This window comes from Oryzias latipes, chromosome 4 (assembly GCF_002234675.1).
Source record: "Oryzias latipes chromosome 4, ASM223467v1".
Taxonomy (NCBI): Eukaryota; Metazoa; Chordata; class Actinopteri; order Beloniformes; family Adrianichthyidae; genus Oryzias; species Oryzias latipes.
Genome location: NC_019862.2, coordinates 19,926,436 through 19,998,524, shown reverse-complemented (window position 1 = coordinate 19,998,524; position 72,089 = coordinate 19,926,436). Strand labels below are relative to the sequence as shown.

The 72,089-nt window shown below is 38.8% G+C and overlaps 1 protein-coding gene across 1 annotated transcript; it reads right to left on the bottom strand.

The window, feature by feature from the left end:
- Positions 1-43,390: 43,390 nt before the first annotated feature.
- LOC111947377 lies at positions 43,391-48,889 on the bottom strand. The gene is made up of 5 exons (XM_023954379.1): positions 48,135-48,889; positions 44,796-44,973; positions 44,558-44,705; positions 44,288-44,397; positions 43,391-43,969 (listed from the first exon to the last, which is right to left on the bottom strand). The coding sequence occupies exons 2-5, from the start codon at positions 44,952-44,954 to the stop codon at positions 43,682-43,684; spliced, it is 705 nt and encodes a 234-aa protein (XP_023810147.1). The 5' UTR covers positions 44,955-44,973; positions 48,135-48,889; the 3' UTR covers positions 43,391-43,681.
- Between the last annotated feature and the right edge of the window lie 23,200 nt (positions 48,890-72,089).

Here is a 72,089-nt window from a genome sequence, read left to right as displayed (position 1 = left end):
CGCCAAATTTCCAACTGTTGGCGAGCCTGGTCGGGCCATGTTTACAACACTTCTTGTGGATCCCCTTTTCCCCTAGGGGTCTTTCTCCTAGGCGGGGAGGGCTGGCCCCTGCCCTGTCCTCTCCTGGACCAGCCGTGGGCCAGGTGGGTGGCTGCCTGGAGCGCGGGGAGGGTCTCCCTTGGTGGTGGGGTGCTTGTCTGGGGCAGTGGGCATTTTTCTGGGGCGGGGCCCCGTGTTGGGCCCTCCCGGCACGGTGGGGGGCTGCTTTCCTGGTTGGGCTGGAGGTTGCACTCTCTGTCCCCCCATGCCTCCCTGCTCTCTGGCTTTGGGGGCCCCCGTGGAGGTCCAGCTAGCCCTGGCCTGGGTTGCGGATGTGATCACCCGGGTGGCGGTTGTTCTCTATCTGCTACCATGCGGGCTTGGGGAGTTCTAGCTGCCTCTGCTGATGTGGCAGGGGTCTTAGTGTGGGGATGACTGGTCACTCTCCCTCCTTATTTTTTCATTCCATCATCCATTTTAGAAGAACATAAGCACTCACTTGAGCACAGGTGTTAGCTCACCTTTGCACTAATATTTTGTGTGATTGAATGAAATATTTCACACTAGTTGGTTTGAATGCATAGGTATGAGCGGGTGAACAATATTTGCATTGTGTACATGTTAACATGTGAACATTTTTGGAGCCAACAGGTATGTTTATAATATTTGAGTGTGTGTGTGGACAGACCCCGCCCTTATATACTTGTATTACATCTGAACCTCACCGTAATAAGTATAACCATCCAGAAACTTGTTGCTTTATGCTGCTTCATGGTTTTACCCCCCTCCCCTCTCTCTAACATCCCTCTCTCTTCTTCCCTCATTTCTTTTTCCGTCTAACACAAAAGATTTTCAAATATCATTTAAAACTAATGACCAATAAAGTTTGGCCTTGATTACATAAGGGGTTTATTCAGACATACCTCTGGTTTGTCAGGAGATTCATAACCCCTGTTGTTCAAATAAAATATGTCCAACACAAGCAACAGTCCAGTGTCAATTTCATATACCACGTTCGCACCGGGTAAGTGAAGGATTCACCATTACAGTTCAAGCATTCAGCTTCTCAAACTCTACCGGTTGGACCTAAAGAACATCCTTTAATGCTACTTTCCATACTCCATGCTTTCTTGTCCTTTAAAAATAAAAGCATCAAATGGCTCTAACTGTTAAAAAATCCTGCTGCACCTGTGCTAAGATCACTGCCTTGCCTCCCCATCAGCTTCAGAATCAATTTAAAGTAGTTTTGATGGCTTTTAAATGTCTAAAGGGCATTGTACCCTCATACCTTTTCGACCTGCTGGTAAAATATGAACCCTTGCAGGGCCCCAAGATCCGCCACAACTGTTCCATTGACCTCTTAAGTGTAAATGCAAAAACCTAAGAAGAGGCATTTTCTCAGCAAGCTGCCCCCCCATGAACACTAGAGAACCTGAAATCTTTTTTAAAAAAGACCAAACTATTTAATATGGCTTATAATTGATAATAACTCTTCCTTACTGTTTAAAACTTGATTTATTTAAAAAATTTACTTATTTTTAGAGCACTTTTTTCTGTTGATCCTGACGGGCTGCTGACTTTGTCAATCAATCTCCTCCCTACCATGTCTGCTGTACAGAATGCTTTGAGTTTGCTACATTTCCATAAATCTGCAATCACAAGCAGATCTTTGTTTTCATTCTTTAATACTGGACTGATTTTTCCATGAAGTTTTGAATTAGGGGAATTTAAACAAGAGAGAAAGGTTTGATAATGCTCTGTCTGATAAAAGTGTAAAAATGTGTAGTGAGATGTTTTACAACATTTACATTTTAAAACACCTATACAGTGATCCCTTGCTATAACGCGGTTTACTTTTCACGGTTTCGCTACTTCACGGATTTGCATCGTGCATTGTGTTCTGCATTCTGATTGGCTAAAAAGTCAATCCACTTCTTCTCTATCTGTGCGTAAAAAATGTTGCAGTTTAATATGTCCACGTACGTAAAACAGCTTGCCAAATTTACATTACGTACGTGCAAATTCTCCTGCAATTTCGAGTTTCTCTAAAACCCATAGAAAAAAGATCGACAACAACTGCCAATCACTATGTTCTTCTCCTGAACAAACACAGCTGCGACGCGGGCTTCATGAGAAGAAAACACTGCAGAGCGGAGTCATGATGCAGCGGCTCAGTCTGAAGAGCAGTGAAATACACCTGAGTCACTATTTGTCCCACTGTACTTTGTATTTTTTTCATAATCAATTTAAATTTTCTCCCGTTTAATCCAATTATTCGGGTCGCGGTGGGCGGGGCTAATCTCTGCAATTTGAAGCCTTCTGTTCACATTGATGATTAAAATTATTTGACAGTACAGAAGTTATTTGTTGAAAAAAAAAAACGTTTCTAGTACATTAATTTGTGAAACAAATGCTTGAGCCTGTAAAATTGTTTGTTGTTTCTTTTCAATGTATAATAGAGTATTTAATTGTATAATAATTGTAAAAAAATTAAAAAATAAACGGGGGACCACTGTATTACCAAAGTAATTTTGTTTATACCATTTTATTACTGTTATTATTCAATGTATTCAATTTGTTTGTCCTATTTCTAGCTTTTATCACAGATTTACCAGATTTTATACTCTTGCTGCATTTATTTATTTATTTCCTGTTTAACACCAGTCTGCCTCCTCAGTGGGAGTCCTCTTTGTCAGAATCGATTGCTGCTCCAGCTGCTCTGGTGTTGGCAGGGGGTCTTGCTGGCCACCTTGCAGCAGTAATGCTGGGAGCTCCCCTGAGTTGCTTGAGCATCTGGAGCTGTGGCTGCCTCCAGGCGTAGAGGATTCAATGGGTAGTACTTCCTGTCCAATGCTATACTTTAAATTTAAGATGTAGGAAATGTGTAGGTCATGGTCTCTATTTCAACTTTCTAATACATAGAAATGTATCTTTCAGTATGTGTAAAAATTACCTAACACATTCAAATCCCACCCAAATCATTTTTTGATCTATTGTAAGAGCGTTCCCAGTGGTCTTTTAAGTAGTATGTTGTTTTTAGGCTAAATCAGAAAAACTGTGTCATTTTCTAGGACATAGTTACTGGTAAGCGGCAGTTGTTCATTGGGGTTGTGTGCCCGTCGATGCGCAAATTACCTCAGCTAATTTCCCATCAAGCCTTTGTTTACACACTGTCCCACTAGCTTACAGCCCCTCACAACCCAACCTAACATTGGAACCAAAATAGTGAGCAATATCGGAACTATCCAGCCGTGAACTGAGACGTACATAGATCTATTTGTCTGCCATTGAGCAGGGCGGGGATCTTGTGGCTTGCCGTTTCTTCTACGTTAGAAAAACAAACTTTTTCAGAAAACATTTTTTCGTCTGCTCCAGATTCTCGATTTGAACAAAGAAATACCCATAAATGCAGTTTTAATCTTAATTTTCTTAATGTCCTCCATCAAGAGAAACTGCTACAAAACATGTTAAAAACACCACCAACATAAAAAGTTTTAGAAAAAGTTGAGCAAAAAGTATGTAAAGCTACATTTCATATGATCATTTAATAATAATAATAATAGCCATGTTTTCAATGACAAACTTTGAAGTTACAAACAAATGTTCCTCGAGTTTGTTTCCTCTTCTTCAGAAAATGAAAGCTACTTAGTAAGAGTGCAGTGTGTTCTGTTTGCCATTGACTTTGTGAGGGTTAAGAACTGCCCAATAATTCACTTTTGCTTTTTCCTGCTCCTGCATAACAGGAACAATTAATCTTCACAGACCCACTCTGCTAATGTCTCTCTGGACAAATATTAAACACGAGTTATCCACTATTTTTCGAAGCCTCATTTTATTTTTCTTCCAGTGAGTGTCAAAAGGTCTAAGCAAAGTTAACAGAATAGTTTTTTCTGTTTGATTGGGTGTTTTTGAGTTCTTGGTGTATGTTCTAACCTCACAGTCAACTCAATTAAAAGTGGATGAAAGCCGGCATGTATCAATAAATATGCAACAATTTTAAACATAGATGACAACAGATTTGTGTCACTAAACAGTATTTTCTTTTAAAGTTAGGAAGTCATGCAAGGTGGGTGTTTTGAAATGACGGACAACAAAATGCAAATAAGAAGATTAGTCTGTGTTTATGGGTGGCATTTAATTTTAATTGCTTCATTATTTCTGGAAATTGCCTTTTTAAAAATCCTCTCATCTGCTACAGCTGAGCTTGGTTCTGTGCTACATGAGGTTTAAAAGTGTCCCTTTACGGAATCCCTGACTTGGCATGATGTGATCATCTTTCATGATGTAAACAGGAAACAAAAATGAATGCTCAAAAGAAGGGATTTAACGCCTTTTATTTAGTTTTTTTTTTTACATTTTGCATTTTCCAATTAGTGTAAAATTGTACTTATATTGTTTGGAGACATTTTATAACAATTACCAAAATATTAGTCAATCAAAACACAAAAAAAAAAAACAGTCTTTTTGGATTAAGGTTTTCTATTTAATTGAACTAGAATAAGGCCTCATAAAGCATTAAATTGTCTAAAATTCTGGTGAATAAGTCTTAACTTTTTTTTTTTCCCTGTTAACGTTTTGTGATCCCCTGTCACTAAAAAATAAAAACATTTTCAGGTTGCGTTGTGTCAAAGTCATGAACTGTTTGGAAATTTCCAAACAAAAATACACCGTAATCGCTAAATATTCAGAGCAACAATGAAATTATAGGATTTATAATATTTGAAGAGGACTACACTGGTTTATTGTTTGGTTGTGTTCTTACACTATTTAGTGTTTGCATATACTGGATGTTTGCTAAACTAGACTTTTTACTTAGGGTCTAAAGATTTCAAATGATCTCGAAATGTCTGAAAAGATTGCGCCGAGACATCATTAGCCAGAAATGGAAATGATACCTTTTATCAAAACTTTTTCATGTGAATAAACGGTTCACTGTGCAACATGACCCCTGTAGCTCCGCTCCTGTATACACACAGTGCATACATAAGCTCAACAAAGTCCTACAGAGACAGATCGTGACATAGATTTATAGATATTTTCAGACAAGAATATTTCTTTTTCTAAAGCTGGAATGGGGAGAGGCAGAGGCTTCAACTCTCAGGTTCCTCCTTGTGGAACAAATTGCCTCATTCACTGTGTGAGGCAAGATAATATATGTCTTTAAGATTAGACCAAAAACTTTCCTTTCTCATAAAATGTATAGTTTGGGTTTGCGTGGTTGAACCTGGGGCATGCCTCCACTTATGCTTTTTTATCCCTTACTTTTTGGTGTTACATGTTCAGCATTTTTGTTAATTTGCCTCATTTTTGTTCTGTTATTACTGCTAACCAAACTTTTTTTTAACCCTGTAACGCCAGAGCTTCAACGCCAGTGTTGACCTTCTTTTGACTAACATTATTTTTCAACCATTGACAGAGTTACCGTCATTCCAGCCGATTTTGAATCAGAGAAAAGCAGCCTTGTGCTGCTTTAAAGTAGTGAAGTGCTGATGCAATCGACGTACATTTTTCAATTTTGTTGTGGAGGAAACTGGCTTCAAACCGCTTTTCACCACAACAGATTCAGCTTATTCACGTTGATTTGGTAAACAGTCTAAGAGTTACATCATGTCAAAGAGCATGTGTTATTAAGGGGTTAAGGGATGTTTTTTCTATTTCTTTGTTTAGAAGACATTTTCCTTCAGAAATTACATCAATCCGTTGGTGTTTAGGTAAGTTATTATTTAAATACATTAAAGAAAATGTGGTCTTATATTACTTAGAGTGAAATACATTCTATCAGTTGTATTTAATTCAGCTTGAATTGATGTTTCGTGCTTTTGTGAAGCACCTTAAGACAACCTTAGATGTGAACTGGCACCTTCAAAATAAACTTAACAAAGAATAAACAAAACCAAACTTAGTTGATTTAGATTGATTTTACTAAAAAAAATAAAAAAAATTAAACTCTGACAGCAACATTTAACCATTTTTAGGGGATAATTATTTTTATGTAAGACCACAAATTGAAAACTAAATGTTATTACAAGTTGGTGTTTAAAATTATGCTCTTTTTCCTAACATTTGGCCTTCTGTGTGTTTCCAGAGCTCCCTTTGCCACTTTGTTGTTTGCAGCCTCCAAAATTAAAAACAGACTGCAAAAAAACAAAAAAAATACTACTCAAAAGACCACTACACTGACCATGTAGTGTACACACCAATTTCCATTGTTATTTATGGTGAAAAATGTCCAAATTGACACCAGTTTCAGTCAAAGGAACAAACAACCATTTCTTTTCAAGTTAAGTACACAGGGCAATGTAAGAAATATCACCTGAAAGACAATAAAGAAAATGCACACACTGCACATACTGTGGTTTTAGATGACTGTGTCAAACAACCCCCCTGGGATCATTCGCTGTCACCAGAAACAACAGAACTGTAGAACACTACTGTGAAACAAGCATGCGTTCCTCAGTCTGCAGCGGCGCCACTAGTGCCTATGAAATGTCAGCATGCCCTCAGAGTGACTAGTTTTCATCAGGATAAGGTTTGATCAAGAGATTAAGTGTCTGTTCTTATCAGCCATGACAGTTCTCGCTTGTTCCATCACACACAAAATGTAGGTGCACGCCGTGCTTCTTCTGTGCCATGAACAGAGGTGAGAATTTCAAGCAGGGCTTTACTGTATTCAGGACTGCGAGGAGAAATCCTCCGTGCAAAGCTGTTTTATCTGACAAGTGAGTGAGCATGTGCAAATTCTTCTGTTTATGTGTGTCCAACAATGATTCGTATTGGATGACGGTGCGGGGATAAGACCACAGAGGCAATGTGGTGGCACAACACATCTTTTGTCATTCTGCCCTTTGATCAGTCCATCTATCTATCTATGCATGCATCCATCACTAAGGCTGCACTACACAGTGTATCTCCCTGTCCTTCATTTATCGTCTGCAGCACCAAGTTCAGGCTCCTAGGGAGCTTATGTCTGCGTGTCAATCATTTTGCTGGTTTGATAGTTTTGATCCCCTTACAAGTGAGTGTTGGCATGATTGACACTCATCTGTAGCTGTGATCGTAGCACTGTGAGTAGGTGCTGTAGGGGGAGTCACTTACATTTTTAATACAGGAGCAAAGCTGTGCTGTCTGCCAGACTGACAAAGGTGCTGCAAGCTGCTAATGTCTTTTCTTCTGTAAATGAAAGCATTTCCTGGTCTCCAACCCCACACCCCCACTTTAGGAGTTGTTTTGCTGAGTCATAATGAAGAACCGACTTAAGAAGAGATCTCACTTCTAGAGGTCTAGAGATGGGGGGGGGAGCAGAGCATTTATTTTTATTTAACCAATTCTGATGTAATTGCCTTACTTTGTGCAGCCGGAATCATGTCATTTGTGTCCACTGCAATGTTTGAACCAAGGCCACTGAAGGCAATGAACAAGTGTGCCTCTTAAAGTTTCCGCTGAAAGACTTCTTTCTTCATTGCATCAGTGATGTGACTACCAAGCAAATCCAATCATTTTAGCAAACCTAAATTTTTACGCTTGTTGAAACAAAGTGGTTAAAGGTTTGGTTCCAATGAACAAAGAATCTAAATTACAAATGTTTGCTTGCTACTTTCTATCTTGACTTGTGAAAACAAAAGGCCATTTTAAGTCAATACGCCAATAGGAGAAACATTTGCTGTTCCCTCTAGCTCTTTACGACCTAGTTTTGAGTAAAAGAAAAACAGCATCACCACTGTCTAAAGGTAATACAGATTAGGACAATGAAAATGTCAAATTAAAAAACTTCATATATATATATATATATATATATATATATATATATATATATATATAGAGAGAGTGGGTGGTGGGCAAAATTGTTGGTACCCTCAGCTAAAGGAAGAAAGTCCACAATGCTCACTGAAATGACTTGAAACGTTCAAAGGTAACAATAAATTACAATTTATTAAAAATTAAATAATCAAAATTAGCCTTTACTTTTGAGTTGTTGATTAACAGAATTATTTAAAAAAAAAGTATCCGCCCATAGACTTCTACTGAGATACAAACAGCTATTAGTCATTCTATTTGTCAGAATAAACATTCTTGCTCCACCGTCTGTTTTTTTAATATTCTTGCTAATCACATTTTCTTTTCTTTAGTGCTGGGTGTTCATGTTAAATACTAGCCAAACAGACGCCTCCATCTAAGTATGTGGTCACACGTAGAAAGTTTGAAACAATTAATTGACAGATTTTGCAGAGACCGCTTTCTAGTACTATGGGTGTGGTCTTTCAACAGGCTTACTCCTGATTGGTGGTTGCCAGGGAAGCAATAACTCAGACCGAATCAGACCAATCACTGGTTACTGACGTCGTCTGGCTCCAACAATGCAACATCCGTATTACTAAAAAATGGCCACTGAAGTAACTTCATGTTGCTGGAGCCGGAAGTAAGCCATTTTCTATGATGGACATTATAATCACTCTGTAATGTTCATTTCATAAGTAATATTTTTTTAATCAAGCTTTCCAGCCACATTGAATTAAAAAAACTAGTTTTGAGTTGAATTAAAAAAAACAAAAACAATAGAGTCCACTGAGTGTAAGGGAAGTGGGAGTTCACTCCATAGCCTAGGTGCCACCGCTTTACAAGAAATGTCTTGAAACGGTTATGAAACATGTTGAGATCTCAGCCTTTGGGAAAAGATATAGGGCTGAAAGAGGTCTGAGATGTATGAAGGGGCTTGTCCATGCAGGGCTTTGAAGGCCAGGACTAGGATTTTTAAATGTTTTCTGGAAGTAACTGGGAGCCATTGAAGAGACTTAAAAATGGGAGTGATGTGTGTTCTTTGGTTTGTCCATGTCAAAAGTCTGGCAGCAGAGTTCTGGACCAGCTCCAGACGGTTCAGATCCTTATTGTTTAGACAAGTGAAAAAGCTTACAGAGTAGTCTAAATGTGAGGACACAGAGGCACGAAAAAGTCATAAAAATTCATGGTATCTTAGCATGAACTAGAGATGGATCATGGATTATGGTCCAGTTCTTTTATATAATCAATGGTCAAGATGAAATAGAGAGAAAAGTTCCTGCAAAATCAAAAGAAAGGCTTTGCGCCAATGATGATGATGATGCAAAATTGCAATGAAAAAGTACAGTATTACATAAAACTGTTGCTTAAGATTCAAATGTTGATATTCTATGAGAACTTCCTTCCAAAGGTCAACATTTAAAGAAATCTTTAGCTTCTGAGTACCCACTGTTCTGACATATGTCTCTTCTATGACAACGTTGCTTTCTATAACAAGGTTGCTTGGCTCCAAAATCGCACCTCTGAGTTTGTTTATTTATTTTTCTGCAGCCAAAGTTTAGCATGCACAACACAGAGCTGTCAGAGTGAACTTTTTTTGTTGCTCCCACGATAAACAACCTGTTTTCGTGCAGGAATTTTTCTACAGTCCATTTTGTTTTGTGCATAAACAAAGTTACAGTAAATTAAAATCTTTAAAGAAAAAATAGTTTCTAATCCCATTGCACCAATAAGGGTCAGCATTTTTGTGTATCTGTAGATATTATTGAAGCTGCAACCAACTTTGCTGAAAGAATGAGAAGGTCTGGGAAATAAAAAGCAGCAAATGTCAACTGTACTGCTAGACAGCCATAAAAAATAAAAATAAAAAATTGACAAGCTATTCATGCCATTTCATGTAGAAGTAAAGGGATAAGGAAGACATACAACACCAGGCTCTTGGTGGTTTTATTTAGGCAATATTTCTAATCTTTTTTTTCATAGGAAACTTTCACACATCTTCTCAGCACATCCGCAGAGTTGCTGCATGACGTCCACCTGAAAATCACCCTAATTTGTGCCATTAGGTGTTCTTTCCCACAGCATTCTGATGTCTCTTTGAATTCTTGACAATCTGAGGCACCTGCAGTGTCAGCGTGAGTCACTCCCGTCTTCCCAAGGTATGGAGGAAAAGTCTGGGCAAGAATTCTTCCAACACTTCTTAGACTGTATAAAAACTGGACTGCATGGGTCTGTGGAGAAAAATGAAACTCATAGAATGTAGAGGATGAAAGATGCTTTAAAAATGCAACAGTTCTGATTGAGAACACTTATGCTTCAATACGAGATTGTAAAAGTAATTCCCCATGAATAATAATAATAATAAAAATAAAAAAGTGGGATGTAGATAGACCGTGCAAGAGAGTGAAACAGTGCAGGAAGCTTACTGGCAGTGATAGTAGCACCAGATGGGAAAGGGAAGTGCTGCCCAGGAGAAGAGCCAGTAAGCACAGACAAGCAGTGCCAGCCCAACTGTGTCTAACAGGAGGTCCAGCTATTTAATCAAACCCAACAGTGAAACCACACCAGTGCCAGGTGCAATTTAAATCCTCATATAACCCAAACGCTAATTAGTTTTATATAGATTTCCCACCCTACCCTCTGTCAGGGATGTTAGGATAGCTGCTTCTGATTACAGTTTGTGTAATAAACTGAACTTTTACACACTGGGAGCCCTGGAAGAGGGTTGGGGTTTCAGACTTGTGGCAAGTGTTTATAAAAGGATTTTTAGGACACAACTGTATTTACCTTTAAGGAATTTGTTATATAAAATGTTGCATATCCTTAGCTACTACATCCTAATGGCCTGGTTTAAAGATCATGTCACTGATGTGAAGAAGCTGCCAGAATCTATGCAGGGTAAAATACTAAGAAACAGGACTATGGCAGAGGAATCCCTTTGATGAGGCTGATGAAATCATCCGGTGCTGCTAGGTGGGGGATAAGGAGACAATCAGACGGAGATGGAAGCATGTGGTTTGGGCAGGAGCTATCTGTAAAAAACATTGATTAAATTCAAAAGGTGAGAGAGTTTCATCAGCGTGATATGGCTCAGTGGGGGTGTCGGTGTAATGGTAGGGGCTGGGAGCCTCTCCTGTGGATAGTGGACACACTTTTTGTCAGCAAAGTCATCTTTTCTCTGCACAACATCTGCGCTGGTTTTGTACTGCACTGTAAGCAGGTCATTAATCTTAAGCAGGAGTGCTCCTTATCATGCTGAGTGACACACCCCCCCTCACACTGTGAATGAAGTGAAAGATAGATGTCGAGTTTTTTTTTCATAGTTTTTTTTTTAATCAGTTCCTCTCTGCTCGTCTTAGTCCAGCCTGTTTTCTGCTTCATGCTTTGATGAAGTCATTTGTTTTTGCTAATTTTTCTTCTTCTGTAAGCTCTCTACACAATGCACAAAAATACCTCCAGAAGCAGCTTCTTGACCCCTTTTTTTCAAAGAAAAGAAGCGGCGGTGTTGGATCGATGCACGGTGGTGCTGATGCTGTGGCATTTTCACAAGGAGATGGATGCTGAGAGGTCTATAAGGCAACATGGTGACATTTACATAAAGAAGAATGGATGCTGTTGGGCCAGAGGGAAAGAAAGGAGGTGGTAGAGAAGCAGCGGCATGGTGTTATCACCTCATCCACACTGATGCTCCTTGACAGTCATTTTGCCCCTCCTGCCGTGTAACAGAGACGGTACATGAAATATTTTTTGCACCATCTGCACTTCCAGCCAGCCCTAAAAGGAAGGTGCTGACATATGTTGATGTGCTGCAACCAACATTGCAGGGAGGTTAATGAATAGATTTAAATAAAGATTTTACATTTTCCAGTCAATTGGAGCAGCAACATGATTCAGACCCCCAGCCCCATGCCCGCCCGCCATCATGAGCACAGTGGGTGTTTATGGAAGAGGACAGGATGTGCAGAGGGATTGAGTGCTTTCTAACTTAAAGCCGAACCAGCCAATCTTGAAGTTATTCAATCAAAAAATGAGTACATTTCAATTCTACGAGACACATATTGAATTTGGGCCTGCATGTGCTTGCCTTAGAAAATTTTTCATAGTTCAGAAAATTACTACTAAAACCTGCTGTTATGTCAAAGCAACCCCATCAAGTAGCTGCTCTCAAATGGAAAAGTCGCCTTTTAATAAAAAACAAAAAAACTGGTAAATAAGGTTTTTAGTTTACAAATCAAAACTTCCCTTTCACAGGTAAATTACAATGACTGATAAAATTGCTTATTATGGTTAAAGACCCACAATGTTTTTGGTGTTCTTAACATGTACTAGTGCCATTTTTCTCATCATGGAGGAAATATAAGCACAAGATCAAGCTTAAAAAATGCCTTTCTGAGTAATTCTTTATTCAAATTGTTGTGACATGGAAGCTAGATATACAGACAGACAGACAGACAGTTAGATAGATAGATAAAGATAAGATAAAGAAAATGTATCTCAAAGACAGGGAAATCTGGTTGTTACAGCGTCAGCGTTATGCTCAAGATACAGACATACAACAATGGGTGGCAACAAAGAAACAGAACAATCACTCAGAGAGAAACGTCAGTGAAAAACTGTTGTATTGGATGACAGCTCTGGAGAAAAACAGACAGACATTAAATGAGTTTATCTATTGCAAATGTATATATATATATATATATATATATATATATATATATATATATATATATATATATATATATATATATATATATATATATATATATATATATATATATATATATATACACATATATATATATATATATATACACATATATATATATATATATATATATATATATATATATAAATAATGCTCCATTCACTGGAATGTCTGTTATTACAAAATGTTCAATAAACAAACTTGGGGAAAAAATTACATTTATTTTTTTAAATCTTTTTCTAAATACTGATTTAAAGGCGCTGGTCTTTGTCTTTTTTTTCTTCACTCTCAAGGTGGTATATAATGGATATAAATGGATTTAACTAGAGCTCAGGGTGAGTTATTGACTGCAAGTGCTGTTACCAAATATTGTTACTAAATTAATGTGTGCTTTGATGCTTACAGAGAGAGCGAAGGAGGATTTAATGACTACGAAGCACTCAGGAGACCACTGAGACAGATAATACAAACATGAAGAGCAGATGATTGCATCACATTCTCAGATAGTATACAAGATATTCACTAATTAATTTAGTCCAAATTTGGAGCAGCAACAAGTCGGTAAACAAATCTTACAGCTAATGTGTGCATAATATTTGTGCATTTTAGCAAATATTTAGTATGCATTAAAAAATGATATACAAATGTGTTCATTGCACAACTGCATCATGTAAGAGCAATAATTTTAAAGTGAACTGTGAATTTAAAGTCTACTTAATGATCAGCTTTAGACTTTATATCAGACAATCCTAATTACATGTTAATACGTTCTTATTAATGCTGCATCCACCAAGAGAAACTATTCCAACAATAGAGCCGCTTGTACTATTCTATTATAATTAATTCATAGGCTTATGATGTCCTTCTCTCTAGTGAGGCTTTAACACATCACTGAGTCCAGTTGGATATTCCTTTTTTTTATTTTTTTTTTATCATTGGATGCTCTCATCAGCTCTTTTTTCCTCCAAGCTTCTAAAGTCGCACAGTAGGGAGATTTTTTTCCCCAAAATTGAAAAACTTTAATCTTTGGAAGGGAGAATTTACATATCTGCTGCTTCTGAACAGGCCTGTATTTAGCTGGCCCCACTATGGGGTGTAGGTGGGGGGTGTAGGTGGAATATTGGTGGAGGATAAGTCTGGGGTGTCATATCCCTCTGGGCCCCTAAAATACTTAGAGAAACCATGCGTTCATCATATCTGATCATTTATCCATTTATTCATATTCTCCTTGGATCTATTTAATAGATCTATAAAGTATTGTAGTGAATGCTCTTCATGGCACTACCATCTGTATTTAAACAGCCTTGTTGAGACTGCAATAATCTTTTATTTTTTAGGTCTGTCCATTTGTCTGTCCGTCCAACCGTACTTTTTCTTTTCTTTTTGTGTATATTTAGCAGTGTGTGTGTGTTTTTTTGTCTTTTTTTAATAAACTACATTACTATAAATCCTTCATAGTAGTTAACATTGTCATTTTATTTCCCATTTTTGTTTTAGCATACACTTTATATTGGTTACAATTCCAAAATAAAAGTTATTGTCCTACTTGTGACACACCTATGCAAAATTTGTTCTCTGCATTTTTTGCACTCTGAAACCATTTGGTAGATTTGAACCATACACTTCCCAGTATGAGGCTAACACTCCACCATTAGACCTCTTAGCTTTTAATAACCCAATCAAATGCAGTCATAATGTCATGATCGGGGCGGGAGTTCAGAGTGACCCAAACTCAACGGTTAGTTAAGAGGTTTAAAATCGAGAAACAGTGGTTGACAGGCTTCTTCCTAGGCAAGGAGCAGCGGCTGGCTGGAGGGATCTTGAAACGGATTTTCCAGAGGGGGGACTGCGACGTCTGTGGGCTGCGACCAGGTGAGTATCCAACAGGTTTCTTTCCTGAAGCAGAGCGAGAGGTACAATGAGCAAAGAGTAACGAGACAGGTGTCAAAAACATGAGCTGACCAGACTATGCACCATAGGAGGAACAACGAACTGGCAACGGCTGATGATCCAGGAGGAGCTTATGAAGGCAGGAGAAGATGAGGTAAGTGGATCCAGCTGGTCGCGTCCAAAACAGGAAGGAGGGGGGAGGAGGGAGTAGCTGACAGGCCATGACACATAACATGCCCTCTCCTCAAACTGAACATGCAACAATGATTTCGACTTAAGGTCCTGCGGTGCCATATATCATTAGCCATATAAAATCATTGCTGAAGTATCGAGAACGTGCAAAATTTCCACCATTTTAAATTATGTTTTTTTGTGCCCTAATATTACTTCTGAAGTTTTGTCTTCATGTTTTTTTTTTTATTCTATTTTATAAATTCATATAATATAAATATTTGATCCCAACTTTACCAAGAAAACATGATTTTTTTTAAAAAAGCAGAACAAATGGAGCAACACGCCCATTATTAAACTTCTTCTCTAATTAAAAGTGTTGGCACAACTTTCACTTTTAGAGTTTTCCGAGTTACTTCCATGAAAGTACTTTGCACGGTGCTGCAGTTCATGTGGGTGGCAGTTAAGGTAAGGGCCCTTCAGCATTTCCTACAGCTTTAATTTTTGAAGGGAAAATGTAAATGGATAGTCTTCCCACAAGGGAGTAGTGTCCACAGTGATGGTGTTCGAGTTTTTTAGGGAAAGCTGGATTCTTTTATGCTGGGTTATTTAATGATTTTATTTTAATTTAATTACAAGCTATAGTTGTTGTCTAAGATGGATATAAAAAAGCAAGGTTCCACTAACAGTTACCAAATGACTTGGTTTACAGAATAATGCAAATTAGATAAAAAAAAATGTAATAATAATTTTAACAAAAAGCATGTATCCCTGGTAATTCCCAACCTTTAAAGCAAAAAGTTAGTATGAAACACAGTCAATAAAACTATTAATTAATCTATTAATGATCTTTATCATCATGTCTTATAGAAATGGACATGCATGAGTAAATATTTTTCTTCCAGCTTTATAGAGCGGATGTTAAAAAAACAAAACAAAGTCTATTTTGGTGATTTGGTGATTTTTAAATTTTAAGTCAATGAAGTTATTAAAATCTGGTGAAAGTTTTCAAAATTTGACAGTAAATGTTTTACATCTCAAAGTTTGATAGAGAAAATTTAGGTTTTTCTTGCTTCTTTAAATTACCATCATGAGTGTGTGAACATCATTTAAAATTGGACACCAATTGAATTTGGCACCTATGTTTCCTTTTGTGGTATTTAAAAAAAAAGTAAGTTATTCTAATAAAAATTAAAAGGCACTAAAACAAAAAGGTTGCAAATAATGAGTCACAACACGTCAGCTTCAACTGGCTAATCAAGACTTCGTGTGGTTCTACTAATCGAGCTACACATGCTCACCAGATTTTTATTTAGTTCTCATTCTACCAAAAAAAAGGTTGCCAATATAGTACAACATTTTTTTTTTTAAATATAAATTTAGTAAATTGTATGCTGTCATCTACAATCTTAGATTCTTGTTTTACTTGTTTCACCTGTCTGCTGGAGCACGCGCGGTGGTTGCTGTTGATAAACTTTTTGTGAATGGCAAGCTGTTCCGGGACCCAGAGGTAACACCCTGGCTGTGCTGAAGGCTTTCAGAGGCGCACTGACATCTGCGCTGCCCAGAAGAAACCCGCAAACTTATTTAACTAGGAAATAATCGGATCATCAATAATCCACACCTCTCAGGAAAAGTGTTTTTTCTTTCTCTCACATTCATGTTTCTGTTGTTGTTTCGTTGTTTTTGTTTTTTGTTCTTTCTCTTTCCCTCTCTCTTTTCTCTTGTCCCCCCCCCTTCCCATGTCCTCATATGTGAATCAGGTAAAGTCAACGCAACCATGGTGAGTATTTATTTATGCACGGAACGGGCGCGCGCGCATACTAGCGCGCATAAGAGCATGCACACGCGATCCCGCACACACACGTTGATAAACTGCAAAAACCTCACTTAGGCTCACACAGGACGCACGTAACATGCAGCTCATAGCCAAGACACGTTCACCCACAACGCATAGCGCTTGTCAGTGTAGCAGGTACGCACAGCGGGCACGCGCACACGGACGGGCACACGCACTATTTAGCCTTGCACTCTCCCGGTTAGAACAGCTATGAGCAGTCTTAACATCGTTAGCTGGAATGTGCACGGACTTGGTTCTGGGCCAAAGAGATTGAAAGTGTTAAATCACCTGAATGATCTTAAAGTAGATATAGCTCTGCTGCAGGAGACCCATTTATCTTTATCAGCTGGTCAACTCCTGTGCTGTTCCCAGTATCCAGCTATGTATTCTGCCAGTTTCAACTCCAAACAAAGAGGGGTTGCAGTTTTGATTAATAAAAATGTTACATTTACTCATAAGGATACAGTTACTGACCCAGAAGGCAGATTTGTAATCATTAATATATCCATTCAGAATAAAGACTTTTGCATCGCCAGCATCTATGGCCCGAATGTTGACGACTCTTCCTTCTTTCACAGATTCTTCACCTCACTCTCAGTTCACTCTGACTCCACAATCATTATAGGAGGAGACGTCAACCTTGTTTTGGACCCTGAACTTGACAGACTCAGCACAGCAGCAAACCAGCGTACATGGCAGTCTGCAAGTATTCTAAAGCAGTACATGAATGATCTGGGTCTCTGCGACGCTTGGCGCTCATGTCATCCAAGCACTAAGGGGTTCACCTTTTTTTCTCCAGTTCACCATTCACAATCTCGTTTAGATTATTTATTAGTCAGTAACTCCCTTTTGAAAGAAATTAAAAGTTCCAACATTCATCCAATTATTATCAGTGACCATGCACCAGTTTCTGTTACTATTTCAAGGGAAGTACCCAGACCCTCGGGTTCAACCTGGAGGTTTAATACGTCTCTGTTAAAAGACCAGGAATTTATTGAATTCTTTAAAAAAGAGTGGGCAACCTTCTTAGAATTCAACGATACTTCTGAAATATCACCAAGTATTCTTTGGGAAGCAGCAAAAGCAGTCATGAGAGGGAAAATCATCTCTTATTCAACGCATAAAAAACGCAAGGAGAAAGCAGATTTATTAGAATTAGGAAATAAAATAAAAACTCTGGAGACTGCTTATGCTGCTTCTGCACAGGAACACATACTGGGCGACCTGAAAAATTTAAAACTGCAGTTAAATGACATCATCAATAAACAAACACAATTCCAGATACAAAGGCTTCGACTGGAAAGATATGAAAACTCAAATAAATCTGGCAAATTTCTAGCTAATCAGCTTAAAATTAATAAAGAAAAATCAACAATCACTTCGATTATGGACCAAACAGGGAATGTCACCCATGACCCGGTAAAAATTAATAATGCGTTTAAAGACTTTTATCAAAACTTATACACTCCACAGATCAATCCATCAGAACAAAGCATCAACTCATTTCTCAACAATATAAACCTGCCCAAGTTAAACGAAGATCAAATCACAAATTTAGACTCTCCGCTCTCGTTGTCTGAGCTTCATGAAGCTCTGTTACTTATGCCTAATGGTAAAGCACCAGGGCCTGACGGCTTTCCTGCAGAGTTTTATAAGGAATTCTGGGAACAACTGGCACCAACGTTTTATAAAACGGTAAAATTTATCAATGAAAGCCAATCTCTACCACCTAACATGAACTCTGCCAACATTATCCTTCTTCTAAAACCAGACAAAGACCCCACGAGTCCTTCAAGCTATCGCCCCATTTCTTTAATTAATGCAGATGTAAAAATTATCTGCAAAGCACTAGCACAGAGAATAGAAAAAGTCACTCCTCACATAATTGACTTTGATCAAACTGGATTCATCAAAGGCAGACACTCGGATGACAATGTCCGCAGACTCGTTAACATAATAGACTTTGCCACCATCAAAAACCAGGAAATGACTATACTATCACTGGATGCTGAAAAAGCCTTTGATAGAGTAAATTGGAAGTTCCTCATTGCTGCCCTCCATAAGTTTGGGTTTGGAGAATCATTCATCAATTGGATCAAAATATTATATCACAACCCCAATGCATCAGTTAGAACTAATAAACAGACTTCCAATAGGTTTTTTCTTGGAAGAGGAACTAGACAGGGTTGCCCACTCTCCCCCTCGCTTTTTGCAATATTTATCGAGCCTCTAGCTGCAGCAATAAGACAGAATGAGAGTATTAAAGGAATTAAAACCAAACACAGCCATCATAAAATTAGTCTCTATGCAGATGACATATTACTGTTTTTAAGTAATATACATTCTGTTAATGAAACGGCAACAATCATTAATGAATTCTCTTCTATATCAGACTATTCCATTAATTGGAATAAATCTGTTTTATTACCACTGAACAGTAATGCGGAGCAAGGACTCACAATACCAGTTAAATCAGGCAATATAAAATATCTAGGTATTTATTTTTCCCCCAAAATATCAGAACTGGTGCTGCTAAACTACACCCCATTACTGAAAAACATACAGGACGACCTAACACGCTGGACCAACCTGCCTTTGTCCCTTATGGGCAAGGTAGCCACGGTTAAAATGAAAATCTTACCCAAAGTTAATTATCTCTTCTCAATGATTCCCACACAACCGCCATTAAAATGGTTCAAAACATTAGACTCATCCATATCAAGCTTTCTATGGAACAATAAACCTGCAAGAATTAGTCTAAAAACTTTAAAATCTGCAAAAAGCTGTGGAGGATTAGAATTACCTAACTTCCACAATTACTTTCTTGCAAATAGATTACAATACATCTTAAAATGGTTAAAAAATAATCCAGAAACCAACTCATGGTTAGACTTGGAACAGGCGTTATGTGGAAAGATCAACCTGTCAGATCTTCCATTTATTAGTCAAATAGTTAAAAAACAGGATTGTTTCAAAAGTATTAATATAAATGCCACTTTAACAGCCTGGTGGGAATTTCTCAAAATATCAAAATCATCAATTCAACCGTGCAAAATGACACCCATCTGGAACAACCCAGACATCCTCATAAACAAAAAAATTATCCACTTCCCAGCTTGGCAAGCAGGGGGCATAAAACAACTAGAGCACATAATTATTGATAGAAGATTCATAACTCCCCAGGAACTTCAAGACAAACATGGAATATATAACTTCTTGGAATATCAGCAACTTAAATCAATTATTAATAAAAAGTTTAAATACAGAGACAACGATTTAAAGCTACCAGATGTAGTTACCACTCTGATCAATTTCTCAATGAATAAAACTCTCTCCAAAATATACAAACTTTTATGTAATTTAGATAACAATATTTCACTTCCGACAACAAAATGGGATGCGGATTTGAGCATCAGCACAGATGAAAGTTTTTGGTCAGAACTTTGTCTAAACACCTTTAAAATGACAAAAAATCCAAATCTGCAGCTAATCCATTTCAAAACTCTTCACAGAATTTACTACACTGGACAGAGGATGTTCAAGATGGGTCTCAGTAACTCAGACATTTGTCAGCACTGTGACAGTAATCTACCCGACAATTACATGCATGCACTATGGTTCTGCACGCCTGTCCAGGCTCTCTGGCAGCAGGTATGTGCCGATCTATCAGTCTGGCTTAAGGTTTCAATCACAGCTTCACCGTCACTTTGTGTGCTTGGTGACATGAGTGCCATCGATGTGGAAGGAGGATTAGGCTCTATCATTTTCATAACTCTTTGCATTGCTAAAAAAACTATTTTAATAAATTGGAAAAGCAAAAAAAATATAAATATAAGTCAACACAGAAATCTGCTGCTTGATCATATCAGCTTGGAAAAAATGTCAGCCCAAAGTTCAAGTAACTTTGAAAGAATTCGGTCTCTCTGGTCTCCCATAGCTAACTCCGTGACTTAGGGGGTGGGGGGGGCATGGTCGTCGCTGCTCCTTGCCCTTCTGCCGTGGGCCGGGGTGGGGGTCGGGGCCTCCGGTGCCTGGCCGGGGGTGGTGGGGGCTCCGTTGGTCGGGGGGTCGGGTCCGGCGCCTGGGTGGGGCGGCCTGGGGCGCTGCGTGGTCCTCTGGGCTTGGGTGTGGGGGTGCGTGGTGGGGGGGGTGGGGTGGTGGTCTGGCTTGGCTTGGGGGGGTGGTCCCTTTGCCTGTGCTGGGGGGGGTTGGCGGGGGGCGCTGCTCGGGGGGGGGATGGGCTTCCCGTCTACACCTGGGGCTGGGATCGGCCCTTCCCTGGCTCTGGGGCGGGACGGGACAACCCTCTTGGGGCCCCCGGTCGCTCTGGGTGTCATCCGCTTCGGCTGCGGGGTCTGGGGGTGGGGTGGGGTGGGGGTCTTGTCGGCCCTGTCCTGTGGGGGGGCATTCTGGGGGAGGGGGGGGGCCGCTATTGGTACGGGGCAGGGGGGGTTGACGGGTCGGGGTCTCCGCTGAGGCCATCGGCGGTTTCCCCGGCCGGTTGGCTGCCTCGGTCCCGTCGAGGCCTGACCAGAGCTCTTCTAGGGCCGGCGTTTGGGGGTGGGGGCCTGGGCTTGCTCCGGGGGGGGGGCGGCGCTTTCTGGCTCCCCTCTCTCTGTGTGGGGGTGGTGGTGCTGGGCCTGGGGTGTCTGCGCCTCCGGGGGTGGGGCCCCGGGGCTGGGTGGGCCTGGCCCCCTTGCTGGGGGGGGGGGGCGGGGGACGGCTGTTTGACCACCGGGGGACAGTCTATCATCTGTCCCCAACTTACCCCCTTCCTCATATAACCTCATAATAGGGTGAGGGGGCGGGGGGCTTAGCCTGCGATGAGCCTTGGGGGGGGGGGTTTACTAGGCAGTGACCCCCCTCCTGTGGTTGCCGTATGGAGTGGGCCCCCCCTCTTTCGGTTTTATTTGCACCTTAGACATGTAGGGCCCTTGGTAGGGGGGGTGCTTGGACATCACTGCCAGCAAGCAGCGGATGTCCTCCTAGCACCCTACCCGCCAATTTTAACCGCACCTTAGACATTTAGGGCCCCTTGGTGGGGAGGGTGAGGGGACGTCACTGTGAGTAATCAGGAGACGTCCCCTTAGTGCCCTACCCGCCAATTTTAACCGCACCCCCCTTAGTACACACACCCCTCCCCCCTCAATATATACATCCCAACATAAACACACACACATGCACACACACACTCTCTCAAACACACATACACGCACACACATTTTGCAAGGAAGGTGGGACCTAGGACCATCTGTCCCCTGCCTCTTCCCTGGTGGGGGGTACGGGCCCCTTTGCAACGGCGGCTGTGTCCCCGGGGTGCTGGCTTCCTGGGCCCGGCGGTGCTCTCTCCGCGCGGTGGGGGGGTTCACATTACATCTGAGCCGGGGGTGTTCGTGTCCCTGGGGGGTGGGTTCTGGTCCTTGCTCCTGAGTGCTGGGCCCCGCCAAATTTCCAACTGTGGCCGAGCCTGGTCGGGCCATATTTACAACACCCCTTGTGGGCCCTCTTTTTTCCCCGGGGTTCCCCCCTCCTGGGCGGGGGCGGCGGGCCCCTGCCTCGCTCCTCCCTGGACCAACCGTTGGCCGGGCGGATGGCTGCCTGGAGTGCGGAGTGGGTCTCCCTTGGGGGGTCCTGGCCCGTACCTGGGGTTGGGGCGGGGGGATGCCCGGAACTCCTGGGTGGTGGTGGGGTGCTCGTCTGGGGCTGTGGGCGTCCTTCTCCGGTGGGGCCCTGCGTTGGGTTCTCCCGGCGCGGCGGGGGGGCTGCTCTCCTGGTTGGGCTGGGGCGGCGCCCTCTTTCCCTCCGTGCCTCCCTGCTCTCTGGCTCTGGGGGCCTTGCGGCGGCCCTGCTGGCCCTGGCCTGGGTGGCGGGCTTGGTCGCCCGGGCGGCGGTTGTTCCCTGCCGGTTCCCGTGTGGTGTTGGGGGGAATCCGGCTGCCGCTTCTGGTGCGGTGGGGGTCTTGGGGTGGGGATGGCTGGGCACTCTCCCTCCTTCTTTTCACGTTCCACCATCCATTTTAGAAGAACATAAACACTCACCTGAGCACAGGTGTCAGCTCAACAGACTGAATGACTGAAATATTTCACACTAGTTGGTTTTAAGGCATAAGTATGCGTGTGAACACTATCTGTTTTGTGTACATGTCGACAGGTGGACATTTTTGCAACTAACAGGTGTGTTTATAACATTTGAGTGTGCGTGTGGACAGGCTCCGCCCTTTTTTTTTGTTTTTTTTTTACATTTGAACCTTACCATAATGATTAACAACCAGTAAACTTGTTGCTTTATGCTGCTTCATGGTCTTATCCCCCTTCCCTTCCTATTATCACCCCCTACCCCCCCTCTCTCTAACGTCCCTCTTTCTTCTTCCCCTCTTTCCTTTTCCGTCCGGTCCAACACCAAAGATTTTCAGACATGTTTGAAATTAATAAAGTTTGGCCTCAATTACAAAAGGGGTTTATTCAGACATACCTTTGGTTTGTCTGAAGATTAATAACCCCTCTTGTTAAAGTAAAATATGTCCAACCCAAGAGGCCCTCAGCTCTCATCTGTCTGCCTAGCTGTTGGACAGGACAAGTTAAAAAAAAAAAAAAAAAAAAGATTCTTGTTTTACAAGTCAAGTGCAAATTTAACACTAGTAAAGTCTAAGTTAAACTCACGACTTTTGCTAAATCCTTCTGTCAAGAAGGCTTATATTCTGATAAAATGGAACACACACTTATCGATCGACTTGTGGTTTGGATTTATAAACTTCAATAACTGGTTGTTGATTTGTTTTTTTTTGTTTTTTTTCTAAAATACTCAACCAAATAATTCTGTTCAACATATACCTCCAGACCCTTTTTTTAGAGTGACATTAAAAGCTACCCAGAAAGTCAGGGATGGTATTTTAATTGATTGATGGGAACTTAACCCTTGTTTTATTTTTTTCGACCACATAACAAAGAACTAAAAAAATAAAATTAACAAACTGTCTTTAAAGATCCACACCAATGATAATAATGTTTTTGGTGTTTTCAACATGTTCTTGTGGAATTCTTCTCATTATGGGGGACAAATATAAAACAAATAAGTTTATAATTACATTTTTGAGCTTTTCTTTATTTAATTTGTTATAAATAAGAAGTAGGCCATTTGAAAAGGTCTAGGGGCTTCAGTCGGCGGGCCACAAACTCCCTGCTGCGCTTCGTTTTGATCCATCCACTTGCAGACAAAGAGATCCATGTTAGTCTTTGTTTTCCTCGTCCGAGCTGACATCTGGCTCGAAACTGCATGGCTGGATAGCTCTAAAATTCCTAGCCATTTTTGTTACAGCATTAATGTTAAGTTGGGGTTGGAAGGGGCTGTAAAGGAGAAAGTGTAAACAAAGGGATGATGGGAAATGAGAGCATGCTTACCCCGTGCCAACAATGCAGAGGCGTACTAATGCTCTGCAGAAACCATGTCCTAGAAAACAACAGCTTTTTTTTGGCTAAAAACTGCAGGACTACAGAGACTACAATTAAAAGACCATTGCAAACGCTTTTGTGGACTTTTTAATTGGGATATATACAAAAGATCTCGGGATAACCAACCTTGTTTAAATCTCTGTCATTCAGTTTACACTATTGTTATTTTTGTTTAGTCCATATCTTTATATCAGGTCAAAAGTTTTGGACAAAGTTGACTAAAGCATTGAACCCGAAATGACCGCTTTTCAGGAAAAGCAATATGCAATAGTTCTGGCACAAACTAAACTTTTGCTCAAGGACTCAACTAAATTCAATGCAATCTGCTAAAGTCTCTTTATTTTCAAAGAATATCTAAACAAAAATTACTCCATTCTTAGTTTTGGATCAGGTCTAAAAATCTGCCGAAGTTGCACCCAAAGTCTATAAAAAAAAACGTTTGTTTTTGGCATGTGACAAGTAACATCTGTAAGTTATAATACACATTGGCGAGGCAGTTTACTTGTTCTCCCTCTCCTTCCTTCTCATGTGATGACTTGTGCCCAGACGGCAAACTCAAGTGATGAATCTCCGTAATTGTCTCCTGCTTTGAGGGCTGCGGTGAAGGTGTGGGCCCCGTTCTGGTGGCAGGCGAACAACAGCTGTTTTGGAAAAATGCGACTGCAGTTTTCAAAGTCAGGGGAGCAAACCCATACATCTCGCTCTCTGTCAGGCGAGCGTGCAAACTATTTCTGTTACATATTTTGAAGCAGGAAAAGTAATGGGTGTTTTGTGCCTTATGAGGACCCTGTCACTTGTTCATAACCCCCAGGATGAACTCATACGGATGACAAGCAAGGTAGCAGAGCTTTTTTTTTGGAGCTGCTGCTCTCCATTTTGTTTGTATAATGCAGGGTGCACCTGCACTTGACATGATAAAGAGTCTTCTCACATTATTCCAGTGAACTACAGCTGTGCGCGGGAAAAATACTAATGTGACACCAAAAGGCACAGAAGAAGCTGCTTTACACAGAAGAAAATAAGTAGGATTTAAACTCAGCAAATGTTGACTATAAGAAAAAGTTTCTGATCCTTTTAAAATTGGTTACTGGTTGAATTACTCTGACATTACGTCACAACAACAGTCGTCTCGATGGGCTTCGAAGTAAACATGAACTCAAAAGGATCACGAATACAAATAGTTCAATAGGAAAATACTAAAATGAACTAACAAACTGACTAAGCTATACTGGCATCCCTGCCCTTAGACCCCCCTGCGCGGTAAAGAAAAACTCCTAAAAAACCGGATACCGGAAAAAATGAAGAAACCTCAGGGGTGCCCACATGAAAGAGGGATCCTCCCCCAGGACGGACAGGGGATTTACCAGAATTCTTAGAGAAGAATTAACTTATCTAACTCTACAACTACATTTATAAAGTCAAGCAGACAAGCTTCATCCAGCCGTGGTTGGCGGGACAGTCAGGGGCGCGAGTCGAGCCTGAGACAGGAAACACAGCCAGGTGTAGGAGCAGGAGCAGAGACGAGGTACTCGGTCAGGTACAGAGCAGAGACGAGCCAGAGACGAGCTAGAGGCAGGATCCACAGCCAGGTGTAGGAGCGGGAGCAGAGACGAGGTACTCGGTCAGGTACAGAGCAGAGACAAGCCAGAGACGAGCCAGAGGCAGGATCCACAGCCAGGTGTAGGAGCGGGAGCTCTTTTCCTTTCCCCAGGAGGGGAGAGGAAAAGAGTGACAATACATGAATCGCACTGCACCAAACAGCGGCATGGAGAACTAAATGATAAATGATGAAAAAAAAAAATAGAGAAGAGAGGAAGGGTAGAAGTAGATGAGAAAAGAGGACAGAACCCCAGTGCACCATAGTTACCCCAGCGTCAACTTCTAACAGCCTTTTAAAACAAAAAGTTATTGTTATTAAGTTTAATTTAAACACATTAGCATTAAGTTAAATAATCTCTGAATACTAACTAGTCTGACATTCCTCTTTGACAATTCCAAAGAGGAATGTTTTCAGTCTAACTATGAATGTAGAAACTGAGTCGGCCTCTCTTACATGAGCTGGGAGTTTATTCCATAAAACAGAGGCTTGGTGGCTAAACGCAACTTTCATGTTCACACATTGCTAGGCACTTTTCTACGACCATTTAAGGCAATATAAAAAAAAAACGCATAGCCAATGAATACGTGTTGACAGGTAAATTACATCACACTTTGACCAGTAAGGTAATTAAGGAATTTAGTTGTGACGTTTGGATGGCGTCTTGTTTATTTAACGGATGTACCAAACGTTTAAAATTTGATCATAGAGGAGAAATTAATAATTGCGGTTTATCGGGCGGCCGTGGGCGGTAGGGCGGTCAACTCATGATCGTAAAATTGCAGGTTCGATTCCTGCCTTGCAGGCCCATGAGTCGAAGTGTCCTTGGGCAAGACACGGCAAGAAGACACTGAACCCCACCTTGCCTCTGGTGGTAGGCAGGCGCCACTGGTGCCAGCGGAGCCGCCACCAGTGTGTGAATGTGTGTGTGAATGTGTGTCTGACTGGGTGAATGGGTCTGTGACTGTAAAGCGCTTTCTCCTTGTAGGTAGAAAAGCGCTATATAAGTATACGCCGTTTACCATGTCCGGCTGAACATTTCATGACACCAAATGTGTCATATACCGGAATAGAACTGTGAAAGAAAAAGCCCAGAGCAAGATCCGTGAGCTTTGCATCGCTATGCCATCTCACACCAAGCCACTGTCAACTGTGGCTGGCGGTCATGCTCTGGTGAACAGTAAAAAAAAAAAAAACAATGCACTAAACCTGCATTCAAGAATCTGCTTTTAGTGAGTTCTATGCATCACATTCCCAGCATGAATGTAGCAAAACTGACAATGCACTGATTTTATTAAGAATACAACCAAAACTACATGAGCCCACAAACTGCAATCAACCAAAACAGCACATGCCATCAACAGATAGGGGTAATAATCTATCAGGGATAAACGAATGCCGTTGAAATCGGGTATGGATCGATAAGGATCGTGCGGAGGATCCTCGGCTTTACTCCAGAGCTGGTCTATCAGCAGCCATCAGGCCTGTGATGAGCTTGTGGCTTGTGAGGGTAATCTCCACCCTGGTACCGAACTCCTTTCATTCCTCATTTTCCTCTAAATCTTTCTGTGTGTTGGCTCAACATGATGAAGTTTGAATGTTAGCCCTGCCTCCTCATCGGTCCAATCTGCCCTACTCACCAGCAAACGCATGTCCTCCATGTGGGTTGGGTAGAAGCTCCTGATTGCTCTTCTTATCGATCCCCCTGCATAATGGCGGGTTCTTTTTAAGTCCATTGTGCATTAAGATTAGACATAGAGGTCTCTGCCAGAAACTTGGGTTTGCCTGCTTTGTTATTTGTTATTTTGAGAGAAAATGAAGGGACACAGCTGCTGCTGTTGATCTGGCCGTACTTTTCAAACCTCTCTCTGCTGTTTAAATTTGCTGTGTTCAAAGATGTATTTTGAATCTTGAATATGATCTTGTTTTTTTTTCTTTTTGTATCTTTTTACCTTTGCTGAAACAGATCTCTGCCAAGCACTATGTTTTACAAAACCTATATTTTTCTGGGAAATCGACTGTTAATTATACAGGCACATAACATAAAAACACAATTGTAACACTGACATTCAGTCATCAGGTTTTCTTGAAAGTTGATACAGATTATCCCTAATATTTTTATGCAGATGAAAGATGATATCTATCACGTAGTTATTATTGGATCTCAGCATCTCACAGTTTTGAAACAAAGTCTAAATCTAGCATTATTTAAATAATTTTAACATTAATTTGCAAGGTTACTTTTTTTTGCTAAGGTCTGATTTTCAAAAAAAATAAAAAATAAAACAGAGTAGGATGGTATGTTGGTAGTTCTCACGTTGTAATATGCTAGGTTTTTGTGTTCCAATACTCTCTTAGGTTTCATGAGGGATAACACTTCGGGGGGAACAAAATGCATATTTTCTATTTATTTTCGGAATGTTTCATGACTCTTTAAGCTGGAAAAGTTTGCAAGATGAAACTTTAAACATTGAACTTGTATTCAAACTCAAATGGCTTTATTGCAGATCTAATGAAACAAGTTATTTGTTTCATTGTTTTAGTTCTAAAAATATACTATTGCACTTCGGTAAAAAAGCAATTATTTTCTCAAATGAAATGGTGAAGATGTTTTATGGAAGACATAAGAATTATTATTATTTTTTTTTCTAAACTGTATTTTAAATTTACAATAACAACTATTAAATTGAAAGTAATGTTAGGGAAAAAGTTTGGCAATTTTTCCTTCAGTATTTGACAAAAACACATTGGCGGGATGTGGTGTGCATTGATGTGTATGTTAAATAGCAAAGAAGGAAATATACTATGATCTAAAAGAAAAATTATCTAAATGAAACAGTTGCTGCGGCCCATCAGCCTTGAAATGATAATAAATCAGCCTGAAAATGACTACCATTTTACAGGGGAGAAAATGGAGGACAACTGTCTGTTTTACCAGGATAGATCATACCCAGTATTGAATCCAATGCTCAAAGTATTAATAGCAAAATTAACAAAAAAACACAGAATCATTAATCGACTGAAATCTACTGGGATCACATTCACCCCTTAAAAAAGCTTCAAAAGAGGAAAAAAGAAATGATCTGTTTTGATTTGGAGTGTTAAATATTTTGATTTCTTATTGTCATCTTTATATATTCCAATAATTGAAATTATTTTTAGGCTTTGTACAAATAGAGTTGTGGCTTAAATACTTCTGTAGTTTTTCTCATTCCTTTTGGAGGATTGAAGACGCTGAGGATAACAAGAGGTGACGAGTGGTGGTAGTCAATTTATTCTTGATGTATGAAGAATATGACCAACCTACTGAAAAATTCATGTACATCCTAGAAAAAACATGTCATATTCAGGGCTTTATATTGTGCTCCAAACTCTTGAAGTTCTTTTTTTTTTTCTTTGCCTGTGGTAGTTTTACAATTTCAGAAATTGTTGATTACTACCCATCTTCAAAAATAAATAAGTAAAAAAAAAAAGATAGACTATTAAGAAAAAATTCCAGTAATTTTTGGTTTAGGATTTTTGAAAAGTAGTTTAAAAAATGCCCATGTGTATTTTTTATGGAAAAAAAAAGTTAACAATACTTTACAATTGTGCAACACAATCTTTTGGGGAATTAAACAAATTCATTAATCAGTACAAATAATTGCAAGTAAATGTCAGCTAAAAAAGCTAAGAATTTCATAAGAGTTACATTTTTAACAACATTAGAGGAAAAGTAAACTCTGCATGGCATGTTTTTGTGGTTACAACTTGTCTTGTAACTATGGCATGTTGGAAAAATGTCCTGGCATATGTGCTATTTGAGTTGGACCATAGTCTGTATTTTAAGAAACAACTCATCCTGATTTGTAAAATGACTTCCATGAACAAGTTTTCTGATTCTAAGGATAAAATGCAACCAGAAACAATAAAACTGGCAGAAAAAACTCATTAGGTCATTTGTGTTACAAAAAATCTGAATGAAACCAGTTAATAATCTTTGGTGGTTACAGTCGGGGCTGTTGGCCCTTTCATAAATTGGATGAACTCAGACCAAAGATGAATGAACCCCAGAGCCTATATGCTGATTCTTAGAACCCAGACCATGCTTAAGCATCACTCCAGGTTGGGAACAGGGTGGATGAGGGCTGGCAAACCGTCTCGAATACCGAGAGACAACCATTCATGAACATAACCCTTGTGCCATCCTATGACTCCACCCTCAAATTGACGTGTTATCCCTACCATGACACAGGTGGAGAAAGGTGGAGAGGATTTCATGTAATCCATGGGCACCAGTGAAGATCACAAATCTTAAAGTTCAGCGCACTGTCTTGTGGGGTCTAGATGACCCAACTCCCAATGTTAAAGTGCCTAGGATGGCACAAGGGTTAAAGTAGGGAAATAAAAGACAATAGATACGTAATCAAAACTGATCTAGTACCTAAAGTAACTGAAAACCACAAATATGAACATGATTATGTTCGTAAAAAGGTATAAAATTATTTGAAAAATAAATAATTGGCAAATGTGTTAGTTTCTCTTCCTGTTGTGTTCTGTACTGTCTGTCATTGTGTGTAGATGCGATGCAAACAAAAAGATGTCCAATCACAAGCCTGCTTCTACCAAGTCAAGTGAATTACCAATGGCTAAAGGTGAATCACAGTGAGGGATATGTGCAGTGTGCACTAATCATATTCCTTTTTATTTTTTCACAGCACATCAAACAGTGCCTTAAAACTATGAATATGACAGTTGTTTAACCACAAAAAACAAAACAGACAAAATGACCCACAATGCCAAGCTGTTATGTCAGACATTTTGTTTTTGTAGCTTTAAATAAAAAAAAAGATTGTCTCTTTTAAAAGGCATGCATTTTCATTTATAGTTTTAAATACCAATAATAAATATTTAGAGTGTATTTAAGTAGGTAAAATAATTGTACTGCATTGTATTGCTGCAAAGTTAGTTGAATCTTTTAGGTATCGAGATCTGTATTGAATCATGTAAAAGGGAAAGATACACAACTCTAATTTATAGGCAAAATTATGATTGTGATTAGCTGAGAAGAAAGCTAATTGATGACATACATACTGACATAAAGACCCTTCGTACCTTTGAGGTAGATCCTCCTTATTGAAATTGGGCCAAAGCTTCACTATGTATATTAGATGAGTACTGCAAAAATAATTTTATTTTCTTTTTTTATAAATCCATGATGTAAGTATAAAAAGGTGATGCTTGACCATTTTCAAGCTACTATTTTTCAAAATTTCAGCTGCGGTTTATACACTCATTCGTTAAAGCTTTTTTCTATTTTTTTTGTTCCAATACAAAGAATTAACAAAATATATGAGAACTGTTGTTTAGTTTCAACATTATTCAAACATTGCATTTTCCATTTTCAGTTTAAACTCCAGTAACCCCTGGATTACCATGAGAATAGCATTATGTGAGGAACCAGACCTTACCTGGAAAACAAGAATGGAACTTGATTTCAGCTCTCCTTTGAGTGAGTGAATATCCAACCTTTTCACAGAAAAGGTAGTGTTGTAACAATCACCTTGGGTCGAATTTGTCACCTTGGCAACCAAGCTGGCCGGTTTGACTGACAGATATGAAATGAGCACAACTTCTTGAAATGCTATAGGCGATGGAAGAGAAGCTTTTCGCTTCATACAGGACTGACACGTGATTTTTAACACACTGCAAAATGAAAAAAAGTCATTGCCAGTACTGAGTTGATCGGAAATGGGAATTTTTTTTCAGTTCAGTGACGTTTGTTCTAAAATAATTTATTATGTTTGATACATTTTATACTTAAAAATACCCTTAAAATATCCTGAAAATTAATTATCCTTATCAAAATTATCTGGTTTTGCTAAAATGTCATGGGCTATTTTCTTTGTCCATCTTTAAATGAAGTCAAATTATCAGATGTTAGTTACATCAACATTTTATGCTAAAAACCATTTCAAAATTCTGAATTCTTAGGCCCCAACCTTGGTTTTAAGTTTTAGGTTCAAATCAAACAGAGTATGTGGTGAACACCATTGGATGCATAATGCTACACAGAAATATCCATTTGTAAGACCTTCTAGTTTTAATCTGTTGGCATAAATATTCATAAAAGTTTGGAAAGTTGACTAGAACAAATTGTGCAGGATCAAAGTACAGGTATGATATAAATGAGAAGCTATCATGTTCTAGACATAACCAGATTTTTATTTTATTTATTTATTTATTTATTTATTTTTGGGGGGGGGGTGTCCTGGAATAAATGATTGGCAAAAGAAGGGTCAAAATTACTCTTCTGGTCCACAAATGGTTTACCTCCCTTAATGTCTATACCCATTCATAAAGCAAAGTAGTAGTAACCAGGTTACATTTGTCTTGATTAAGTAACTGAGTGTCCTTAATGTTATTTTTTATGGGGGCAATGAGTAAATGATCCTGATTTTCTGAAATACATGTGTCAGGATTGAAGACTCGAACAAAACCCCAAGGACGACCACAAAATTTGAGACATGAACTACAGAAAGTCTGACATAACACACGGATCTGGAGAAAAATAATAGGTGAGTGTTGGATGATGTGTTTGTACAAAAACTATTAAGTAACAAGAAGCAGCTGGGTGATCAAATAATGGGCAAAATAAGAGTACTGGACAAAAATCTAAAGCTGTTTTTTTGAAAATTCCCACAAACACCCAATGAGTGCTACACAATATACCAAAAGGTTCTGTTGGTTTATGACAGTGTCTTTGTAAAATTAGTCAACACATACCATGGTTGCAAAAAAAACCAAAAACATTTGAAGACACTCACAGACCGCTGGAAGGTTGCCTCTAACTGGAAATCATGATCATTAAAAAGTAGAAAGATGTGGAATGACAACATCCCTTACACAGCCAGACATTTTTCACATCTAAACCTAACCCCATAGGTAAAGAATACAGGTTTGACTGACATGTACAATTGACATCAACCATAGAATTCCAGTTCTTTTTATTTTTTTTCAATACTATTTATCCATAAACTGGGGGGGAGGAAGAATTTTTTTTTTTGTATGCGTTACCTGAAATACCAAATGTGGCTTAAACATTTTCAACAGTACATTTTGCACATCAAATCTAAAATAGGTCAGCGGCACATTCGTTTTGTGAGGTGTTGGTCATGTAAAAGATGATTTCCTATTGAGTCCTATAGGTAACAACGGAATTCTTTCCATGTTGTCGTGAAAAATCAAGAATCTTAGATAAAACCTAATACAGAGCACTTCAAAGAAAATGAAACATCAGTAAAAACACCAAAGGAGGGAATAATGTTAGGCGTTGATAAGGTAAGAGGTGGGATGAAAATTTTTTTTTTTTTATGTGAATTGTTCTGTGTAGCTTATGTGATATACCCCTGTACAGAATTTTAATACAAAAGGTATTTTTAACCTAATTAAAGCTTTGGTTGCAGTCAAATAATGAGTAAGCTTCTGTGACTCTTTGGGATGAGATTGCTGCACCTCCATGCAGCCAACTTTGTTGGATTAAGTTTGTCAAGAAACCAAACGAAAGCCCACCTACCCCCATACAACTGATCTCAACAGAGAAATGTGATTGTTGGTGACAATTCATGTGACGTGGCAGTCAGCTAGCAGGTGCTCCGAGCTCCATGCCCACTCTCTGAAATGGCCACAGAGGAATATCTGTCAGGCCTGGTTACTGGCATTGCTATCTAGCCCCAGCACTCTGTGTATTTGGGAGTTCAGCAGAACAAAAAGTGTGTGTGTGTTCGTGTGTGAGAAAAAGACAGATCTGAGTGTTTTGGGTTTGGAAGCTACAGACAATAAAATGGGAAATGCATGTAGTCCAAAGGGAGAGCCACCATCTCGATGCGGCGGCTGTGCATACACGTGTGTTGCAAATTGTAGCCATGAAATTTTTAAACTCAAAGAAAAAATACTTATCTTATATGCTTCATCACACCCCCATGATACTGCAAGAAAAATGTATTTTGCTTCTTAAAATATATTTTTATTTTTAAAAGTTCTGTTTTTTTATTATTAACACCCATAAAAGTATTATACTCTGTTCTGCAAAAGACTGAAAAAAAAAAAAAAAAACTTGGATGATTTCTTACTGTTGAGTGTTTAATCTTTGGTTCATTTGAGTGTTCTCTTGTTTTATTGCGGTTAACCTCTACAGCATTCAGTGTTCTATGCCCTGATTGGCTGTAGACCTTGTCAATCAGTCTCTTCTGTGTTATATCTGCTGCGTTGCAGTGTTGCCCATGGGTCAGTTTCCCATCAAATGGGCGTTTTTGATTTTGAATTTGCAGGCAAAAATGTCTTTGCGCAGGTGGACATACTTTGGATGGTTGTGAGGTAACTTTGGCGGTAGATTAGCTGTTGGGGTGTTTCCCTTTTTTTTCTTTTTTCTGGCAGGGTAGGCGGTGGGTCTGGCAGTTTTTTGATTACTTTTGGGCTGGCAAATCTTCACTTTAGTAGTAAGTAGGAGGAGGTTTGTAGTGAAGGGTTTTACATCCTTAAAACGTAATCCTACTTTATGGATTTCACCTATCGCGTGATATTTATGGAACATTTCCCCTGCGATAAACAAGGAAACACTGTAAATGCTTTTTACTTAAAATAATGTGAAACCATTTCCATTAGGAACATCTAAAGTGTAACTTTACGAAGGTTTTTTTCTTTTTAAATGCCAATGTGCAGAATTTGTCTAAACTACAAAAATAAAAGGCTGTCATTGAGTTCTCTTAATCATCCTTCATACTATAGAATATTCTTTAACATGCCAGTTCTTCATCCTCCGCTTAGACCTTCGGCATTTGACAATACAGTTAGTTTACTTAAATTAACTGTTATCTGGAGTCTAAAATATTTACTAGTTCACTTTTAATCAATCTGCAAGAGCTCTTCTTCAATAATTTTTCCATTCAGTTCAGTTGAAAAGCTGGGCCACAGAATGTTCTGGCTCAGAAAGCATTTTTTTTCACTTTTATTAGCAGATCTTTAATTAAAGAATATCCAAAGTACCTATTAAGTAAATGTTAACGAATACTAGTGAATAGGCTTTTTGAATCATCTACATTTATGAATATTAATGTTTGTCTTTGTGTTTCTCACTTTTTCTCCCTTTCAGTTGGCATAATCGGGGACTGTGCATGTGAAATAAACTTGTGCTAAATGAAGGATTTTCTAAATTAATGGAGATTAGAAACTTGGGCTTGATGAATTCAAGCATTAAACGTGTCTCGTGGCTATCCAAGTCCCAGAGGATTGGCTGAATGAAGTTTTCACTAAGAGTTGGCTTCGAATTTATTTTGTGTCCGCATTCTGGTTTGTTAGTCTCTCGCAGCAACCCTGATTTCCCCCATAGGTCATACCCTGCAGCGGGCTTTCCAACATGAACCAATGTGTGATGTACTATGTGTAAATAGTCCCACATTGAATCAGATGTATTGATCTCTAAATGTTGACACTTGGGTGTTATGAGCGTGGAGCTGCTGCAGAATGATTACCGTAAATTCCGGACTACAAAGCGCACCCGATTACAAGCCGCACCCACCCATATTCACGTGTTTGACTGCTTTTATAAATATACAAGCCGCGTCAGAGAACAAGCCGCGCATGTGATAGCCGATATTGTCATCCTGACAGATCACGCCCAGCATCCCAGAGTGTGTGCAATTCATTAGCACATTGTGGGTGGTGCCAATTTTGCCTCTGGCTCATGTATTTGAGTGTATCGACATCTGACAAACAGCATGGACCTATATTCTGTTCACAAGTCCCTCAGTTATGGTATTTTTATTTCATTTTTTTTTTTTACTTATTGACAATCTAGGTATCTAACATAAAATTTCAAACAGTAACCATATAATCAACATTACATCCCTCAGTTATAATGAGGAAATTTACATCCGCGATTCCACATTTCCCATGAGTCTTAGGGGCTAAAGGCGGGGCCAACGCCCGGCTCGCCATTCTGTTGTACGTGTTTAAGAATTAGCAGCAGTGCATGGAGGGGTGAACGGGTAAAGCTCTCCTTCCGCTTGTGTCGCAGCAGCGTTATGGGAGTAACAGGACTGGTTAGAAAACACAACGGTAAAATAAAGCAGCGGCGACTGAAAAGCGCGCGCCTCAGCGCGATACGCGCGCCTCAGTGCGGCGCGTGCGTCAGAATTCAGAAGCCTCTGCACTCCGCGGACGCCTCTGCGCTCCGCTCCCGCCCTGCGCGCTCCTTGTCTCCCCTTCCTATCTACTCCGACACCTCTGGCCAGGGCGACTTCAAGGAGGAGCACTTCGTCCCCGTTGCGCCGGTGGATGGAGCAAATCGTTTCTGTGCAGAGCAATCGGACTTAAAACTGTACGTTTTGTGTATGAGGGGCGGATGCGTTGTTACGTGTGGGAGCCTTCAGACTGCCATCGGCCCCGCAGCTCAATCAGCAGGAGAAGATGTCTCCAGCTCACACGGAGGCTGTGAGTTTTTCAAAGCAAAATTCCGCTTTTACGGTTTCCTTAGAAACCGTAAATGGAGTGTACATTCACTCCATGCGCTGTTCTCTCCGTCACGCAGCAAACCGGCTTTTCCAAACCCGTTGGTGACGGTGGACTTTTTTACGCTGCTTTTAACGATTGCTTTTAACTTGAAAGCTTCATCATATTGTAGCGGCGATCACGTGCACGTTGGGTCTAATGGCCCCAAAGGATTCTGGGATGCGGCCGGGCATGCGTGTTTCGTTTTGTTGAACCATGACTGAAGTGTCTAAGACCTGAAGTCAAGTCCATGCTGTTTGGCTGCTAAGAGGTGTGTTGAATAAAAATGCCTCGTGCTTGGTGTTAGATAGAGAATACAAACTATTCACTAAGTTCGAAAATACGTACATGGCGGCCGCCAATTAAATCCATAAATTAGGCCGCCAATTAAATCCATAAATTAGCCGCGTCACTGAAAAAGCCGCAGGGCTGTAAGCGCAGGAAAAAAGTAGCGGCTTGTAGTCCGGAAATTACGGTACTTTTTTCATTATCACATTGATATTTCGTCATTATTGTGCATTTCATTCCTTCTAAACTATCATAGCCAACTGCCTCGCTGAAAAGCAATTGTGATATGGATGTCTATCATTTTCTTTTTAGAAGCCAGTCCAGGCACTAGGGTCTTTTTTAGAAAACAGGTTATTTTCACAGTGTGCAATGCACTTATTTAGCATGGATATGTTCCCGTTTGCTGACTGTCTCCCTGTTCACCCATGCAGAGACATGGGCTTCTTTCAGTTGATTCTTCTATGGCCGAAAATAAGTTGGCAGCTACAGTATCCCACTTTTACACAAAATACTTATCAGACCTCCTCAGAGATAAATGCGAAGATACATCTCTGTAATTATTTAAATGCAAATTATTAGTTGGAAAGGCAAAATTGGTTTAAAGAATACCAATGGTGATTCTAGACATCTAGGTAGTAGGAAAGTTGCCTCAGGAGTTTTTGCCCCAATTTTTTTTTCTGCATGGATGCAATCATTTGCATAATGATAATAATTACAGAATGTACAAAGCTGGAAATAATTTAAAAGAAATATGAAAATCTCACAGGGGAAACAGTGAATGGGGGAAAAAAACTGTCTGTGCTCCATTCACTGTTATGGGAAGAGGTGGTGAGTCCTGATGCAAACTGGTAAACGAAACAAAAACTGTACAAACTGAAACATGAGGTAAAAAAAAAAAATAGGACAAAAGAGGTGACAAAGCAGAAGATCTGTTCATCAAGACTAATTGACTGAAAAAAAAATAGCTGTAGATGATTTTGACATCAACCTGAGAAAATCATGGAAGTGAAAAGGATAGATCAGTGGCTTTGTGGAAGAGTGTCCTGAAACGGGAAGGTAGTTCAAATCCTCAAATAGGCTCAAAAGTAAATAAAATTGCTACAGGGCATATCATCTAAATCTGTTTATGCTGGTACTTTTCATGTACATTGACAGACAACGTGCTTCATCTCAAGACTGGTTCAATCAGTTCAATCACCCGATTTTGCATCCTCACAAGTTTTAATAATTTTGCCTTTAGCATAGATCTAACAATTTTTTGTTGCCACCTCCTTTGATACATCACCAAGCAGCCACAGCAACATTTTTGATCAGCCTTGTACAGCCATGTACTGAGCAGCAAAGGGAGCTCTACTGGAGGGAGTACCCAAATGCTAAGACCTAGGTCAAATCCGAATTGGTTCCCTACCTATAGGCATCTCCCTATCCTTACATTTGTCCCTCCAAGAGAGATATGGAAAAAATAGTGTCTTCAATCCAGACCTTACTACCACTTGATGATGTCATCAATAGTCGCCTGGCATCTCTGTTAGCGCGTAGCTGGCAGCCCTCGGAAACTACACAACAGCATCAGTTTTGTAACTGTATTTATTTTTTTTGCAAAAACAAAAACTCAATTACTTAGATTTATATGTAAACTTCTATGCGTAAGAGCACATCCAGGTAAAGAAATGTGTTTCTCCTCCACACCTCTGTGCAACGCAGATCACTCCAACGGCAGAGGGATAGCCAGCCCTAAGTTGCTACTGCCTCTCCTTAAAATAAAAAAAAATGCTTTTGGACTCCACTAAATCTTCAAATGTCCTTACAGTTGGAGCAATAGGTTCGGCTCTAAATAACACACAAAATGAACAAAAACAAGAAAATTAGACAGAGGCACAAATCTTCACCCTGCAGAGGGAAGTTGTCCATTGCTAGCAAAGCTTTAAAAAAAATAAAAATCCCTCATTGACCACCAACTGTAAGTGTCTTTTTCTTTTTTATTTTTAAGTAGGGATCATGCCAGAACAGTCATGGCTCAGGTGTTGAGAAAGGTAAAGAGTGTTGGTGGTTTGATCTCTTGCTCTCTGTGAACTACACATCAAAATGCCCTTGAGCAAAACACTGGAAAGTAAATTGCACTACTTTATGGCCATTGGAGTGTATGAATGTCGGAATACAAAAGACTGTAAAACACTTTCCTTGCTAAGGGAGAGAAGTGCTGTGTGTGCAACCAATTTAACATTCCAAAGAGGAATGACCAGAAAAAATATGCTTTATGTGAACAAAAGCCCAGTGGATTTCAATTGATTCTTGAACAATATGATTTAAGGCCACCAATACTAAATGCTTCCATGGAATGAGACAAAATTTGCCTCAATATTTAATAGTACATATTTGAAAGTTCATTTTCAATAGAAGTGTAGTTTATTTTTTTAAATGGTCTTCACAGAAGACCGGGTCTGCACCGGGTTTCAGTTTCAATCATCCACAGCTGTTTCTGTTACATTTAATTGCCCCTCGGTTTATTTAACTCAATTCTTTTGAGGGTGTCAGGTACTCTTCAGTTTCCTTTATTATTGGCTTGTTAATATTTGGTCTGGTCAAGTTTTAGTGAATATACTAAAGTCTTTTAGTTTGTTGCCATAACTCCAACTTTTGTACCACCACCATTCTTAGTATTGATAGATTTAAATGAACATTGATAAATGTTTTGTCTTGTAAAGTGTTTGCATGACAAACAAATTTTCAAGAGAATAGTTTTTTAAAATATATTATTTCCTTTTTTCCCCCCCATCTAATTGCATGTATTTTATTGGCATCCTTACACTGTTTAAATATGTTGACAAATGAATGCAAATTTAAGCATTTACTTTGTGTAAATGAGGCTTGTAAAGACAGCTTTTAGAAAATAAAATCTTGAATCATAAAAAAAAACTCAATTATGTACATTTTCCTTGTTCCCTTTTGCCTCATTTCCATAAACTTGTATTCTTGCAATGCATTCACAATTTCAGAGCATTTTATAAATCCAGTATTTGTATTGCACTGAACCAATGTAATTCTTCATCACGAAAGCAAATGTTGCTCTATAGCTGTGACAAAAAAAAAAGAAAAGATTTTATTTTATTTTATTTTATTAGGAACATTTAATAGTTTTTGTTTCTAATTAACATTAGGTATGATGTAAACTAAGCATCTAATGTTCTTGGTGTCCATGAATGTGGTCAAAAAGCCTTACTCAGGACTATCTGAACCAAAATTTGCCTCCTTTTTACCATAAACCAGTGACCCAAACCAGGGTAAAACATCTGCAGATAACAGATGAATGGATGTATACATTTTATGGGTGTGTATTTCATACCTAACTGGTGTCTATGTTAACTCAGATGTTGAAAAAAAATGACAGAATGCACAATATAATTGACACCGCTCTTTTGGTTTATTCATCTTTTGCATTCTTAGCATTATTAAATTTTGAAGACCTCCTGCGATAACAATTGTGCTGTTGTTGTTTTTTACCATGTTCTATTGGGAGTTTTCTGATGATGCAGGACATAAAGCAAATTAGGCGTAAAAATGTATTTCTGAGTGTTTCTTTATTTGAACTGTTGTGAATCAGGAGTTACAAAAAAAATGCTGTTGGAAAAAGCTTATAGTTGTGATAAAAATGATGACAATGAGAGAACCACAAACTCCCTGCTCTGCTCCATTCTGATTTATCCACCTGAACAAGTAGATCCATGTACATTGTTGTTTTCCTCGGTTGAGCTGGTATCTTGCTCAAAACTGAATAACTGGATTCCTCCAATAGTACTCGCCATTTTTGTTGCGCCACTAATGTTAGGTTGGAGTTGAAGATGAGGATCTGTATGCTAGCAGGAGAGAGTGTAAATAGGTGAATGACGGGAAGTAGGGGTGGTTTTACTCAGCGCCAATGGTCCCGACCACAACCCCAGAGGCAGACTTTCGAGGAACTACTGCCGCTCTGCAGAAACTATGTCCTAAACAAAAAACATGGGCTTATTGATTTTGGTCAATAAACTGACCTGATAATTATTAAAAGACCACTGAAAACACTTTTAGAATAGATCTAAAGATCATCTGAGTGGGACTTTAAGTCTTAAATAAGTTCAGCAGAATAAAATTACAAGTAACAAGTTTTAACCTTGTCCAGAAAGAGTCATGCTTCTTAAGGTGGCTTCATAGACAAACGTGTTCTTTAATTAATTATGGTTCACAAGACAAAAAAAATGCAGAGCTTGCATGATGCTGGTTGTGTGACAGACTTGTCTCAAGTAGCTGCTTTACAAGAAGATTTTATATGAACAGCTAGTGATTAAAGATAATTTCAATTTTCTTTTTTCATTCCAACGATGTAGCTACAACTTTCAGCTAATTCTATATATATATATATATATATATAGATATAGATATAGATATATATTTTAGATTTTTTTTCACATTTAGAAAAATTTTTTTTTTACATTTTCTAAGAGGAAGCTTTCATTTAATTAATAATTACCCATCATCTAAAATAGAAACACTCTGCGTGCCAGCTTCTAATTTTCACATGCAGCATCTCTTGACAGGTAGACGTCACAACATAATGCAATCGTTTCAACATCAACAGTGATGAATGCGATCATATTTTAAGTTAAATGTGATTTGCATGGCTACTAAAAAAAATTCCGTAGGTATGCCGCTTTTCCATTTGACTTGCACACAAGCATGCATGCAGAAGTGAGACATGAAAGAATAGTCTGAACTATCAATAATGATTCAATGAGCCAGGCTTTATGTGGTTTGAGCCTTTACCAGAGAACTCGCCAAAGGTCACTGTGATTTAAAACAGGAAGAGAACGCTGACATTTAATTTAATTCATGTTCAAAGACAACATTGTGATTTGTTCCAGCCTGTTTTGACAGGACAAAACTATAATTTTCACTCATAATTATGGCTTGCCTGCACAAGAAATAGCCAAATCTTGATGCAATCTTAACTGGCCTGAATAATTAACGCATACTTGTAAGAATAATTACACAGAAATAACATCAGTTTTCTCTTATCAGTTGCTCTCATTATTTGAGGATCCCTTAAGTAAAGTTAAAATAATTGTAAGGTCATAACCTTTTCCAAGCTGTATATCTTTTTTTTTATTATTATTATTTCCTTAAGGCTGTTATTAAATTTAATTGTACTATCATCCATGTGCAGTAATATCCCAATGTGATTTGTCTGGAGTTAAGTTAATAGAAATTTTGCTTACAACTACAAAAATCCTCCAAATTAAAAAGTCTCATCTTGCTTCCATTTGTGAAATTAACTTTTGATGCATTGATCAAAATCTATATACCTTTGGATGCACAGAAAGGGATTTGGTGTTGGGAAGGGAATACTTATGAAATTGATGAACTGGTCATCCATTATGTAGACTAAGTTACAGCAACAAACGCTCACACTAGGATTTCTTCAAAGCGGTCCAGTGCTGATTGCTGATGTATGCTCAGCCCCTGGTCTGTCTCCTCTAAGATGGAAAAAAATAAATAAATACTCTCCCCTCCGTCATTCTTTGTCCATCCGCCTGAATCAGCACAGATCTCACACTGTCCTACCAGCATCCGGTCTAAACGAGGTGAGCAGAGTGGCCACTGTGCCAAATGGACACATAAAAAGGAGGCATTAATGGACTGAGAGGCAGCATAAATCTAGTAGCTGTGGCTTCTACTCCATTGCTTTTGTTAGCAGGTCGATGAGGTAGGGGGCCAAGATGCCCCAGGTGAGGCGTATCTCTAGCATCTAATTATAATGACTCTAAGTGCCATTGACTACACATATCCCGCATGGAAAGAAAGAAAATGTGATTATTTCTCCATTTATATGAATAATATAGCAAGACAGTATGATCTGCATCTTTTTAATATTTTTTTCTCTTGACATTTCTATACTAAACAGTGAATGCAGGCAACTTATTTCAAATGTATTGTCTTGAATTTTTGTTTTGTTCCCTAACAATAGCATGTTGTAAAATATCAGTGTGTGTCACACCTAACAGAGAAAAGAGGAGGCTGCTGGTATGTAGAGTGATTAAAAACAAGATTACATCCTAGAAAGACTCATTAAAGTTAAGAAAGAAAAAAGAAGAAACTCATTAGAGGATCTAGAACTTTACCAGTACTAGCCCTTTGGGTAAGGCAAGAAACTTTGTGTTTGTCATGCATTACTATATATATCAAAATTATTTCTTTTTTTTTCTTTTATATTTAAAAACAGGATCAATCATTTTGACAGCAATTATGTTTTGCCATAGCCCAACTGATAATTAATTAGAATCGTAAATCATGTTCATGTTCACAATCTATTAGACGCTTTTAGGGGGGAAAAAAGGTACTTAAAAGCTAATGACTGTTTGGGTGCTCCAAACTGGCAATTGTTATCACAGAGTGGAGTTCAATTATGTGTTTTCGAATGAAAGTTTTTTTTGTTTGTTTTCGAACAATCATGAAACCAGGTGATTTCGCTGATTGCTTTTTTTTGCCCCACAATTCCACTGCAGAAGGGGGAAGTAAATCAGTGAAAAACAGTGAGAGTTAAAAGAAATACACTCCCAAACCATGTTTGAGGAACAAAAAAGAAAAAACGGATAGGATGAATCTGATTTATTGCTATTAGGTGGATGACTGTGGTGCATTGGGTCTGCCTCACTGCAAAAATTGACTGTCTAAATACAAGAAATTTAGACTTATTTTTAGATTATATTGTCTTAAAACAAGTGAAATTATCTGCCAGTGGGGTAAGATAATTTCACTTGATAAGATATCTTAAAATAAGAAAAAATATCTTGGCTTTTAGAAAGAGAGAAACAACTCAAAATTAGTAGTAAAATACTCATTTCAAGCACTATTTTTTAGGTAAAAAAGTCTCAAAACTAGTTTATAAATTCTTCTTTGACAGTTGTTTATTACTCACTTTGAGTAAAAAGACCCTAAAACTAGATAACCGTAAGAAGATATGCTTTTAATTCAAGAGTTATTATAGTAGAATTAAGACTTATTGCTAGCTGAATTAAAGCTAGTATTGTGTAATTACTAGCTTTTGTAGCTCAAACCAAGACAAGAAAAATACAAGCATACAGGATTAGTATACTTAACAATATTTATTTATATTGCTTTTTTCAAAATTGCTTTGAATACACTGTTAACATAGAATACTTCTGCTTCTACAAATACAAAGAACTGCTTGAAGCATTTCAACATAAAATTTAACATAGGTTTACAGCTAAATCTTAATGAACGCTGATGCAGGCCATACTAGTAAATAATCTGAGGTTAAGAGAAATAAGAAAAAGAGTGTCTCTGGTTAACATCACCAAACAAGGCATTCATTTCTCACCGTGAGAGCTCTACCACTCAGTAAAAACGTTTCACTCTGCCGATACTTTTTTTATGAACTTGTGGTGTCCCGCTCGTGAATATTGTCCTTCAATATTTCTGTCTGACTGACAAAGTAGGGTTGCCACAAACTTGGGATGGGTGAGATGGAAGGTGTAGTGGTAAGCCAACAGATAAAACAACCTATGGCCAAGATCTTCTTTGGCAAAGGTGGTGATGGGAGTTTCTCCACTTGCCACGAGACAGCAGGACCCATCAAAGAGCAACACCGGGCTGGAGAAAGATCTCTTCTCCAGGTATTTGGCAGGATCATCTGTTGGCTAAAGATAAAAATAATTAGGGTAAAACAGTTTATGTTGTAACTTTTACTAAAAATGTTTTGTTAGTAATAATGAAACATCACTAGGGTCGTATTTGCCATTTTGAAAATTAATATAATTTTTGTAGATGCTTGTATTTAGGCTTTTTAGGTGTCATTAACACCATTTTGCATATCTAGTGGCAGAAAAAAAAACAGAAATAAATGCTGGGATCCTCACATTATTCCTTCCAGTCTCTACCCACAGTTATTACAGACCATCAGAGACAAACAAAAATCAAGCACAAAATCAAAGTTTCAAATGGGAACAAAAACTCACCTCTAGAACATGCAGCAATGCTTCACTAGCATGTGCCAGTTTCTTAAGGGGTGAAGTTGGAGATGGGAAAAGCGTTGGGAGTGCTCTGAAGAGTGCAACGTTGTGTTCAACTAAAATAGAACAATATAATAGAATAACTCAGTTATTAACTTCATTTTCAGCTTAATGTTGAGTTTACATTAAATTGAATATCAGTTTGCATAATAACAACGCAATTCTGACCAACACCTCTGAAAACATTATGCAAAAAAAGACAGTAAAATGAGTTACCTCCACTTAAGTTCATGGGAGGCTTCAACACTTTTTTCCAAACTCTGTAAAACTGCACTAGTGAGCAGAAGTCTTCCCATCTGTCCTGTACTTGACATCTGAATTTGCCGTTTCCCATATCCTGGATCCACCGCAGCTCCTCCATCACCTAAAACACAAGTAACATACAAAAATGCCTCCTTAGTAAAGATGGGCGGTGGGGGGAACAACCAATCAAAAACACAAGTAAATTGCTTACATGATGAAGCTCCTTGAAACATGGATATGCCTCCAGAATCTTTGTAGGTCTATCATCTTCTTTTAGGACATCACTTTCAATGAAGGCTTTTCTTGACTGAAATCCGAGGTCAAGGATCTGGCAGACAGCATCTTGGTTTGGTTTTGGTTCTCTATACATCTATCGAGGCTATCCGTTTCTGCCAAAATGAAAAATAAAAATCAGTGAAGATATCAGACATATTCTGAATTATACAATGGGTTTTAGCCGACATGAACTGTTATACTTCCATTATTTATTAGAGCAACATAAATGAGAAAGCATCTTACACTGCTGTATATAAAAGCTTGTTTACAATGTAAATGTAAACAACAATAGCTGTAATGTCTCAATATCAACAATATCAATATCCAATGGTATAAGGATAATTAAGGTAGGTCAAAAAAATAAGAAAAGGTAAAGCATTTTAAGTGATCACATAGAGGGCATAATTTTATTCCTGAAGGAAACAGCAAAACAACAACATATTTGCGATCTGAATCAAAGATACGAGTTCTTAGTGTCATAACCTTCTCATAACTTGTCTAATCCAAGTAAGGGAGGTATCATTGCAAAGCTAGTCAGAGAACTACATGAATTAACCCTCCTGTCGTGTTCGGGTCAAATCTGACCGTTTTACAACTTATAATACTCATAAATATTATGTTTTACATCTGATTACCTCAAGACCTTATGATATCCTTCACACTGTGTACTTGAACATATAAAAGTGATGATCACCTATTTCATTCAATTTTGAGTGTTTTAATCAACCTTGTTACACCTGTGGTGTTCCCGGTCAAAAGTGACCGTCATAGGAAATGAATGGGTATCCAGAGTAAATTCATTCAACATACAGAAAACATCCCCATACACACTGCCCCAGCTCACTCACACACTCTCACACACACACACACACACACACACACACTCTCACACACACACACACACACACACACACACACACACACCCACACACACACACACACACAATTTCTTTTGTGGGTACACATGTCTTTCTGCTTATGTGCCGATCCTCTCACGTGAACCAACTTCCTAATGATACAATGTATCATATGTTTACACAGACTAGACAGGTGTCTTTTGAACCCATTTCTTTCCCACGCTTCTGTACCTATCACACGTGAACCACACCTTCCAGACTAATCAATGTATCATATGTTTACACAGACTAGACAGGTGTCTTTTATGTGAACCCATTTCTTCCCCACGCTTCTGTACCTATCACACGTGAACCACACCTTCCAGACTAATCAATGTATCATATGTTTACACAGACTAGACAGGTGTCTTTTATGTGAACCCATTTCTTCCCCACGCTTCTGTACCTATCACACGTGAACCACACCTTCCAGACTAATCAATGTATCATTTTTACACAACCCCATACTATATATAGCTCGATGTTTGCCTTGCATTCCTTTTACTCTGAGCACAATGAGTAGACGACTGAAGCGTTTTTCTGTGGAAGAGGTTCTGGTCCAGGTTCTTGGGCATGATGAAGAGGGCACTGAAATTGAACCAGAGATAGAGGAGGATGTCTCGGAATTGGAAGACATCACAGATTTTGAACCAGACTCTGAGGAGACTGACCAGTCAACAGATGGAGAGGGAAAGGCACCTGAAGAACAGGCACCTGAGGAAACATTTCAGTCCAAAAGTGGACACTTGCTCTGGTCATCATCCCCCCAGGACCGAGGAGGTAGAGCGAGAGTGGAAAACATCATAAAGATGACACCAGGACCAACGCGTTATGCAGCATCTCGTGTGGATGACATCAAGTCCAGCTTCCAACTCTATTTACCAGAGTCCATTGAGGGAATTATACTTGAGATGACAAATCTGGAGGGGAAGCGTGTGTTTGGGGACACCTGGAGAGAAATCGACCTGGTAGACCTCCAAGCCTACATAGGTCTGTTGATTTTAGCTGGAGTGTTGCCAGAAAAGGAAGCGTTGTGGCCTCTGTGCCCCTAGAGACATCAAAACGAGCCTGACATGCTGCAAATGTAATGCTTATGTTTGCAAGGCCCACTCTGACCTGAGTGTCACATGCCACTCATGTGCATGAATACACACACAAACACACACACACACATACCCACACACACCCTGTTGAGTTTGGTGTTTGGTTTTCCATTTATTTTTTGTATTATATGTTCATTTTGTAGTTCATTTTCAGTGCCCAATTGTATTTTCACTGATGTTATTTAATGTTTACATCTACAAATTGTCGTTAGACACTACTTTTAAATGTTGTTCTCAACTAAAGAATGTTTAATAAAAAAATTGGTGGTGAAATTTTTTTTGTGTGCTAATTTAAGACCAGTTAAAACAGACCGGTCAATTTTGACCGGGAACACTAAAGTAGGGGGCTGAATGCGAACACGACCGGAGGGTTAAGGTTGATATCAAATCCATTTTTACTTCATTATCAACAAATAATAAGTAATTACGAATATAACCGAAAAGATTGTACAGTTCAATTAAGCTAAACAGATGCTGTGAGGCAGAGTAAACACTGAAATCTTCTTCATGGCATATATAATGTTTATAAAATGATCCATTTTTAGCTGACCAAAAAAACCTTTGGAAACAGATATCCTATTTACACTATTTTCCTTTTACATTTTAACTTTTCAAGTTAATAAATAAGAGAGATTCCAGACTCGTTTCCTGGGTTTGAACTATCATGTGGCTCTATGTGTAAAAATACTTTGAAGTATTTTCAAAAGTCATTATTGATTTTTATAAATAAATAAAACAATAATAAAACTGCTGTTTTATTTATTTATTATTTTATACCACAATCCAATAGTATTTCATTAAGCTACGTTTGCTCCTTTATGTTTGTAGACATTGGTTGCAGCCTATCAGTTTACTCAAAACCTGTCACATGACCTCATGTCCCAGCATTCACTTCTTGGACGGAGCCTTGCAAACGGGGGGAACAGCACCTGCTCGCTTTTGATTACTGATTAAATTTCCGGGAGGTGAAGATAACTACAACAAAAAATATTAGCCTGCATGTATAGTACGCACCGATCTAGTGACGCTCATTCATAAAACGGAGAAAACACTGCAGCCTCGCGTTCCTCTAAATGGAAGAAATTCTGGTGGCTAAGCTAGGTCATACGAACATGCCTAGAAGAGACGGAATGCCGCTCTGCTACTGGCTGCCTCGTCACACTTGTCGACTAGCTTGGATACCTAGCTGTCATTAGGCTTCGGGGAACAATATTTGTTCACATTGAGTGAAGTAATAATATTTAATAAAATAAAAATAGTCTCAGAAAAACTTACCGAACAGGCTATCAGAAGGGTCTGGTTCAAAGTGGCTGCTGCTTTTCCCTCTCTTTCCAACCGTCAGGACAGGCGCAACCAAATGACATGAGGGGGGTGGGGGTGAGAGGGTTACCGCAAAACATGTACCTTTGTCCACAAAGTTGTATGATGTAATTAGAAGATATTATACACACTACTTTAAAACTCACCTCTATTATTGTTGTATGGTAATACTAGGGAAAATAAATTTTGTGTTATTTATGAAACCCTCCCGTCCCCCCATTCCCTTCTTAGCTGGTATTGACCGCAGGAGGAAAAGGAGTACCGTATGTTCATGTTATTTCAGACTTTGAGATAGTCCAGATTGTTTTTGCACCCGTTTTACCAATGCAGAGCGTATTAAGACTTACAAATCTGATTGAACAGCATCTGAAACGATTTAAGCCATTGTTTCCTTAGAAAACTGTAATTCCTAAGCAACACTGCCTTTGCATCTCCCTGTTAAAATTATTTATCTTGGTTGTTTAGACATATGTGTATTATGTTTGAGTCAAAGCACATTTTTTAAACAATGGTCATCTAAACTAAACTTCAGAAATGTCTGTTAATCACTTGTCAACCATAATCAGCTTTTTGAATGCTGTCAAAATGATATCAGCACAGAGCATCCCATATATTTTTACATGAGAAGGAGTTGGGCCTTGTCTCAGAAATAATTAATTTGGAACACATTACAGGAAAGATTGGAAGGTTTTGTGACAGTTGTGTTCTGTTACTGATATGCACAAGGGTTATCCCTTTTTCTATCTATCTTAGATGACCCCCCCCCCCCCCCCCCTTCCATTGACATGTTCTCCCTACCATGACAAAGGTGGAAAGATTTCATGTTATCCATGGACACCAGTGAAGATCAAAAATCATTGAAGAAAAAAGGTTCAGAGCACTGTCTAGTGGGTCTAGATGACCCAACTCCTAATGTTAAAGTGCATAGGATAGCACAAGGGTTACAGAACAGGTATAGCAATATTACTTTTCTTAACAGCTTTGTTGCTGTTGCAGTGTTCAAGTCCACATGTTACTAGGTCTTGAAACAAGTCTTTACAGCTAAAAATGGTCACAAAATAAAAATTCAAGCCTCTGCGAGTAATTTATCTTGTTGTACATGTAAAATGACTAATTTTAGCCTTTATAAAACTAAGTAAGAAATAAAAGACTAATAATCTTGTAACAAGATTAATAATCTAATGAATTCTTCTCTTGCATAGTAAATTATTCTTAAAACAAGTTTTAAATGATTATTGGACTAAATTTAAGATTATAATTCTAGGTTAGAAACTTCATTTTTGCAGTGCTGTCAGTTGGTCTGGACTTCCACATGCTCACAAAAATAAAAATCCCAGTCATTGTGTCCTTGGGTAGCACACAGCTACATAGCTAAAATAGTAATTTAGTCTGGCTTTTTAAACAATGCTTGATAAAAGTTCGGCAAATGAATTGAGTAATTCCAATTGGGTTCTAGAAAGCCTTCTTTCTTTTCCAGCTCACATTATCTAGCTGAAAAAAGTGATGTTTTTTCATGTTTAACACCTGCTACCTTTGATTGTTTTCTTTCAAAATAAATATGATATTAAATTAATATATTACATATTTTAATATTTCAAAACGCTTTATACTTGTTAGAATGTTTCCATTTTTTTTTTACATTTCAGAATGTTTATTCCAAAGACAAAACAATATTTTAAATTTTAAATAAAGTAGTCTGAAATTTTTTTTTTTTTTTTCAATCCAATAAATGCAAATGGCTTTATGAAATTACCCTGTAAGTAAATTGAGTCTCCCGTGCATATCTGAAATGTCTGAGCATCAAAACATTATTTTTTGATCATTAAATAATTACAGCATGACAGTTAATTGTCCCTAGGACTCATCTCTTTAAGTCCAATTACTGATGTTCTTCTCAGACTGGTGCCAGCCTGGAGTGTTTTAAATAACTGTTGTTTTATTTTTTAATGTATTTTTTTGTCCCTCATAGATGGAAGACGGAAGACAGATACTCAATGGGGAAGGAGACTGCTCCTTTGAAATAATGGCTATCAGTGGGTTAGCACTTATTAAAAGTTTAATTATCATGATATTAGGCTTAAAAGTACATATTAAAAAGTATTTAATTACTTGCCATGCACTGCCAAGCAGTTTTTGGCACTGATGAAAGTTGGTTCTTTAATGATGTCTTCTTTCAGGCTCGCCAGGATTCCATCAAATTGATGCTGACGGAAATGAAAGTCCACCCATTTATTTAAGAAAAACCTGCTACGTCCTGTCTGGGGTTACTTGAGGGCTGGAGTTGATCCCAGCTGGTAAAAGGGGGAGTCTCCGGAGAATTTCCCAGTCTATCACAGGGACATGATGAAAATACACAAGGAAGGCAAAATTCTCAATCATTCTAACTTCTATGTTTGAGGAAGGAAGTCAGAAAGCCAAGAGAAAATCCAACGTGGCTGGGAGATCAGGCAAACCCTATACATAGAAAGCCTCATGTCAAGAGTAAAAAAAGACGCCCTCTTATTGTGTGGTTATGATGCCATCCATGGCGCCACCGTGCTGTTTCATACTGAATGGAAATTTCTTCACATTGTGTTTTTGATCTTGTGTTCTTTTTAGTTTAAAAAGAAACTTAGTTTCTAAGTGCAGCATTTACTTTTAGATTTTTTGTCCTTTTTTTTTTTCTTTTTACTTAGTGCAAAGTGTAGCATTGCCATGAAGCGAAAAAAAAAAAAAAAAAAACCTTTTGGGCATGCACAAGCTTAAAACAGCCACAATAATGTTTGCTAAAGATCATTATTGCTTAGCTACTTTGGTGCTCTCATTAGTAGAGGTTAAGCACAATCGGCCATTCCAGCCCTTCCAGAGGGAAGCTAGGATACAATTCAGTGGATTTTAGAGAGACAGGATTATTAATCTCTATGAAGCCAGTTACAATACACCCAGCGGTGCATAGCAATTGCTCGAAACAACCTTAGTACAACATCAATATTCACACTGACAGATTTGATTCACACCATGGTTCCTATCCTCTGATAGTCAGCTTTTTTGTGAAGTGTAAAAGCCCACCAGAACTCTGGCCTACTGAAAATATAGGTGCTGGCTCACTTTAAAACATACTCCGGTACTGTTCACTTGAGTGTGAATACGCCATGGACTTTCTGTGGACACAAAAAGTAAAAAAAAAAAATGTAAAAAAAATAAATAAATGACAGTAAAAGACCCACAATGTGTAGTGTGCATAAAACAAAATAAAAAAAAATAAAAATAAAAAACAACTTTAGAGATAGCCTGAATCAAATTGCAGTATAGCTGGTGAGCATAGTGTAAGAGGTACATAGGATACATGATTGCTTCTTCAGTCTTTGGTCAGATTCCTTTTACTACCTCTAAGTGAGCTAATGATAACTTTTTTTTTTTTAATCTGTTTTATGTATTTATTTTTTTATTTTTTTGGGTCCTAAAGAACACAGGTTGGGAAGGCAAACTAAAGCAAGCAAAGGTGTAAAAATTGAGGCAATCCCCACCCAACAAGTTTCTAGGGGACCATCTTGTATGGAAGACAACCTGTTATGTGTCTTGTAAAGTGTCCTACCTAAGGACACAATGAATATTAACCATGGGATATGAATACCCTACCAACTGAGTAACAGACTGCTGCTCAGCCCATTGAGTTACATTAAAAATACAAACAACTAGGGGCAAAAAGTTAACTCTAACAACAATTTGATTCATATCATAGTTTATGGTTGACGATTCAACATGATTCAAAGTCAATATTGGTTCATTTTGAATGATCTGATTCAATCTAACTCGATGACCTAAAATTGATCCAAGCCAAATCTGGCCAAACTCTTTGATAAATACCTGGATACTGAACAGTGCAGGTGAAGTTTTCCAGATTACTTGTATTTCTTGCAAGATAATCAAGTGTAAATTAAATATGAGTACAAACAAACAAGTAAACAGTGCAACCCAACACACAAACCAAATGCTTCCGCCTCTGCAAGCACAATTTACAAGTTTCCAATGAAATAAGTAAAGGGGAAAAAAAATAAGTTACATGGGATCAAACAAACGGAACAAAAGCAATTACTGGGCAAGAAAACCAAACAACTCTGCCCAGAATAAACTTAGTACAAAAAAAAAAAAAAAAAAGAAAAACACTTTTAACCAAACTAGAAAACACAAAGAACCTCCACATACACACTTGAAAAAGAAAAACACTCATCTACTCATTCAACCCAAACTACCCCTGAAGGGTTAGCTGTCATAGCTGGCACTTAGTCACTGGCAGCGGCCGCAGCACAGTTCAGCCACTCGTACTAGCCTTCACTGGCAGGACCCCTTTGCCAAGCGCCTGTAATTGACCCGCTCACTCCATCTACTAAAGCGGCTGTCGGGTCCTGGCAGTTAGTTCAGCTGTAGAGCAAAAGTTGCAGCAGGACGGAGCTTGTGGTGCAGGGATGCTGAAAACTCTCAGGGTCTGAAGAACACAGTCGGTAAGCAAAGCATCACAGGTTCTCAACCCGACACTTCAGTGTAGAACACTGGGATAATAACCCCAGCCGGATGCCTAGAATTGAAGCTTAGCTTCCCGAATGCCAAGGACGGGTAAATCTTACTCTCTGGATAACAGTAAGCTAATTCAGAATCATGGGTGCAGTACCTGTACGGTGCACCAGAAGTAGCACCAAAAGTAAATGCCAGGAAGTGTTAACTGATCCCTAACAGAAAAATTGCCCAGCTTTTAAAGTCCCTCTCCAATCATCTTTTAACTTATTGCAAAAGTGTTTCCTGTGGTCTTTTGATTATGATTATGTTGCTGTTAGCCAAAATCAAAATACCTACTTTGTCTATTTAAGGACATAGTTTGTGTAGAGCAGCTGTAGTTCATCAGACACTCGCCACCGAGTTGTAGCCTCCCTCGAATATCCCATCATCTCTTTGTTTACTCTGTCTCCCACTAACTTTCTGTCCCTCACAACCAAAAGCTAACATTAGCAAAATTGGCAAGAAATATTAGAGCTATCCAGCCATACAGTTTCAAGCCAGATGCCAGCTCAGACGTGGAAAAATAAGCATTCTGAACCCTACTGTGGCCTTTAAAGTCATACCTGAATCATTGATCATTATCGGCTTGGAAGTTGTTAGACTAGGCAAAGAATAAAAGGAAGACTATATCTGACTTGACATTAAAGCAAAGCAAAGTGAATTTATGGACAATGGGAATGCTCCATACTGTTAGAGTGAGAAGATGTAGCGCAAAGATACTGAAGAATGATAATGATTTCAAAGAGCAATACAAATCATTTGTAATGTAGGTAAATGTGAAGGGAAGGAGTTACACAATTACGAAGCCTCTGAAAAGACAGACAGATGTACTCTGGAACTCCATTGAGGGTGCCATTTACTGCAATCCGACATTCAGAAGGAGAGACACATTGTCCATGACAAAGCATTTTTTTCTCAGCATGTTTCTCTCTTTCACTAACTTCAGTGCGGAGGCAATGTATTTTTCATCCTGATGCGACAAAACACAGAAGTCTAGATAATGTAAGCTAAAAACTCCTGTGAAAGTAAGAACTTCCTTTTTCATTAAGGTTTAGACAGAAAGCCATTGAAGTTGCAGGATAACATGCGTGATAAGATCAAATTGCTGACTCTTGTTTGGGATCCCCTTAAAAAGGCTTTCAGTAGTCCAGCCTGGAGGAAATAGAGGGATCAAACTTTCAGCATCTGTCAAGATGAGAGAGGGATGATCTCTGGGAATATATCTGAGGTAAAGGAATGAGATTTTGAAAATGTGTTTGATATTGGCTTCAAAAGTGACATGTGGGTTAAAGTTTGCACAGAGATTGGTTACTAAGGAAATGGGAACATATAATCAGAGAATAATTACTGGTTGTTGGGAATGACTGAATCGGATAACAATCAACTCAGTTTGAAAATGTTTATTAAAAAAGTTAAAGTTCAGTTTTTGAATGGGTCTTTTTTAAACCCAAAGCTTATTCTTCAGCTGCAGTTCCTGATGTCCACAGCAGCTATGACCTGAACATGTAAGCAGATCCTCCACTGATCTTGATGTCCAAAGATCTCAAAGATCAGCTGAAGTATGTGAAAGCTGCAGAACCTCGTCTCAGACATCACAGAGAGCAGCAAAGGAACCCCCCTGTGGGGGCTACCCCACCTCTCTTTCTGTTCATATCCGTCTCATCAGACTTCAAACTATTCTCACAGTCCATCCCCGTGTAAAGATTTTTTTGATGCCTGTGCCCCTGTGAGCTGTAAGAGTAGATGTATAAAGCTCAGTACAAGATGTGGTGGACAGCTTTGTGCCAGGTTACAGACAGAGACATCTCAGGAAGCAGAAAAAAACATGAGTACTCCAAGGCAATGTGGAAAGCAGCAGATATCTAGCTGGTTGGCACTCAGAACATCAGAACACCTTTCCCCTTCTTTCAATGTAACAATTTTTTTATGCACAAAAAAGGATGATAAAAGGATAAAAAGGATGATTAGTCCCCGAGCACCATGTAATATCTGTTCAGAGTAATTCGTTGAATGACAAAAATTGAAACGAAACGAAAAGAAAAGAAACGTGATGCTGCAGCATGCGTTACAAAAGTAAATCAACAACACACCATTTTGTAGTGCTGTCCAAATCTACAATTTCAAAATCGAGTGCTCTAGAAATTTCCCAGAAGTGTCTGCGAAAAACCAGTGTGCAATGATGCTAACTAGACTGGCGAATATAGACCACAAAGCATTGCGTTTGAACAATTTATAAAATAAACCAATGTTTCCAGCATCCGAACACAGAGGATACATAAGAAATCGTCATAAAACGCTCAAATCAATTAGATTTTTACTTCATGAAATCGGTGACGTCATATTCGCCGTTTAAAAAAACAAAACAAAAGTAGTCAGCAAGGTGTCAGAATTGCTTTTTAAATCCAGGGCACTCCATCGTCCCGGACTATAGTAGTTATGAATTAGGGTGGGAATTCAGGCATAGCCTATCAGTTCTTTACTACAGAGGCTAAAGAAACAAAAAATAAAAAAAAAACTTTACAACTAATATGAAATCAAACTTGCTGTGAAAAAGATGTGACTCATTTGATAAGATATGAATAAGTGACTTTTGTTTCCTGCACAAATGCTATGTGAACATTATGTAAATGTTAGTTTTAAAGAACTAAATTATTTTTACTACCTTTGTAATTATATATTTTTAATGCATCCATGAGGAAACCATCCTTTCAGAGGATTTTAAATGCCATCAAATCCTATAATTAACATGTATGGGGTATAATAATTTCAAGGTTTCCTCATTTTTTAAATTAATTTATTTTTAATTCTTCCATTTCACCCAGATTGTAGCCCAATTTTAGGGTAACCGTAGAGCAATGTTGGTAATGCACATCAAAACTAAAATGTGTCACAACTAATCTGCCAGGTCAGCAGAACTGAACAATTAAATCACACATTGATTAAAGACAGTATTAGGATGAGTGTCCTATGTTAAGAAAAAAGCAACTATGCAAAAAAAGCAGATATTTTACCAATAGTGTGTTCAAATACTTTTTTTGCCTAGTTATACAATTAGTTTGTAATTTGTTACTGAACAGCTATAAACAAACTAGGTCATAATACACTTAATCTTAGCAGCAACTCAGGTGAAATTACCGAAAGTTGAAAGGTATTTGTCATATTTTTCTTTAGCCGTTTTAATATGCACTGAGATATTATTGGCTCCTTTTCTTTTATCTGAGAAAAAGTTCTTGCTATTGTTTTTTGTGACAAACACCAGAGAGAAATGAGGCATTTCAAAGTATGGAGTTTAAGACTGTCAGCAGGGGGAACATTCAAGCACTTTACCTAATATGAATAGCTATCAGAGGCACTTAAAACTCAATGAACATCTGGTGGAAGGTTAGGCAGAGTGATGGGAAAATGTGGTTGATGGTAGCTGGTGAGCTGTAGTTTTGGCTCAGTCTTCATAAGTGACTTGACACCTCCACTCAGTGATTTTGCTTTGTCTCAAACGATGCAGAAAATTACTTCATCAGAGCTCCCATGTAAACTGCTTGTTTGTTGAAAAGTGCTGTTGTTTTTAATTGCAGGCATAATGGGAAATTTGTTGTACTAGGTATGAGTCTACTGAAGTTTGAATCATACATTCATTTAAAGTTGGAATGCGATGTGCTCTCCGAGCAAAAGCAAACCAAGTGAGTGTCCATCTTTCAGGCCTTCATAAAAGTAAATGGCTTCATGAATTTGTTGTTTCTTGATGTTCTACATACTTCATTTAGACATGTCTGAAATGGGGATCCTCAACAAGAAATGGGGATCCACAACAAGTGATTCATTTCATTTTAAATTACTTTGATAATTAATTTGAAGTAAATGAAAATAAAGACATTTCAGCACAAAAAGTACTCACTTTCTGTATAACTGACTGACAAATTACAGCTTTGAAAAATATACAAATTCAGTAAAATATTCAACAATCTACTAATTTAGAAAAAATCTCACTTGTTTCCTACATTTTCCCACACAGCACAGTCAGCTATTCCATGTTAAATTTGTTGGAGAAACAAACAAAGACTTGTTCATTCCATTATTGAAAAGATAAAAAATATTTTTTTTTAATCCATCAAAGCTCTTAATTGATATGATCTTACATCCGTGGAAAGTAAAACACTTATATTCAGTTAAAATGATTCATCTTCCTTTTCACAATTTATTTTTGCAAAATATATTTTCATGTTCATTGCTGTAGGAAACAGGAAAACTGGAAGTGGCAAGAAAAATGTCCAAAAAAAGGGGGGGGGGAAAGGAATTAATGTATTAATTGATGAAAAGATAAATAAAAGAACCATTTAAAATAATCCCAATATATTTTAATGGCTAGGCTGTGCCACAAATCTGACCTTAACCTTGGTGAGAATGATACCTTAGCATATTTTAGCAGACAGATTTTAAAAGTTGCATTAAGAGAAACTTTCAGAGTTTTGTGTCTTAGGTTCTTCGCCAAAAACACAATACTTATTTGGCACAAAAGTCAGATGTCTAATAAAACATTTGACTAGCATTTGGACAAGCTATTAAAAAATCAATTGATTCATTTGATTAGACAAGCAAAAACCAACATTTTCAAAGTACTTAGTGCCAATGGCTCTGTTCCCAAAATTATCAAGATAATATAACAATGGGAAATAAAAGCATCATTGACCTGCCAATCGTTATTAAATCAGAGATGAGCTGTAGATGCCTATGTCAAAGCCTTCCAAGAAAGACATTTTAAGAAAGTAATGATGGCAAGTATATTATCAAAACCTGTAGTTTGTAACCAAACAAATGTTTGGTTTTGTGGTTTCAAATAAAACATTTGAATACATTGAATAAATCACCCATGGGCCCACCACCTGTAGACCTCAAAAGGGGCCGGTGCAATGTGGTTTGGGTGGCAGTGGAAGGTGGGTGTCTTGGCGCCCAAACCCCAGTCATGGAATTTGGCTTTTGGGACATGGAACATCACCTCTCTGCGAGGGAAGGAGCCTGAGCTGGTGCAAGAGGTTGAGATATACCGTCTAGATATCTAGATAAAGTCGGACTCGCCTCCACACATAGCCTGAGCTCTGAAACTCAGTCCTTTTGAGAGGGGTTGGACTCTCTACCACTCTGGAGTTGCTCATGGTGAGAGGCGGCGGGCTGGTGTGGGCTTAATCGTAAGCCCCCAGCTCAGCCACCAAGTGTTGGAGTTCACCCCGGTGGACGAGAGAGTCATGTCTCTCCACCTACGGGTGGGGGTCTCTTGAGAGGGTACTGGAAAGTGCCCCAGCGGGGGACTCCATTGTCCTCCTGGGGGACTTCAATGCCCACGTGGGCAATGACAGCGGCACCCGGTGATTGATAGGAATGGTCCACCTGTTTTGAACCCAAGTGGTGTTTTGTTATTGGACATCTGTGCTCTTCATAGCAAACCATCTGGCGCCTCAGGAGGGGAAAGCAGTTCTGTACAGGCACTGTTTTCAGTGCAGGTGGGGAGCTGTTGATTTTGACTGGGGACATTGTCGGGCGGTGGAAGGAATACTTCAAGGATCTCCTCAATCCCACTGACACGCGTTCTTTTGAAGAAGCAGAGAATGAGGACTTTGGGGTAAGGCTGTCTATCACCCAGGCTGAAGTCAACAAGCTCCTCAGCAGTTAACAAGCACTTGAGTACCTCAATTCTCTGGATGCTGTAGGAGTGTCCTGGCTGTCTCTGCAGCATTGTGTGGCAGTTGGGAACTGTACCACTGGACTGGCAGACAGGGGTGGTGGTTCCCCTCTTTAAGAAGGGGGACTGGAGGGTGTGTTCCAATTACAAGGAAATTACTCTCCTCAGCCTCCCTGGGAAAGGCTAAGCCAGGGTACTGGAGAGGAGAGTCCGTCCGATAGTCCAACCTTAGATTCAGGAACAACAGTGCGATTTCTGTCCTGGTCGTGGAACAATGGACCATCTCTACACCCTCTTTAGGGTGCTGGAGGGATTGTGGGAGTTCACTTATCCAGTCCATATGTGTTTTGTGGATTTGGTCATTTGGAGAACGCGTTCGACCGTGTCCCCCGTGGTATCCTGTGGAGGGTGCTCTGGGAGTATGGGGTCCGGGAAGCCTTAGGGCTGTCCGGTCTCTGTATGACCGTAGGAGGAGCTTGGTTCGCACAGCCGGCAGTAAGTCAGACCTGTTCCTGGTTCATGTTGGACTCCAGCAGGGCTGCCCTTTATCACCGGTTCTGTTCATAGTTTTTATGGACAGATTTCTAGGAGCAGCCAGGGGCCGGAGGAGGTCTGGTTTGGGGACCACAGGATTTCCTCTCTGCTTTTTGCAGATGAGGGAAGAGATTGACAGGCGGATCGGAGCGGCGTCCGTAGTTATGGGGTCGCTGTATCGGTCCGTTGTGGTGAAGAGAGAGCTGAGCCAAAAAGCAAAGCTCCCAATTTACTGGTCGATCTTCGTTCCAATACTTACCTATGGTCATAAGCTATGGGTCATGACCAAAAGAACGAGGTCCCGAATACAAGCGGCTGAAATGAGCTTCCTCCACAGGGTGTCTGGGCGCTCCTTTAGAGATAGGGTGAGAAGCTCGGTCACCCGCGGAGAGCTCAGAGTAGAACTGCTTCTCCTCCACATCGAAAGGAGCCAATTGAGGTTGCTTGGGCATCTAGTCTAGATGCCTCCTGGACGCCTCCCTTGGGGAGGTGTTCCGGGCATGTCCCAATGGGCGGAGACTCCGGGGAAGACCCAGGACACGCTGGAGAGACTATATCTCTCGGCTGGTCTTGGAACGCCTTTGGGTCCCAACCGAGGAGCTTTAGGAAGGGGCGAGGGAAGTCTGGACATTTCTGCTTAGACTGCTGCCCCCGCGACCCGGTCCCGGATAAGTGGAGGAAGATGGATGGAATAAATCACTTTGTAAAATAACTTCATGTTCAGTTTTTCTAGTTTACCATATGTTAATATGGACTCATCAGCTTTAAAACATTTCCGTCATAGATGTGGAAGGACTTTTTCCTCTGCTAGGTTCCCCCTTAGCGACAGGGTGAGTCAAGCCAAGCAAGGAAGGGTTGGGGTGCATCTGGAACCCTCCTGGGAGCAGGGATGGGATGAGGTACGTCCGTCATCTCCCTCTCCGGCACCCCCTGTCCAGGACCCTCCTGGGAGCAGGGACGGGTTGGGATGCGCCCGGTACCCTTCTGGACACAGGGACGGGTTGGGGTGCGTCCGGCACCCTTCTGGACGCAGGGACGGGTTGGGGGGCATCCGGCACCCTTCTGGACGCAGGGACGGGTTGGGGTGTGTCCAGGTCCACCTCCGGAACTAAGATGGGACATCGAGAGGAGCGGTGGCAACGACGGTAACCCCTACTCACAGCCAAACGACTCCCGTAGAAAAATGAGGGGATCTGGGACCAATCCAGGGTCCACCAAACTCGGTCCTCTCTACCTCTGCTCTGCTCTGGCAGAACGCTCCCGAGGCCCACTTGCTCCTCTCTGCTGGGTACTGGTATGGCTGCTGCATAATTTTACGGGGGATGGTGGAAGCACCCAGGAGCAGAGAAGATGAGGAGGCAGAAGGTTCCAGGGAAACAAGGGCTTTTAATAACGTAAATCAAAAACTACAAACAAACCACTGCAGAAAGTAGGCGAACTCGAAACACTAGACGCACTAAGCACACTGGAAACAGGGGGACATTAAGTTATGGAGCAGCACAGCAGGAAGGGAAAGACAAGACTTAAATACACAGGTGAACGCAATCAGGACAGATGGGGACCAAAAGTAAAATTCGAATACAACACAAAACAGGAAACCCTACAAAATAAAACAGGGAGTAACTCGAAACATCACAAAACAAAAAAGAACCAAAACAAAAAAGGAAAAGAAACTGAAACAATGACATAAAGAGCTTCATAAAAAAATAATTTTTAGACATGTATGTGTTTTATTTTCAATAGCATTTAAGTATCCTGTAGAGGCATTAACTTATCCTTTGCTACTGCAATTAGGAAAGTGCTTTGTGCTTCCAGTCATTTTCATCTCATTTCCACATGTACAATCAGCCTAACTACCCAAAACCTTTTTAGGTTGATGGCAACCAACATCCATTCTCTACAGTCTTCCAACTGCAGGGTTTCTACAGCATGTGGGTGAGAAGCAGAGTCATTATTGGCCTTCCACATATTCTGACAGTTCTGCCTGAGCATTCTGGTCACAAGCTGTTTTAACCCCTTTGAAAAACAACTCTGAACAACATTTGTTGTTGGTATATTATCTTTCTATGTCTTCTTTGGTGGTATACAACAACATTACTATCTGGTGCATTTAATGTCTAAAGTGCATTAGCAATTGGCTGCCTGCACCCACTATTGAGTCATGACGAAAACACTTAGTAGATATAAAACCACAAGTACCAATTTGGCAAAGTGGATCGCATGTAACATGTACAAAGTTTAATCTATTTGAAACTCCAACTGAAACCAGAATTTTGACAAAGGCAGATCTGATGAGCAAGCAGTGATTGCCATTGCATATCCCTATTATCTTTGACAGTTCTCAAAATGAATGATTTTCTTGCACTTACTGCAAGTCTGGGCAAGCTATGTTCAAGGTGTTTGTTTTTTTCTTTTTTTATCTTTTATCTTTGTAGACCATCTTTCAATCAAGAAAAAAAGATAATTATTCCATGTTTTGTTCAAGCTCGGGAATTTTATCACCCTGATTGGTTTTTATGAATGAACCTCTTGTCGTGCTTTGTTTGAAAAGAAAAAAAAAAGTGGGACATGTATTCCTGCGACAATACTGAATACACCGTTGTACTTATTGGTTACATTTAAAAGTGCTCATCTTTTGAAGCATTAAACAAACATTTAAGATTCTTTAAAGTGGTGATGCAAACAGCAGTTTTTGTAATTTTTCAGGAACAAGAATTTCTAAATTATTTGTGACCTTTACACTTTTCAACTTATTCTTACTTTCACTCTCCTAGCCAAAAGTAGCAATTACCTTCTCACTATAGAGTGGTTTTTAATGGGCAAGATATGGAGAAAAAAAATGGATGGCAGTTTTCCCATCAGAAAAGTCTTTACTAAACTCCCTCATTTCAATTCAAACCCAGCTGCTGATGTAAACCTCTGTTTTCAACTGCCAGCATGATGAGTGTGCCAAGCACTGCCCTAACAGCTTTCCATGAGAGATGGTGGATAACTGATAACCGAGAGTCGATCTTATTTGAGAAACACAGTTGTTTGAAAGACTTGTTTTTTGGAATTGCAGACTCTTCTGTTAGTCTATGAACAATAGCACTGCCTAAACACAGTGTTTTCTATTGTTAAGAATATAAAATCTGTGAAAGACTTAATTTACTGCTCTTTCTCTATAAATTGCTCTGTCTGAGTTGCCTGTTAGTAGCTCTGCACGCTTAAGCCTTAATCAACTCAAGTCCATGTCAAGTTCTCTTTTTTTTGCCTACCTTTTCCCCATCAACTGAGCCTCTATCTCTGGCCCTGTTCTCTTCATTGGATTATTGATATTGGTTCTTGGTTGTCTCCTGGATTATTCTCTTGAAATTCCTTGTAGATTTCCAAATAAGATTGATTCCCTAATCTGTTATCACTAAATGTACTCACTGGAAATCCTCACCTTGTCTCCTCTGTCCTCAGTCACTGGAATACACGGTTGTGTTAGTGATCACTCTGCTGTTGCAGTGTGCTGGTGTCTTCCACAAACATGCTTTTAGTTAAAACATTACACTCAACACTCCTGAATTCGAGTTTCACCAGTTGTTCAAGTTGTGCTTCACTACAGTTTGACCACATATTCTTTTGTTAGAGCAAAGTATGTAACACACATACTGGGTCCACTTTAATCTTTGATCACAGACTGAGTCTTTGGTTTTAAAAGTCTGTGCTAGATGGCCAAAGACTTTATGATCTCGCTGTCTTGTGTTAGTGCTCAGTTTGGCATACAGGCAAAGATATTTTATAGACTGAGCAGCTGAAGTACTTACAAGAGTTTACTTCTTCTTCTTTTTTGCTTTTCCCTTCTGGGATCGCAACAGGGAATCAGCTTCTACCTTTTAACCCTGTCTTCTGCATCCTCTACTTTAACACCAGCTACCTTCATGTCTTTGTTCACTGCATCCATAAACCTCCTCTTCGGCCTCTTCCTCTAGATCTCTTGACTGGCAGCTCTAGACTTTGCGTCACTCAACCAATATATTCACTCTCTCGTCTCTGGACATGTCTGACCTATCTCAGTCTGGCCTCTCTGACTTTTTCTCATATAAAGAAATAATTCATTGGGTGATGTTCTGCTTCATTGAGGGACAATATACAATGTAACCACTTAAAAGGTCTGTGTAAATGTTGTCTTCCAAATCAGTCTTCTTAAAAATGATTCACTTCCTATGATTGACAATGGATTTTTATATTTGGCAGTTTATCATAAAACAACACACTTGAATTTAAACTCTTTTTCTGGTCTGTTTTGTACTGTCCTGCATAGAGTTTCACGTTTATTATAATCCCTTCAATTAGGTTGGAAGCAGGATTTTTAAAAGTGATGCTTATAAACTGTTGTAGGTTGCAAAGAAAGATAAAATCAGTTTGTTTATGAAAAAGACTTCAGTTTTTACACTACATAGTTTTACTAATTATGCTATATACTATATAGTAGTTATACTATATATGTGCAGTGTTTCAACATGCTTCAGCCCGTTTTTAGACTAATAAATTAACATCATTCCATTCTTACCTAAAACAACATTTTATGCTGTTACTCATATTCATTAAGGCTAAATAAAGTAGATTCTCGATCTTGATATGATGGGTTTCACGCCCTGAAGGGTAAAGCGGACACAGATCACGTCTGGTCGTCATGGGTTAAACAGTGAAATTGGATCCATTTGCTCATGTTTGTTTATTGAATATTACCTTGTTACACTCATCACTCTGGCCCTATAATCCATCATTTCCAAGTGAACAATGCCTGCATTAATATGTGGTGAACATTTTCCCTTTCTCTCACACCCGTAGGCATTCATTTTAACAGCTGTCAGCCAGCTCTTGGATTCTGTAAGTATAAGTTAGATCAATCATTTATTTGGGATGGAAATCATACGCAATGAATAATGCTCAGATGAAAAGTTTGTATGGACATGGCCTTAAGTGGAATAAAAAGCACAAAACCTGTACAGTGTCCCCTTCATCTATTATCACATAACATTTAACTAAATGAGTTTTTTGAATAAACACAAGTGATGGTTAAAATGGGAAAACACATTTCGAAAATATACCTGTTTGAAAAGCAGTTACTTTCAGTCAAAAGTAGGGACACATTTGTTGCAAATATTTGGTCTTTTTCTGACAACATAACAGACGAAGCAGGAGCAAAAGACAGAAATTGATACGCGCATTAAGATCAGGAAAACAAGGTAGATAAGCAGAGGTTAAACAGGGGCTTATCTGTGTTTTTTTTTTTTTGTTTTTTTCGATGTAATCTATGTCATTCTGAGGTTTATCTGTGACCTGGAAATAGGTGACTCTTTCAACAACAGAGTGATGGGTCCAAGGTGGGCAAAAAGCTCTGATGGCTTCTCAGTCAGTATTTGCAAAACTAGCCTTTTTTAACTGCTGGGAAATATTCAAATCATTGCAATAAAGTCATTTTCATATAAATTCAGCATTGTTTTGTGAAGGTGCTTACTATTGAAAACTGGGATTTGAAATGAGGTTAATGAGGAGGGCACAATAATACAATAAACATGCAATAAAAGCAAAAACCAGCAGAAAGTGAATTTGCAGAACAAGCAAATTTATCGTCCACACAGGGACAGTGTAATTAGGGTATATCTTACTGTGTTTTACCGCGTGGAACATTGAAATTATAATGTGAAATGGTATAACATTTAACATGTTATGGCATTAAAATGATTCCCTGGCTTAACTGCAAAACACAAACACACATACATTTGGAGAAGATACAGCTGTGGATTTCCTTCTTTTTCCTCTTGTGTTGCAGAGTGAAATAAGTACATATTGTTTTTGTGACTATATACCGTACATGTTACTGTGAGCATTTGCTTTAACATGTCAGCACATTGTGGACCTCAGTTATAAGGCAATACAGTGTACTAAGCATACGGGAAAAGCCTCACACCTCAATTCAAAATCTTTTTACCATCTTGGTGTCAATTTACCGGCTGCCTGTTTGGGGCAAGCAGATAATAGTAATGAAAGCAGATGAGCCCTTGGTAGATTTTTGTCTGTTCTTTTGAAACATTTTCTGTTTGCTTCATCTGCACTCTGCCCCATTTTTTGTTTTTTTGTCAAGCTCATCTTTTTTTTTTTTGTATTAAATGTTAAAAAGCTCGTCTTTCTTTTTCTATTACATATTTTCTATTTACAGGAGGAGGGGAAGCTCTTAGCCTTTAAGAACGCAATGAATGATGATGGGAGCTGGTACCTGCCAAAAATCTTTCATAAAGCATTTGCTTTAGCAGTAGAATGTGACTCACACAGAAAACATATAAATGTTCACAGTATTAAAGCTTACCTTATTATTTATTCTTAGTGTAAAAAATGTCTCTCTTCCACAAATTGAAAAACATAAAGTTTGACTGAATGTGGAGTTGAATTATAAAGAACCTTGAGGAGGGGAGACTTTGTTAAGCTTGGATGTGTTGAGGGTTAGTCAAGTGGTTGTACTAAACCTAGTTTTTGTTCAAATGTTGAGGTGCAAAGATGAAAAGAAATGGTAGAAGAGAAGCAATCAATGGTTACAGACTGCAATAAAAAAAATAAAAAAAGCTTAAGACAAACTAAAAAAGCAGGTGAGCCTCACAGTAAACTTACCGGTAATTTCTAGTATTTACAGACTACTGTTAAAAGACTGAGTCAGGCAACTAGCAAATCCTGTTAGTTGTGTTATTTGCATTTATTTAAAGGTATGGTTCTTGAAATATAGTTTTTACTTGTTGAAATAAACAAAAATAAGTATGCATTGCACATGAAGCTGTTATTATTTATGACTGCTCAAAAGCACAACACTGTTATTTCTAGTAGACTTAAAGGGTTAATCCGATAATAGTTATTTTTTTTTTTTTCTGACTGCCTTCAGGAAATTACTTATTTAACTGTTCAAAGGATATTACATTATTTCCAGGCCGTTACACATAAAATACATGCATAAAAAGAAGCATTTCCACTCTATAAAAAAAAGGTGTGGCTCTTAAACATGATTGCACTTCACAAAAATATCATTCTCCACATTTCTATATTACTAAATTCCTTTGAAGTAGGGTAAAAAAAGAGCTCATAGCACAAATCCAAGAGTTTCAACTACTGGAAAATTGGTAAATGTCAGTAAATGTGGTGTAGTAAGAAAGGTAGGGCTTTCATTGAAATCTTGACAGTAAAATGACTTCATGGACAGGCTTGTTTTCCTTTTCAAGCTTTCCTTTCTCTCTGGCTCTTTTAGACCCCCATCCCCCCTTCTGTCTTTGAGAAACTTTTGTTACCACATTATCTGATTGTTTGGCTTCTCTCACTATGAGTTAATGAATGGATCTCATATTGTCCATTTGACTGCCATTTGTATGAAAGCATCCTATTTTTTTCCATCACTGTGCTGTGAGACTTTTGATAAAAAAAAATGCTAATGCTTTTGCCAGGCAGGTTTCAAAATGTCTCAAATTGCTTTCAGGAGTTTTTAATGGCCTCTCATCAGTTGCAGAGTCTCTAGATTGTGTCTTTTGAACTGCACTTTCATGTTTCATGTGCTTGCTTTGGAGGAATTACATTTAACTGTGATTTTTTTTTTGGACATTTGTGCAGTGTTTTTCACCTTGGGTTTAATTTACCTTATTAAATTAACAAAAGCTAATATCATAAATCTGGTATTTTTGCTGTTATAATGTTAACTGTCGCACTGTTTATTACAGATTGTGGCTTAATAAAAAAAATAATAATAATAATGAGCAAAATTAAACTAAGATGCAGAAAAAATTTGAAAAAGAAATTTAAAATTTTAAACTGTCGCACTTAATTGATACATATATAATGTCCCACTATTAACTTGTAAAATGTGACTCCAATTTATATTGGTGTTCACAGACAGTTTGCCACTTGTTTACGCATTACTCACATGGCATTCTAGAAATGTCCGATTCTCATTTTCATGTCCAAAAATGGCAACGATGACCTTTTTTTTTCCAAAGCTGTCTTTTACTTTAAGACCACCTTCATCTGAATAGATATTGGTTTGGATCTGATTTATGTGTTCTGACGAGACAAGTGCTGTACTGTGAGTAGGCTCTTTCTAGCACCACTTGATTCATGCTAGTGTACATTTGATCCCAAAGTACAATTTGCTTAGTTGCTGTGATCACTTTGGGTTTGGTTCTTACATGCAGCATGCTTGGCCTGCTTGCAAAAGTGTTTCACAACACCATTGGCCCTTTGTCTTGTTACAAAGTAACTGTTCCCAGGTAAAGGCATATTTTGAGTTCAGGTCAAGGTAAGAGAGAAATTAATACTTACTATTATATATATATAAAAAAAAAAAAAAAACGCCCCTCTCACCCTCCGCGGGTGGTTTCTCCACCAAGCTCGGGTCCCCTACCAGAGGCCTGGGAGCTTGAGGGTCCTGCGCAGTGTGTATATATATATATATATATATATATATATATATATAAATATAAATATATATATATATATATATATATATATAAATATAAATATATATATATATATATATATATATATATAAATATAAATATATATATATATATATATATATATATATATATATATATATAAATATATATATATATATATATATATATATATATATATATATATATATATATATATATATATATATATATATATATATATATATATATATATATATAATACATTAGTGGTTCATTTGGGGCACTTCCCTGCAGGTATCTGGATGCTCTGTGATTCATTTTCCCTACCAGGGCTTTTGCTGATCATTTCAAGTCTTCTCCCGGGCAGATAAAATTGTAGACCTTGCTCACAAAAAATATGACAGGAAAACGGCACCTAGAGATATGGAGATACAGTATGTGACACTCAGGGTCTCCTGATCAAGCATCAATACGCGACAAGCTGTGAATATAAATTTGTTAAATGGGCATCCATGAGGGATTTTCCTCCACTGAGGCAGCAACATCTTAGTTTATAGGCCGTCATATGTTGTTGGCTAGAACTCAGTCGGAGGTGGAGCCACAGCTGTTCCACCCAAAAAAAAAAACATCTTATCAATGCAAGCTTTCTATACTAAACACACACACAAACACAACACACCTTTGAAATAGACCATAACCAGTTACATCTTCAAGCACAACATTTTGGAGTTTTATTGTTCTTTTTTCTTATTTTGAAATGTATGCAACATTAGGCGCCCATGTTGTTTAATAGCATTTTAAACATACTGGGTGTGTTTTAAATGACTTTCATTTCTCAGACTTAGATTTTGACATATTTAACTAAGAAACAAATGCTGCTATATAAAAATAAATAAATAAATAAAAAATATGCATGCTTTTTCATTCTCCTATCAATTAAAATGACAAACCCGATATTCAGCTGTCTAAGAAAAGGGTACATCTGTAATTTGGCATGTATTAGTGTAACTGGTCGCTTTCTGCGTTGTGCTGGTTAATATATGGTGTGACATAGTGTTACCTCTTGGAGAGAAGCCTCCCTTTATTCTGGTAATAAACAAACAGAAAAACAATACACTGTGTGATCCTGCCCACTCCAGTTCCTCTCTGACAGGAGGTCATACAAAAGGGCGTATATGCCGCACGTGGCATGCTGGCTTAAAACTTTATACAGGCTCTGTAACACATTTAACACTCACATTTTTCTCATACATACCTGGCAATAAACAAACAGAAAAACAATATGTTAGAATGTGATCCCAATTACAGTTTTATTTTCTTTACCTGTTTTTCTGATGTATTTTATTTTGAAACAAGCCATCATCATTTCCTATTTATTTGATTCCGGTGTGTTACATGTGGGTGTGTCTAAATAAATATGGCAATCACTCTCAGCTGTGATCGGCAGTTGAGAGTGGAGTCTGAGAGTGAAACGAATTGTTTGCTCGTGTGAGTTATCGAGTAGGGAAGTCCAGGTACCACGCAAAGACGCTGTAGCATTGCGACCCTTTCAACACAATACACTGTGTGATCCTGCCCACTCCAGTTCCTATACAAACAAGACAAACCAAAATTTAAGCTTCAACAGTGAATCCCCAAAATATCTCTCCTAAACCATCAATCCCTTTTAATCATCACATCACAAGTTAGAAACACATATTGCTGTCTTCTTCTTTCCCTGTCGGCATTTCCCATCAGGGGTCGCCACAGCGAAGCAACCACTCTTTCGAGGATGAGTCGCATGGTTAACTTGGCAATGTTTTACGCCGTATGCCCTTCCTGGCGCAACACTCTCAATTTATCTGGGCTTGGGACTGGCACAGAGGTAGAGAAGGGAATAGGGAGCAGCCCGGATTCGAACCCTGGTTTCACGGACGGAAGGTGCCGCAAACCAGCACGAGCTAAACCGGCTCCTTAGAAACACATATTGCTGTAATTATACAAAACAATAGGATGGATTAGGATAACAAAATGATTTTAGAATGATGGCACGCACCTCTCTGACAGGAGGTCATACAAAAGGGGTGGGGAACAGTAGCCTTTGGAATATATAGGGGAGTCAAAAGAAGTAGAAGAAGAAGAAGAAGAAGAAAGGAAGGAGGGGCTATGACTAAGCGTTTAATGCAGCAGTTTGTTGGAGATCCCTCAGGTATGGTAACCCTTGAACAGATTTTTTGCTATTATAAAATAAGATAAAGGCTGTCCCGGTTACATTAGGAGCAGGCTATTGTTTGTATTGTAGCGTTGTCGTGTCTATGATATTCATTGAAATCCTTAAAACTTAATAGAAAAGAGCACCTTGGGCCATTAATGTACATACATGTTGTCATCTACTTCTACTCTCCTTCTCTTCTCTATTCTTGATTTTTATTCATCATTTAGTTCCCTCTGTTTGGTGCAGTGCGATTCATGTACTGCCCCTCTTTCCCACTCCCCTCCGGGAGAGTGGAAGTGCTTCTAGATTCCAGTTGGCTCGTCCATGCTTCTGTACCTGACAAGTACCTCGTCTCTGGTTCGTACATACTACTGCTCCTACACTTGGCCGTGGATCCTGGCTCTTCTCGCGCCCCCGCCCGCCCGCCCCCCCCAGCTCCATCTGGATGAAGCTCATCTGCTGAACTTTACATATTGTATTTAGTTGTAGTGTTAGATAAGTTAATTCTCCTCAAAAAGTTCTGGTAAATCACCTGTCTGTCCTGGGGGAAGAACCCTCCTTCATGTGGGCACCCCTGAGGTTTTTTTTGTTTTTTCCGGAAACCGCTAAGGAGGGTCTAAGGCAGGGGTGTCAAACATACGGCCCGGCAGGTGGTTTAGTCCGGCCCACACACGAAGAGTAAAAATTATAAGGCTGTTTCTAGTCTATTCCTTTGGCGAGTTATGATTTTTTAAATAAATAACCAAAATGCGCAATTCCGCCACTAGGGGGAGCAAAGGAAAAGCTTAACAGGTGAAACAACATAACTATGCATGTGCCAAAAATGAAACCTAACAGCTCTATGTCTGGGTAGGCAGTAGTTTGGTTCCCTGTGAGCTTCATCACTTAAGGATGATCAGTAGTGACAACCTAATGACCAAAATGTTGTCAAAAAGAAATAAAAAGGTTGAAGTGAAGTCCTGAGCTTTCCAGGAAAATGGAAAGCGTTTTATTTGTTCACGGAGCTGAATGCAAACCTGCATGCTTGGTATGTCATCAACAGGTTCTCCAAGAATATAACATTCAGCACCACTATGAGACTCTCCGCAAAGAAAAATTTCACCATTTGCAGTTAAGAAAAAAAAAAGATTTACCAACTATTAGCTGGACCGATAAATAACCATCTGGATTTACTGCAGCCGTGACGTCAGTGATGGAGCAGTGACACCTAGCTACCTTATTGCAAACAAGTAGGAGCAAACATCCAATCCATTTTCTGATGGTGAACTTATTGAAAAATGCTGAAGGCTGCAGAAGTGTTGTTTCCAAAAAGCAGTCGACCTTAAACATGAGTCTGTCAAGAATTACGACTCCAGATCCAACATCTCTGAGGAAACATGGGCAGCCATATGAAGGAATCCAGTCATTTATTGTATTTTCAGTCACTATTGATGAAAGCCCTAACATCACAGATATGTACAGTTGTGCATATTTATTAGAAGTGATGAAGATATCGTCACAGTGAAGTTTCTTGAATTGATGGACACAAAACCACAGCTGATGACATAGTCAGCTCTCTAGTTACTGTGGTGGACAATGTTGGAGTGAACTGGTCACATTAAGTAATTTTGGTCACTGATTGCGCTCCATCAAAGGTCAGGAAGAAGGCAGGTGTTGCCACAAAATTCAGGCAGAAACCAGGAAAAGATTATTATAATAATGAATGGTAATAATAATGGACATTTCATTGTGTTTTGCACACTTGAATGACAGTAAATGCGTTTCTGCACAGGATTTGAATCCTGATATCTATGGACGGGTAAAGTCTCAGGAGAGAAAGGAGGTTAACTCCAAACTCTTACGTTCACAAATGTTTGCAAGTTTAATTTAGTGTAATTTTGTCATCGTTTGGACGTTTACATTTTAGGAAGATGTTTCATTTTTTTCTGTAGCCCCTCTTGAATTTATTATCAGGATTGCTTCAGTGTCAGATTTAAAATATTCAGTCTGTATAAAATCGAACAAACCAATATTTTTTAAAGTGAAATTAATTTTATTTAAGATCCTTTGGCCTCTGTGAATGAATGTGTAATAAGAAATTATAAGGCTACCATGTTGGTTGAGGCATGTTTTCCAATTAGGTAAAAAAACAATAATAAAGCTTTATTTTGCCTTTACGCCACTGGTCCGGCCCACTTGAGGTCAGACGGGTTGAATGTGGCCCCCGAACAAAAATTAGTTTGACAACCCTGGTCTAAGGGTAGGGATGCCAGTTTAGTTTGGTCTGTTTAGTTCAATTTAGTATTTTCTTACTTAATTCTATGTAACCATGATCCTTTTGATTTTCTGTTTAACTTTTTCAATTACCGTTACAAAGCCCATCGAGACGACTGTTAGGAATTTGGGCTATACAAATAAAATTGAATTGAATTGAATTGAACATGTCACCCCATTCAGGGCTCCAGACTGGGAGCAATTGGTCGCATTTTGCGACCAAAATTTGAGAGTGTGCGACTGAATTTTACATCCAGTCGCACATGCGCGACCAGTAAATTTGC

Bases quoted from the DNA above. Each gene is read 5' to 3' on its own strand.
- LOC111947377 (XM_023954379.1), bottom strand. From the start codon at position 44,954: ATGTATAGAGAACCAAAACCAAACCAAGATGCTGTCTGCCAGATCCTT. The intron at 44,706-44,795 runs GTAAGCAATTTA...CTTGTGTTTTAG, and splicing joins GTTTCAAGGAGCTTCATCAT to GTGATGGAGGAGCTGCGGTG. The intron at 43,970-44,287 runs GTGAGTTTTTGT...TTTTATCTTTAG, and splicing joins CATTGCTGCATGTTCTAGAG to CCAACAGATGATCCTGCCAA.